The sequence below is a fragment of the Thermobia domestica genome, chromosome 1, assembly GCF_964235325.1.
Source record: "Thermobia domestica chromosome 1, izTheDome1.hap1.1, whole genome shotgun sequence".
Classification (NCBI taxonomy): domain Eukaryota; kingdom Metazoa; phylum Arthropoda; class Insecta; order Zygentoma; family Lepismatidae; genus Thermobia; species Thermobia domestica.
In genome coordinates, this window is record NC_137454.1 from 188,239,570 (window position 1) to 188,311,658 (window position 72,089).

The window sequence follows — 72,089 nt, forward strand, 5'->3', positions numbered from 1 at the left end:
ATTTTACTTATACTCACCTGAGGATTTCGAAAGAGTACTTACTGACACCTTGAATTTGCCTTCACGTCATACGGCCAATTTTACAATTGAATTTCGGCACCTGCCCGCTAAGAACGATATCAATTTTACCCTGAATCTTCAAAATTTCCAACGAACTATAACTTCTATGCATTCCCTCTTACAACATGAAGAACTCCGGACCATTTTTCGGATTTTCATCTTGCGCCAACTTTCCCTTGGACACTAATTATCAATTACTAGTTGGATTTGGATGTTTTCTTTATTATTTATTCAAGCGTGTGGCTACGAACAATCGCTAATCCCACAACCACCTTCTTTTGCAATATGTATCGTCTTCTTCTTCCAATCGTTACCACGGCCGCCATAGTTCTTCTATTTTTCGTCTTCCTATATATTCTATATCGCCGCCTCAGGATTCGGCCAGCCCTAACATCTCCTCCTCGCACTGAGATTTCACACCCAATACCGATGGACTCGTCCCAGTCGGCGTCAGAGACAGTGTTCCCGTCACAACAATATACTACGGCCCTCACTATTAGTGACCTAGTGTATAAATACTAACTGTAATCACCCGAGCTTCGACAGCCTCTCCTTTGAGGGAAATGACGTAGTTTACCAAATCTTGTACACATCGACAGAAGTTTGGAATATACGAAAATCTTTGTATGTCACTACTTGTAAACTTTAATAACATTGTACCCTTTCACTGATGGCACCTACAAGTTTACAAATAAATTTACCTTCGGATGGTTTGTCAAATAGATTAGAAATAAAACAGTAATATTTTAATTTTCTTGTATGTATTTTTTATATAAAAATGGAATACAATTAATTCATCTACAAATTAACCATAAATACTATACTTTCACGTTCATATTGTAATTATTTTACACATACTGAATGCTATATCTAATACCTGCTACCATTCCATATATTTAAAGCAATCATTACTGTAAATGACTTAAGTTATCACAGAATATCAATAAAAAAAACATTAGCTTACCGTCGTAATGAATCATAACTTTACGTATTGGAGAAAACCAGTCAGTAAAATAAAAAAAATACCAAAAAATAAATTAATTAAACATATCCTCATAATAAGCATAAAAAGCAACTTTTTTACATGCTGGTTTTTACACAAAATGACTTTATGATAGCTCTTACATGTAATGGATTATCCCAACAATAATGGAAATATTGTAAGTATTGTTATCGTCAAAAATCAGGTAAATATTGTAGAAACGGAGCTACCATATGCATTAAATGACGGCGTGTTACAAACTGAAGCTAATAGGATCAGCCAGGAACAAACAAATGAAACAAAATTTGTCCTGAAGTTTTACACCTAAATAAATATTACCAAAAACATTGATATATCTAGAAAAAGCTTTCTTTCTATTGTAAATAAATAGGATCATTTATTCCAAGTGAACGGATCAATTTTTTCAATTTTCATCTCTACATCAACTCATTATTCACATTTCCAACTACTTTGAAAAACGAAAAAATAAACACATACATATATATATTAGATAGATATATTCATTAAATATAGATAATTCTTTTCAACACAAAAGAATAACAATAACAAGTATAAATAAAAATTACATCTCATATATTAAGAATAATAATAATACCATCACATTATACTGAATATAAAAAACTGCAAATGTATGCGATGCTAAGGAGTCTCGTTGAATGTAAGATAACAGAAAATTGCTTGGTTTTATTGTATCACAAAGTCACATCAATATAAATTTGAAATATCACTAAGCAACCCTTCATTCAGACCCATGTTCGGATACTAAAAGCTAACTGTCCTTTACTTATTCAGTCTCCTACAAAAAGAAAGTTCTATCATTATATCTTATAATTACTGCCTGGATCAGACGGCATTTACAATTATGTAATCTGAATTCAACTTCACATAAAACCAACGTTGTTTTCATACAAATAAGAAGAATACGTTTGGAATATTTTCACAACATTATTACTATTTCTTTTTTTCATTTATTTCAATACAATTAATAATAATTTGTGATCCGAAATTTTGTTATATCAAAATTCTTTCTGTTCCCAACATGAACGACACGTAACAGTTCAAAAAATAATAACATTGTCTTATATTCAAATGACTAAACATTTAGTACATAAATTAAATCATTAAGAATGCAATCAATGAATCGAATTATTAGAGAACTGAATAATATTCATAAAAGTTATTATTAAGCAGTTACAGTATATTAACGAACACACACACATACATTTATTCAAACTGAAAAATAGTGAGGCAAAGAACTCAGATAGTTTCTATGGATGATATTTCAGACAATACTACAGCAAGAAGTGCCAAAATTCTCGTCTACGCAATGATTTTTCTTTATTTTATTTTTCATATAATGTAATATTGGCTGGCATGCACAATAAATAGCGAAAGTTCTTCTGTTGTAATGATTTACATGACCTTCGAGAAATATCTTTTTGTTACTTTGTACAGAAAATATTTTGGCTATAAAGCAGCAGAAAGCTATTAAGTTATGAGTGATCTCCAAAGTCGCACTCGAAAATGTTTTCATAACCCTAGTCCTCGCAAGGAGTGACTCAAGCCTACTTTTGTCTCTGTACTTACAAATACCATATTTTTTAACCGCTTAGGTGATCCTCAGAAAATATTTCCTGAACAACAAAACAAAATTATGGCCAATGGACTGAATTTTTCACGTTTCTAGCCAGCCTATACAACTAATACAAGAGACGTGTGACAGACTGTTATAACTTTTTGTGATTAAGTTGACAATGTTGTATCAATCTCAATAAAAATCTGTTTCCTGTCGAAGACATTAATAAAAAAAATGTTCTAATTTACACGCTGTTTCACTATGGTAAGCAGATATAATAAACTTTCCAAAGTACTTCCGAGGGACTTCTTGCGTAGAATTAAGCTGAGAGAAAACTTGATAGGCTAGATATAACAACACAACATATGGCATTAACTGTGCAATCAGCAAACGAAAAAAGGTGCCGTTCGTTAAAACACCTTTCAGAGAAAATACATGTCCATACAGTTGAATAATTTGGGAGGATATATTTAGATAAAAGTAAAGGAAGAATAAATCAAGTTATTGGAAATATTAAAAGACATTAAAATTGTGATTGATTTTAATAATGACAATCTTATCTTAAATTAGGTTTTGTCTTTAGAAAACGAAGATTCCATGAACTAGACAATTACGACTCATTATTTTGACAACGTTTTATTACTCAAGTACTGGATTCTGAAAATATTCTTAATACAGAAACGCCAGTAATTTCCAAAATGCCTAACAACTAAGAAAATACAGAACATATACCACACTGGACACATTCCGACCCAAGTCATATTGTACCCATTGTTCACTTTTCTCTTAGTATGAAATTTTCTTATATATTTAATCACAAGTATCTTCAGACCACGAACACATTCTTCAAATTTGTAGAAAATACATTCATGTTTATGGAAAACTTTAATATATATATATTACAATAATCATTGTTATTGTGAACATTTTGGTCCCATTTTACACACAAATTACCTCACATGGTAAACACACACACATGCACACATCGTAGACCCATGCCAAAAAACACCACTACTTAAGACTTTCATCTACGTACAACACATTTTTCATACATTATTATAATTGTATCACAGAAAAGTACTTCCACTTCTCAAATCTTTGTTATTAAAAAAAAAAAAAAAGGCATTTCTCGTGATGAATTGAAAAAAAAAAATACGTGTTTTCCATTACAAATTAAAAATGGTGGTATTTCTTAACAGCACAGATATACTGAAAATATTACCAACAAATGTAGTTCTTTATTAATGTTCCTGGTGGAAAGATAATGGGATTAAGTTTGTTATTGATACTTGATCTTACGATACTATAAAATACGCCTTATTTGTCATCTATACAATAGTCATTTACTTTGCGTCTCAGCTGCCTGAAAAATCCAACATTTTTTATGTTCTTTACGGCAAATTCAACTATAATAAGTTTAGAATACATGTCTAAAACTATGGAATCAGAATATCAAGCATCTCTTTATAAAATACTGACGAATTGACTTAATACGCTCAGTTGTTCACTACAGCTTAATCCGCAAATTCGAAATTTTATTTTTTGAATAACGTTAAACTAAAGAAACTCCAAGTATATTACATATTCTGGAGTGCAGTATACTGTATGTTAGTAAGCAGTGGTAATTCTACGTTGTCCCTAACCCATACGTAATATAACCCATATGGTAAACCACTGAAGAGCCACAACAGTGAGCACCGCGAGCTGCAAGTACAGGACTTCATCCTAACTAAATTAAAATATCGCTTGCTTGAGATATAGCCAATTTACAACTCCAGTTCCGATGTTCTATTAGCTGTTACAAAATACTTTGCACTGAAACATGTGATGTCGATTTTGTCATGTAAGACCTTACCTCAACGAAGTCTTCCAACTCATATTCTACTATATTTCAGTGTCTTCCTACACTGCCAACTGTAAATGTGATATTAGTCAAATAAGGCAATATTAATCAACTTCGTTTTCCTAAATTTATTTATCTTAGGCTAGTCTTCCGGCCGACTGCACATTGCCTACTCGCTAGCGACATCTTTTAGCGTCAAACAGAAAACAGTGCAGCTAGCGACAACTTTTGGCCTGACTCTGAACTATTCAGAGTAAGTGCAACTGAAAGACTGAGACGTTTTGCGCTTATAATAAGAATTAAGAATATCTAAATCTTTTCGCCTGCACATGTTTATGCAACACGTAAATGTTAAATGGTTTGTAGTTTACATATTAGCATTACTTACAGACTGATATGCTTTTGCTTCATCATAAGGATTTAGTTAGTTTTCTTTTTTCAGCTGCAATTTATAGTTGACTTCTTTTTTAGTACACTGTTATTGTAAGACAACATAAAATACATAGGGTACTTAAGAAATTAACAAAGAAAATAGAAAAGGGAAATAATACACCACCCATCGACTATATCAGTTTTCGCCAAACTTATGAAGCTCCTGAGCTACAGCACCGTTCTTAAATCCTCCTGTGAGCTACCAACAAAAAGAACTACCAACTTTAAAAAGAAAAAGTTACATTTGTTTATTGTCTATAAACTAGACGTAACTTGAGCGTTCACGCGATCCACCGAAAATGTCCCTGCGAGCTACTCCCCGTGAGCTTCTAGTAGCTCGCAATCGACGGTTTGGCAATCACTGGACTATACAGTTGATTAACGAGTTCCGAAATAAAAATAATAGCTCAAAACTATTTTTCCTAGTTGACTGGTTATCTTAGAGTTTATAATGCCTTTTCAGCATCAAGGCTGTGGGAGATGTGACTCACAACGTAACATGGGATCTGAACCCAGGAACTCTCACTGGGAATCGATCCCAGGTCTCCTCCACTGAGGATGGTATCGTAATTAGCCAGAGTATATCTTACGTCTTGTATCCCTAACTATTCGCATGTACATCAGGCTTTGAAAATATCAGTAATGTATATCTCTTCTTGTAGTTTTATTTTATGACCCAAGTTTTAACTTCCAGGCTAATTAGAGACTGTATTCCAATGGGAATCGTAATTAGAGCTCGTTGACTATTCAGAAATAATAAAATAATGTAATTATTTACTTACATAACAACATAATAATGTAGATCAAAATCAACAAGACTGCTCCTAAGTATTGTCAAATCAAGTTATATTTCCCACTGGTGTTTCTAGTCACATCTGAAAGTTTTCAGTATAAGTTCTGTATCTTTTACTATAGGGCTTGTTCCGTATTAGTCTTCTTATATAAGAATATGATAATAAAATACCTACGAGTACAAATATCACAAACATTCCCTTAGTATGAATGTCGAGTTACTACCTTGCCATATCGTTTCTGCATAAGGAAGACAGTGATATTCATATACGCGCACCACATACACGAACTCTCACGCTCATTCGCAGGTTTCCGCAATCAGTAACATTTAAATTCAAAACAGAGTAAATTATATATTAGATATTTACAACGAGTTTTATATTTTCGACTAGCAGTAAAATGAGCAGAGACCCAAATTTCTTTTAATGACCTCCCAGAATTAAATGCTCCACTAAGTGCAACGAACGGGTTCCCTACTGAGCCCTTGTTGCCAAGTTTTGAAATATATAATAGACTACACCACTATAAAGCATTAAACTTGTTTCTGGGTTTGCAATGCTTGTTAATAGCATTTTATTTTCCCAATTGTATAGTAACCAGGATTAAAAACAAAAAAAAAAAAAAAAAAAAGTTAATGTGCAGTATTTCTGGACTTATTCCCTTTCGTATACTGCATCAACAATAAAGTTATTGTTTCCAAATAAAGAAATAGCTGAAATCAGCACGTAAGTACTTATCAAATTCATACATTCATCGCTGCCCATGCAAGTGGTTCCGGATTTAATTCTTACGTGCTTATATATTTTCTTTATTACTCCAGCATTGTGCTTAAATTTATACAGAGATCTACATGAATTAAGAAAGTTGATGAAATCTGAAAAAGAACAAATAAGTTAGAAACTCGGAAACGGAACAGTGACTTTATAAATTTACTGTAGTTTAGAAAGTAAATTATAGCTCAACAGCAAGTCATCATGATTATGACAACACATGAATTCACTGAACCACTGAAGAGAAAGTACAAAGTAGATGTACTCTCCAATATCCGTAATGCAATCGGAAGATGTTCTGAAGTAAGAACGATTCACATTTCATTCAAGTTGTATATACATAGTTAATCTACTGTACCTGATAATACAGTTGAACGTACTGGGAACAAACAATGAAAGTTTCGTAACTTCCAAACCACTCAACACGAGAAAAGAGGTTGCAAGATGGTTAAGTCCGTCAGCCCAGTAGATGAATGTAGTTTCTTCGATGTTTCCATGCAAAATTTTCCTCTAATATACTTCCAGTTCCTACCGACCGCATGCGTTGTAACGTTATTATGGTCCTTTTCAAGAAGGACAGAAACTGTATTAAAATCAAATAGAGACGGAACTTCTGGATAAAGGACACACCATTATAATATTATCCAAGTGATTATGTTGCTTCCTTTTAATTTTGCATATTAGAATTCTGCCTTTAGGCTAATGAGGACGCAACCAGCAGAGAATCGAAATCGGAACCATACACATCAAATACGAGTGTATTAATCACCTGGATACGTGAAAATCTTCCCCATTTGTTCGACCCCTGTAGAAAAGTGAGAAAAAATGTTTTTGTCCTAGTGGCAAGAAACTGCTTTCCAACTATCACGAGGGCAACACTCCAGTAACTATTTTCCAAATTACAAAGAGCGTGTGCTAAATTGTTTAGGAACAATTCGATCTTCTTTGCAGTACAATTTAGGCTCATATATGTTTCCTCTATAAATAAAGCATGATATAATAATATGCTTATGCGTTTTCGTATGTAAATAAGATAAATATTAAGAAAAAATTATATATGCGAACATACCAACATATCAACTTTGATATGGATAATTACATATTATAACAACAATTTCCTAATTTGTATGGTCCAGTACAATACATGTTACAAGATAAAATGCCAATACACATAATTTGCTTACTACGTAACGTTATTGACAAAAAAAAAAAAAAAAAAAAAAAAAAAAAAAAAATCGAAAAAAATCGATTCAAATAATAAACTCAAAATAGCCTTGAACAGCTGCCTAATGACCTTAGACTGGGAATGCAAAAATACTTCCCACGTACGAAAACATCAAGCTCATTGTTGTATGCTTTGAAATTAGGATGTTCCTTTTCTTTACTGAACAATGTACTCCTTGTATCCTCTAAGTGACTTTAATTGCTTTTTAATGCTTTTGATCAGATCATACGGCTGGACGAGAATAGAAATATCGCGACCAACAGCATTCAAACGATCTTTCACCTCGCCATCCTTGAAAAACAGATTTAGAGGTCTTCCGTTGATCTCTGTTAGAACCCAATTGCACAAAGACATCCCATCACACGTTGCAGCTCGTGGTTTTAAACCGTATCTAGCTGCCAAACTGCCAGGAAGAACGTCTTTCACTTCTGCTGTGTTGCCCTCCAATACAATACCTAGATCCTGACCTTCGACGTCCCGTTGAATGGCAAATACATGGCCAAAAGGAAGTCGTCGGACTACAAACTCTACCTGTAAAAATATGAAGTCAATGGTTAATATTTAGCAATGACTTACGATTAAATACATCTCAATTTGAAAATGCCAAACGGTTTTGAGAAGGCCTCTTGTCTTTCTCAGTAGCCTGGAAATTCCTACTATAAACTTACTTCACATTTACTGATGCCATAATACCATACTGTATTATCACCAGTACTGCGTAGATAAAGAATGTAGTTTAATAGTTAGGATTGTATGCTGCAAAATTATTCCTTCTAATTTTTTCACATTTGCAGCACCAGTAATGCTGCAAAATTATTATTGCTTTTATATCAATATTACTAATCTTAAAGTATTCCTGAGCAAGCTTATATCATGTTACCCAGAGAATTGATCACATGCTGTGATGTTATACTTTAGTGGAAATAAAGTAACCATAAGAACTATTGGATACCAGTACGTAGTTACAGTAACTGAAGAGCCCCTATAGTGAGAATCTAAAATGCACTTATTCCACACTACAATTATTATATTTACTTATGACCAAATAATCCATTATTATCTGTTCAATAGTTTCCTTTTCAAGCCTATTCACAGATATTAACCTTTCGGTAGTCGCGTCTGTCTATGTAACACGGGCAGTCGCGCGTTGTACTTTTTACAACACTTAACAGTAAAGATGTTATTGACTTATATTCACATTGTGATCCCATTGTCACATTCAAAATAGTAAAAATAAATAAAAATACAAACGACACATGCAATAAATTCGGTCAGTTGCAATTCAGTCAGTTCAGTCAGTTAGTGACTTACAACAAAAACAACAACACTGTTGTACTTTTTACAACAGCGCGACTGCCGAAAGGTTAAAATTCACAAATTCTTTGGTAAGAAGGTCTTAGCAGCATTTATCAGGCCACACAAATACTACATCAAAAAGAGCATGAAGCCACCTTGGAGATTGAAAGTTACCTAGTGCCCAAATTGCTGAGTTTTGTTGTTATATACAATCATTGTCAAAAGTCTGAGCACGCTACTGCCTAAAAGACATGTATCAAAAAAAAAAAAAAAAAAAAAAAAAAAAAATGTGTTGGACTTGTTATGTGAAATAAACTCATGCTCATACAAAGAAATTAAAATATATGTTCCTCTTCCCACTGAGACAAATTTATTATGTCTGCATTCAATGAAATGCCGACCCTTAGCTTTGATAAGAGCTTTACAAATACCAGGCATTTGTTTGGATTAATTTATCCAATTTTTGCGAAGCTATGAGACTCCAGCAGCTCTGAAGAGCCTTCCAAAGACCTTTAGTATTCGTTGGCATGTCAAGTTCATTTTACAAGAGCTCGATGGGTAATAAATCCGGTGACTGTGATGACTATTCCGTTTGTTGGTGACGTAAGTGTCTTACTTTGCATTTAATAATTACTGCATAGCTTGGAAGAATGTTTGGGATGGTAATCCTGTTGCGGTGTAAAGTTATTGCCCCAAAGCTGCGTTCCTGATGGAATTCCATGCCTCACTTAAACGTTGTTAAACACTTTTTTGTCCACTATTCCATTTATTCAAACTATATTAAAAACTTGGTAGCAGGGTTGGAAAAAAGTTTTAAAAAAAGGAACAAAACACGTGTTTAAAACATGAAAAAGATGTCCAAAATGTTTTAAACATTTTTTAAAACACGGACGAAAAAAAAACATGTTTTAAACATTTTGAACAGTTTAAAACATATTTCAAAATCGTGTAATAACTCATTTGTTAAGACTTTTTACTCTTTACTTGCAACCAGTATCACATATTCATCCTGTATATACTGATTAGTGCAACATTGATAACAGAAATAAAATCGTTTGACTAAAAATTGCTTTTATATGGTTCTTTTAATGAATTTTTTATTGTGCTTTTATATGGTTCTTTTAATGATTTTTTTATTGGACACTTGTTGTTCAAGATGATTTTCGAAAAAAGATTAAATGTTTTCGTAGTACACTGGTGATAATGCACCTTAATATATGAAATTTCGTTTTTGTAGCACCAGCGGTTTTGGAAATGACTTCTGAGTGTCCGTATCGGATTCAAAATAATGACTTTGTATTTTTTTTTTTTTTTTTTTTTTTTTTTTTTTTTTTTTTTTTTTTTTTTGTAGTAACACCAATTAATTTAATTTGTGTAACACCACTGGTTTGCAAAGTGACTTTCGAATGACCATTGGATTTAATGACATTTTTTTACGGTATTTGTCTCAAATAATTATATTGTTATTGGAATTTTGCACACACGTACATAATTTTTACTCAATTGATCACCTGGAGCTGGGTGAAATTTTAGTTGCAAAAATTTGATTGCTATTTCGGAATACTGATGCTAATAAAATTATTTTAACATAATAAATTTTCGAAAAGTGATGTTCCAAGCACACTTCATGTTGTGCTAACTTTAGAATATTTTCTGCAAGCCTGTGTATTGGTTATTGTTTAAATCAATAATTGTATTGAAGGAAAACAATATTTGGAACATTCAGAGCATAATGCATCCAAGTCTATTTTCAATTATGTTCAGTTTTGCTCAGCAAATGAACTATATTTCAAAACGCAATATCTTATCAGTCAAAAGTACGAAATAAATTAAACTAAAACCACGTGAAAGGGCGTGGGCTAGTTTTATATGACGGCCGCTAGACAGGGGCGTCAGTGGATGCAGGAGGGGCAGCCGCGCCCACCCCTACTCTGAATTTCAGATTTTGGGGGGAGTAAGGCAAATTTAGAAACTTTTTGATAAGCAAAGTCCAACAGAACAAGTTTGAAATCCTTACACCGAATAAATACGAAGAAAATATACACAGAAAAATACTGTAGGTGGCATACTTAAAAAGGTAGGTTAAATGTGTAATTCCTGTAGTTTTTGGACTTAACATACAGCAGACGTATAACTGACGACGCATGTTTTATAATACTTTCTGTATAAGTGTTCGATCTGTACGTACTTTCCGTATGAAACAATATAGGCGGTCAGAATCTCACATACAAATGGACGTATATAACATATAGCTGAGGAATGTAACATAAGTATATGCATGTGATACACGGAAAATTGTTAGATGTCAGACATCCTGCAACAACATGCTGTAACACCTAAGGGCAGTGCGTATGTAGCATATGAATAACGTATGCTCCGTACTGATTTCTGTAGTACGCAAAAGGATTCCGTATATTTGTACACTATACCGCTGTCCGGAGAACGGGTTTTTCTCAGTGAAGATGATCAAAACTGGAGAGTTGCTTAGGCACAATTTCCAGAATTTTAAGCAGGCCCGAAACTCGAAAGTAGAGTGACCTTTGGAATCCTTGGGTCAAAAAGAAAGAAAAAAAAAATACAAAAGAGAAGTATAAGCCTATAGCTCCTTGCGGCCAATGGCAATGGATTTTAACTGATCAAACTCCGTACTTATTCGGTGTAAGGACTTCAATTTTGTTCTGTTGGACTTTGCTCAGCAAAAGGTTTCTAAATCTGCATTACTGTCCCAAAATTTGAAATGAAATGAAATTTTTGAGTTACGTCCCACGCTTATGCCGGTTAGGCTAAAGGAGATGGTGATTATGAGAAATGAATGAAATGAAGAAAGTGGGCGGAAACGGGAGAACCCCGAAGAAACCCACGCACACGGTGTTTGTCCACCACAAAGTTCACTTGGCAGGAGCAGGATTTGAATCCGGGACCCCATGCACCAGAGGTGAACACTCTACCAAAATTTGAAATTCAGGGTAGGTGGTAGGAGGGCAGATGACCTCTAAAAGGATGCCCCTCTCTAGCGGTAATCATATAAAAGATCTAGACTGCACCTTGTCACGTAGTTTTCTTTCTTTCTTTTCGAATTCGTAGTTGCGAATATATGACGTTTTCCATTGGTGTATTCTTTTTGACACACCCTGCAGTTATTTAATGTAATTATGCATCACTGACTATGACATTTGGAGCTTGAATTATTAATCTTTCTCACGCTGCAGCGTACACAATATCTTAAATTTATGAGCAGGGAGGGGAAAATTAGCCCTCCTGTTCCCCCGTTCTAGAAACGCCCTTGTCTAGCGGTTGTCCTATGAAACTAGCCCACACTACACCTTTTCACGTGCTTTTTGGTTCATTTATTTCGGACTCTTCGCTACGAAGATACTATGTTTGCTGAGCAAAAATGAACCTTTTGAAAATGGACATGGATCCTTGTGCTCTGAACGACCCATATCTAAAAATATTTTTAAAAGACCCTAAGCTGGAGCCAAATTTATCCTGCAACCCAAATTTGTTCGAAACATATAAAACTAGTTTCTTCGGTTTACTCGAAATGATGTCCTTTTTTCTTCTCGTAAAACTCATGTTAAACGATTGCAAGTTGTACGAAGACTGAGAACTAACATGTACTGTATGTATTAACGAATGCTTGCGATATTTTAATTTCAGAACCGCAATTTAGTAAAGAGCCCTTTGTTTTCTGAATACAACAAACAAACTTGTTTTAATGATAATTCTTTTATTTATTGTTTAATATCATTTCTACAAGTAGTCCAACCTTCGACTACAACACCTTCTCGCAAAGTTAACTGATACGCATTTAAACAATACAATAGACGATTAAAAAAAAAAAAAAAAAAAAGGAAAAAGAGACGAATTGTTGATCACCACATCGACTTGCTGTAGCCACGAGAAATCAAAACATTCACACAGGATCAGTGTTGAAACAGTCCTAGCTCTGGAATGGGCTGAAAAACTACCAAATTAAAACGGGCTGAATTCACTATTTTATCACAGTGTAATAATTACACGGCTCTATAACACGAAACTAAAAGAAGTAAAGTTCTAGAACACTCCGCCCCCTTTCTCCACGGGTCCAAATCAAGAAATTGCTCTTTTTAAAAATTACTTTTTAAAAACATCCAAATAGGAAGACTCCGAACAATTGTGGAAGTATATGAAACTTTTCTCGCACGTAGGAAGTATAACAGAGGCCAGCAAATTAAAAGGGAAAACAGTTATCATCTTCGGTATGTATTGTAAGGAAATCAAACACGCCTCTATTTCAAAGTGACCAATAGACCAAAACGGTATTATGGTCATATATGAAAAAATATATAAAACGAGGAACAAATCAATCAATCATGAGATGTAGAAAAAGTCTTACTGACACTTTTGAAAATGTGACAAGTATTTGTTAAATGGTGCTGAACTGGGTGGAAATGTATCAACTTTTTTCACAAAAGGGGCTGAAAATGCCACCGTGGTACAGTCCGCAGCAAAAAACCTGCAACATGAGCATTTAGGTTTATTGTGAAACGACAAAGTCTTTTGCTCCAACATAAGTGTGCACGGGAGACGCCGAGGTTTCTCCTTGCGTGAATCGTGCCACTTAGACGTTATGTTGATTCCCTGCGTTGTTAGGCGTAGTTTCACAATAAACTTACATGCCCATGTTCAGGTTTTTTGCTGTGGGCAGTACCAACGGGCCGATGAATGACAAAAAGGGTTGAATTTGGTAAGTGTACCAAGTGTGGCAACACTGTACGGAAAGAAAATAGCCTTCTAAACGGGATCACTTTTTTGTAATTTTCTTTCTCTGGCAGATTTTTTTTTACAAAAATAAAATAAAATAAAACTAAACATATGTTTAAAACAAGACAAGAAATACACGTGTTTAAAACAAAATGTTTAAAACGTATATAAAATTTGTTTTAAACAAAATCAATTGTTTAAAACAAGTTTTAATCATTTGTTTTAAACAAAACAACCCCTGCTTGGTAGTCTATAAAGCATCCCCAAACAGTGACGCTAACTAATCCGTGCCTTACTGTAACTACAAAATGGTCAAGGTGAAACTGTTCTTCGGGATGACGACGCATAAACTTCTAGCATTGGAAGGTGGAAAGTTGAAATTTAGATTTGTCGGTCCAGAGTGCCCTCTTCCATTTTTCATCATTCCTTGCATAAATCCGAGTGTTAACTATGTTCAAAACTCCATCTTAAATAGTTGAGCCGTTTTTAAGTTATGATGATACGAAGAATGTAGATTTCAATATGGAGGAAAAATTACAGAAATTTTCCCCATTCCCCCCTTAGAAGCGAAAGTTTTGGAAACGTTGGAACACGTATCCATTTATTTTTAATAAGGACTACATATGCCAAAGTTTCAATTTCCTATCTTGAAAAGTCCCCAAGACACTGTTTTTGGCATTAATGTTCATCCTCCTCTTCTCCTTAGCATTTTAATCTCAGAGACACAATAAAATCCCAGTTTGAGGTAGGTACTAATTATGTTCGAAACACACATATATATGGAGATAGAATGGAGCTAGCTCACTATCATTCACTTTGCTCCAGGAGCGTCATTTGGGGAGGAAAGGAGGCATATTCCTTCTGAGTTTGAAATATATATATTCCCTCCCCAAATGACGCTCCTGGAAAAAAGTGAATGATAGTGAGCTAGCTCCATTCTTCTCCACTTATATGAACTGGTATGTATATATATGTATGTATGTATGTAAAAGTTCCAACTGGTACTATCAAAATACGTAAAATTCTGAACTAAAAATTGAGTATTGAAATGTTGAATGGATTCAAGGTTTCTCCTCAAGCCTTCTGTACAACTAGAAACGATTAAATCGTTACATTGTCACAATTGTTGGCCCATTAATTGTGATCTACGTAAAAAAAACGATACACTTTGTTTCAACTTGTATTATTTAGATCTTACCATCACAAGAATTAAGATGTTAGTTTCAGACTTACATTCGATTAGTATCCCAGAATGGTCAGAAATGTCGCATTTTATTTCTGTTTCAAGCAAAGTAAACTTGATTTAAATCACAGACTTTAAAAAAAAAAATCGATCTAAATTGTGATTTTAATCACTTTGATTTAAACCAAACAGAACTGATAGAAATATAAAAATAACATATAAATAAATATAAGGAAATCACATAATGATTCTCAAGCTTTTTATTATATGATTATAGACTGAAGATCATAAGATTAGGCTGTCTCCTTATATTGCTTTGATCTTTTGCGTACATAATTCAGCTTTTCGATAAAGAATTTTACAGATGCTGACTCGAAAATTTTGGTTAATTTTTTATGTTATTTTTAATTTTCAATTTTTTAAATTTTATTTTCCTTTTTAACGGGCAGATGGGAAATCTCAGCATTAGAGAAGCAGCGTTGACTTCTTATCGCATACAGACAAAGAAGTTTGGAGTTTGCCTAGGTAAAAAAAAAAAAAAAAAAAAAAAAAAAAAAACCTAGGCAAATTTTAAACGATAAATGAGGCTAAACTCCATCCTTAAAAAACAGATCTGAATTAAGTTTAGGTAAGTAAAAACAGGTTTCTTTTGTACTATTATACCTATAAAAATCTTCCTATAGCTAATCTCTCATCTACAAAATTAATACTATTTGCATCAAACTTCAAACACATAACTAAGTCTCTCTGATCATTCGAAGTGATTTTTATAACTATCTGACTATCTAAAGCTGTTTTAATAATCATGTTCTGAGTTTCTGGTTGCTTACATGTAAGTTCGCAGTGAGATTTAAAATGCAAAACAAACAAACAAACCACCTATACTCACATAAAGACTAGTTGATCCTCGAATTAATTTTTGAGCATCTCCAGCGCTTTGCACCACAATATTTCCAATGCTCAACAGCTGATCCCCAATGTGAAACGCATTGTAGAGAAGAGGATGTTCTCGCTGTTTCCAACCAGCAATCCTGAAACAAAAAGTTGCTGAGTTACTTTTCGAGATTTTTAACATTTTGTAATGTTAATACTAATTACCAGAAATACATTATTAGACAATTAGACATTCAAAAAACCCAACTGGTTTAACCCCCCCCCCCCAAAAAAAAATGCTTTAAATTGTGTGAACTTCATGGTGACGTTTCCACATATCAAACCATTTGTGTTAGTTTTATTTCCTTTTCATCTTTTAATAATGGCGTCCTATGTTCAATTCTCGGTCGAACCACAATCTTTCTTTCAAGTGTAAACCAAGTAGCGGTTCGGATGTCACTTAAGCAAAAGTCTTCTTGATAATCTCGGTATTACATAAGGAAGTTAATCCTAAACATACGAAACGAGACCAAATTGTATATTTCTGCTTGCCTGAATGCCTGTTGTTTTATAAAGAAGCCAAGGTTGCTTAAATATATTGATAGAAATTGACAGAATTTATCGACTGCCTACGTAGCTTCCAACATTAGCTTGGATTGGACTTTGTTTTAATTTTATCGAATGATATCTACATTCAAAATTTGTAATTTAATACCTCAGTTTTAGCGTACTGATTATAATACTTTGACTTTAAAATTTTACATGCCAAGCAATAACGGGATTTTCCCGTTATTGCTTTGCATTTAAAGTAATAACAGGATTTTCCCAATGTCTAAGGCGGGAGTTTCCCGATTTATATAAAATTATGTATAATGGTTTCACTTGTGCAACTATTTATCTTTTGGTGTTCTGAAATGACTCTTGACAATTATATTACAAATATGTAAAAATCAGTACAACGTATTTTATTGGGAGTGGTTCGTGAGTGAGTCGGCAGGCTCATCGCATTTGTGACCAATTAGTCCCCGTTTCGAGTCCAAATGGAGAACAATTTCTTTCGGATGTAAACTGAGAAGCAGTTTGGATTCCGCTTTAAGCTTATGTGACTCCTTCCAGCATAACCCCGTTGTTGCATAGTAACACCAAGGCGAAACAAACTTATTTCTGTCCAGGTATAATATAAATACGTAGAGCAAATTATTTAAACCAAAAGAACCCGGTTTATACAATATATATATATATATATATATATATATATATATATATATATATATATATATATATATATATATATATACAGTAAACCCTCGTTAACACGAATTCCAAGGGACTGAAAAATCAGGAGTTCATGTTAAAAGAATTCGAGTTAACCGGGGACTCAAATTTTATTATTCGAATACATTTTCTCCATACATACGCACTACAGTATACAGACTATACATACCACTACAGTTTATTATGTATGTGATAGAAAACACTAGAGCTGGTATCGAGACGAGACTGAGTAGTCTCGGTCTTGATCAGTGTTGGGTAAGTTACTTGTAAAAATGTAACGCGTTACAAGTTACTTTACTTTCTCCTAAAATGTAACGCGTTTGTAACGCGTTACTTGCCCCCAAAAAGTAACTGTTACTTTACTTCGAAAGTAACGCGTTACTAACGCGTTACTTTTAGGTCCGAAACTTTAAAAATGTGAAAAAAATTATGACTTCAATTTTCCGTATTACTATTACTACCTGGTACCGCTATTATATTATTATTATTATTATTATTATTATTATTATTATTATTATTATTATTATTATTATTATTAATTATAATAACACTGTATATAAAAAGCAAGGTAGGCGGTTTGTATTTGAATACTAAAAAGGTAGTTGATTGCCAACTTCGGTAGTCGTGAAGTCTAGGAGTCAAAGACATTGTTCACGAGCTTCTGAATTTCGGTTGAGGGTCTAGGTTGAGTATTCGGGCTCGAGCCGAACACTGTTAAAAGTTATGGGGCACTGGCCAAATATCTTCAAAACTGCTCGGCCCGGGTTTAGAATTGTCAACGACACGAGCAGCTCGGCTCACAGCTCATTCACTATCGACCAGAACCGAGAAGTAAGCCGAGCCAACAGCTCACCCGACTCAGCTAGAGCCCTCGGCTCATTGAGCCGAACCGAGCAAATGGCTCATCCCTACCAAGCCAAGCCAGCTCGAGCCATCTTCTCAGTTGAGCCGAGCCGAGCTGAGCTTGTTATAAAAAATATCTTGTGGTCTCGTTATCGAGACGAGACGAGATGCAAGTAGTGTCCCATCTCGTGAGCAACACTAAAAGTATTCCATATTACTGTTTAGCTTACATTTCTCATGGCTTTCGTTTTCCAATGTAATCAGGCCATGATTTCAAGACGACTTAAAACGAACGAGCCATTTATCAAACTCGACTGGACTCGAAACTCGACGCAAAAAAAAACTGAATCGGCTCGGAATTCGACTCGAGGATATTACCCTTGACTTGACTCGAAACTCGACTTGAATTCGAGTCGAGTCGAATTTTAGCTTGACTCGTGCTCATCCCTATGTGTTAGAAAAAATGGTTGCTTATAATTATCCTGCTAAACTAATTATATAATAATAACAATGTTGTTATGTAAAATTAAAAATACAGAATATAGAGAAACATTACACTACAACTAATAAGATGAGAACACATGAACTGGGAGTGAATGAAAACTTGCCAGTAACCCTAAAATCGATACATGCTTTTTAAAGCTATTTTCTAACTCTATAATCAACGGGCCTCTAGGATAAGCAAACTGATCTGAAAGAACTCCAATATTACATAATATCAGCAAACTATTTTCTAGTAATAAAGTAGACCTGCTCATCAGAACACAGTTTATTCATATTAACCCCTTACTATAAATCGTTAATTATGGCACCCTAGTTGTTGATAAATATTTTCCGCAGGGGCAGTTCACTGTTTACCTTTAAATTCTGTCCATCATTCTCAGCTCTTAAGAAAAATGTATTCTTTCAAATGTTCGAACAATAAAATATTTTTGTTCTCCATCTTTATAAAAACAACACCAATTAAAGTAAAATAGACTACAGGTATCATTGCACTCCTAGTTCACTCACTGCATGCATTGATTTGGAGCTGTCAAAATCTACGACAAAATCTTCCAGGTGCTTGCAATCAGTATACGTGATTTCCCAAAGGCTGTCCTCATCTTCAAAAAACAGCAAGTGGCACTACAAATTTATCTGTTTCTCTGTGTGTCTGGGACTGTCGGTCACTGACATACGTAGTTCATGCTCGATTGTTTCATTCTGAGAAATTCACTTACAGGAAAGAAACATTTGTTTCCGAAAAAAATATACATATATTGTAGTTACTCATCCGAAATGTAACGCGAAAAAAGTAACGCAAACCAGGTACGTTACTTAAAAATTTGTAACCCGTTACCGTTACAGTTACTTTGGAAAAAAATGTAACGCGTTACTAGGAAACGTTACTTAAAAGGTAACGCGTTACAAGTAACGCGTTATTTGCGTTACGTTACTTCCCAACACTGGTCTTGATACCATCCACAGAATTGTATCGAGACGAGACTGAGAGTTTCGGTCTCGTCTCGATTTCGAAAAGCACTCCTCGGTCTCAAATTCGAGTTAAGATCGAGATCGAGACTAGTTTCGGTCTCGGTACCGTCCTCTGAAAAGTGAAAACACTACAGTAAGTTTATTATCCTATCTTCGAAGATTGAAAAAAAAAAAAGTTTCCACGCAGAAAATCCAGGTCAAGTTATAAAATTAATAACTCCGCTAGCAGGGTGAGTACCGCTAGTAACGGAAAAGTATTTATGATTGCTGTCACCAGTTTGGAGTTACAGAGGAGAGAAGATGTTTTGTCTCGAGCTGTCGCCAGCTCGTCTGCCAAGCACCTGCATGTTCAGCGCTTGACGGAGGACAGAATCAACACCTCATAAGAGAGGAAAGATGCCTGTTTCTGGTTTTTCTCTTATTTACAAGGCAATTTTCGTCTGTATAAATAGTGCATGTCAAAAACTGATCTGCAGTGAAATCTGAAATAAGAAAAATGATCAGGAAAAAAAAAAAAAAAAAAAAAAACAAAGGATTGAAAGTTCGTGTTAAATCAAAACCTTTACTGACTCAAGGGACTAAAAATTAGTTCGTAATTCGTGTTAACCGATAAAACTTCCTTTAAGATAACGTACAGCGATGCTGGGACCGAAATTTTGTTCGTCCTAACCGAATGTTCGGCTTAAGCGAGTTCGTGTTAACGAGGTTATACTGTGTGTATATATATATATATATATATATATATATATATATATATAAAACTGTTTTTACCAACCCTGTCAGTGATGCTCTCTATGTTTTCATGCATTTGCATTTTGAGTTTTGCACGTTAGATCTTCAAGTTTTCTGTTGCAGAGAATAAACAGGTAAATAGCATTATTCAAACAGCATTTAATAAGAATTGCTTTGACACTAAATAATCGTATGTAGTTCTTTGCTAGGTTTACAAGCAGGGTAATAAGTACAAGTAGGGTGAAATCGGGTGTTTATGGTGGGACATAACCAGGCAGTATCCGGTTGTACCTCACTAGTTTCTGAAAGTGAAAATAGCTGAATTGTTTTACTGTTTAAGTACGATTAACTGCTCAAATCTAAAAGTAACAGTTAGAGTACTTTAATAATTAACATAACACTACAAATTATTATTTGTATTGGACTTATAGATTCTGCAGATATTGGAGACTAAACGATTTGTAACAGCAAAATCTCTAAAACACTAATCATGTTTTAACAATTGTATTAATTACTTGTACAAATTATTTTTTCATAGTTAATATAATACCAACAGCAAAGTATGATTGATATAAATGTCTGAAAATGTCGCTGAACAAAATGAAAATTGTTAACTAAAATAAATTCTCAGAAAGAAAAAATGAAATGAAATCTTTAAGTTTTACGTTCCACAATTATGCCGGCTAGGCTAAAGGAGACGGTGATGATTATGAAATGCACCTTGTCACAAATACAGGTACATGTTCCATTATATAAAATTTGGAGGTTCGGTGCGCAAATAAAGGAACTCCCACAATGAAGAACGTAGAATCTCTCTCCCATCTGTCATGCATAAAACTGACCATTAATAATCAAGCTGTGCATTAAAGTCTATGAGACGCCAACTAGGTTAAGCAGTATTTAAGAACAAGTTATGCATATCTATATAATGTTTTAATTGAGATCAACTCTGAAACTGTTAACAGCCTTTTTTCAAATTACATCTTACAATTGGAACGTATTCATTACGTATTATCTTCTTCTTTATATTTGTATACAATTCTCATACTTCATCATATTATTTAAATCATACTTCATCATGTATTTCACATATCACCGTATTTGTTTGAGGGCTGTTTCATGAAACTAGAATTAAATTCTCAATAATATATGTATATAGACAATCAATACTAATAGATAACAAAATACTAACCTAGTTGCTCCAGCTCGAACTGATTTTACTAATTTAGTTTTCAGCTGATTATTAAATTTTAAATAGAGGCCTAAACATGAATACAATCATAGTTGGTTTTAGCTTTCGACGTTGGATCCGAGGCTTTACTCGTTTACAGATACATATTTCTAGTATATCTATTGTCAATCAAAATCACAAATGTCTTCTTCACCATATTTGATAATATCAATCTCTTAATTTCGATTCGAAAAATGTTTTAATATTCTTTTAGATTTTAATTTAAATATCATCTGATGCAGACCGGTATGCCTCTCACCATCTTCCAAGAATCGTGTAATGCGACTGTTCAGCTATAAAATAGCGGAGCATTACAATGAGAAATGAACGAAATTATGGAATGAAGAAAGTGGAAGGAAACGGGAGAAACCCGAAAAACCCACGCACACACTGTTTGTCCATCAGAAAGTCCACTTAGCGCGAGCTGGGATTGAAGCAAGGACCCCAAGCACAAGACGTGAACGCTCTACCACTGAGCCACCGCGGTCCCAAAATCCTCAGAAAGATGCGCTCAGCCTAGCTTAACTGTAAAGTGAAGTTTTGACCTACTGCGTTATTTCTCGTACTGTTGTTTTACACAATTCAGGCCTGTTTTCTTTCTTTTCAAATTTGAAGATGCCTGGAAATTACAAACGCAAGTCGGACCGACAATCATGGAGTCAAGAAAGTATGAAACAAACCAATGTAACTATTTTTCCTTGTGAATTTACGTTTGTTTATGTAGCCTACGACACAATTGCACGCATGTTAATTAAGGATTTTTTTTTCTTTTTAAATTTTACACAAGAGTTACATGTTTATCGGGTTGCTGGTGTAAAACTGGGCAATTTAACATTATTAATAAATAAATAATAGAGCTCCACAATTTGTAAGGCCATAATAGTAAACATCAATCTATACTAGTTTTATGTATAATTTTACTACCACAAGTTTAGCTCCCAAATGTCATCAAACCTTAGCTATCCGGTTTCTTCCCTATATACACTGGTGAAAACACATTTAAGAAAAGTTTGCAGAAATCAATTCACGAATCCAGCCCGAAGTTGGTACACAAGAAGCCGAAGATACGTGATAGTGATCCCAACATATGCAGTTGGGACATCCCAAACATGTTATAGAGAGTATTTACAAAACAAAATATTCAACTATATAGCACATGTGGTCAACAAGCGTGGCAATACGAACAGCAGTTCGGCAAGTACACAGTCTGACAAATGCTGCATATCTGTCTGGGAATGGTATCTCACGTTCAATGCAGATCTTGGCATAGTTGAACGATGACCGTTGCCAAAGCCAGGCTGAGGATCATACACAGTCCAACCATATTCCACCCGTATTCGATAGGGAGTACATCTGGAGTCCTAGCAGGTCAAAGTAGGACCCACACACCACACAGAATACTATGAGTTACGCTGGTGGTATATAGACGTGCATTATTCTGTGCAAAATGAGATTCATGTAAAGTGATTAGATTATGTCAGAGCACATGATTGATAACGTCATGAATGTACGACGCACTAGTGATACTTTGCTGGATGAGGATCAGAGGTGAGTAGAATGTGTAGTTTATTGCCCCCGTGTAGTTGCCCCATAGCAATCTTTTCGACAATGAACAAATATCAAGAGTAACCGCATGAAAAGAACGCGGGAACACAGCCTTGCTAAAAATAACTGACTGTTTATTATGCGCTCACATAGCAGGAGCTCACTGTGAATCTGATTGCACTGGTGGTCGCTGTCTTGTCTCTTAAGCCGCTCTAACGATACTTCTTTCCCGTGCTTCCCGGTGCGATGCGCGAAACGGGAGTGGGCGAACGTGCAGTGAGAACTTTTTGCCTCCAATTGTGCACACCAATAATGGATACTTGACACGTCATATCCTAGTCGGGAGACAATTGTCCGTAATGATCACCTGGCCTTTCGTCGCCTAACTATATGGCCATGCGCGAAGTCATCTAATTACCTAATAGACATTCGCTGGCGTCGCTCTGGCATTGCAGCAGATTGTGATCCATGCACAACGATTCGTGTACACAACTTTCACCCCGTCGTCATGTTGTCCGACAACCTTCAAATTTTTAAAATCATGTTCTCTATAAACACTGTCATTCGATTTTTTCAAGGGAGGTGGGGAGAGGAACTTTGTTTTTAATTTACATTCAAATTCTATATACTGTTTTCCATTTTCTGTAAAGAGTAAAGCCATGAATATTTTGAAGGAGTCGAAAAAGTGCAGTGAACTGTAATTATAGTAATGAGCAATTTTGCTACTATAATATGGTATGCAATTAGTTTGCATCATGTATAATCAATTAAGATCAGAAAGCCAATTATTAATAATATGATATAAAGAAATCTAAATAAAGCAAAAAGATTTTTGAACTTGAGCTTAATTTACCATCTTATTTCAAGTTACGATTTCTCGGACATAGTAAGTTATTTTTCAGTATACAAAGAATATCTAAGGTAGAAGAAAGAAACGAAAACACATACCAAACAAAACCAAAAGTATCAACCAAAGCTATAGATCCGACACAGTCTTTTCTGCGTAGCTGCATACGAACTCCACCAGGATGCATTATTTCTCTTCGAAGTTGGCGTACTTGCTGCTCTCTTAGAGTCAACTGATGACCTCCATCACTTACAACAGCATTAATACTGGAACCAGGCATAGGCTGTTTGAACAAGAAAGTTACCTGAGAACATGTTTATTTTCTTACACTGGTTTTCTCACGTTTCTACTGTTTTGTTTCAATTCACCGATATAAAACAGCAAAGAGGTGACAAAAGATTGTAAGTAAACAATATATTCTAAATAAGAAAACACACATCTATTTTACACAATAAGCAATTTTCTGAAAACTGACCATTCTCTTTAGGAAGAAAAAACCCTAAAAGATGACATCAAATTGATAGGAAAGCCCTTAACTTAGAAACGAGTACAACTTTTCTCCTCCTCAAAGGAAGCGATTATGCATCTCACAACATAAGTATTACAAACACTACTTATACAGGGTGTTTCAAAATATCACCGACAATGTTTGGGAGGTGACTCCTAATACCAAGATAAAAATAGAAGTTTATGTGACCTATAGGAGAAAATGCTTAGTTTCACAGCCAGAGTTGCCCAAACGCGTGGGCAACACGTGTTATTTCGAACACGAGAAACCGTGGAGTGGCGGTCCATATCACTGTAAAGGAAGTGACTCATATGTCATTCAAAAATATATATTTCAGCAATGTGTGCGCAAGAGATTCTTTACAGACCATCATTCTCAGATATGCTTCCAATAGAATTCTCACATATGCTCTGATTTAAAGGTGGGTCCGAGGTAGGCAAAAGGTAACTCTTGATAGCAATGAATACGGATTGCATCAGCGGGAAATCGAAATAATGCGTGCTGTGATATATTGTTCTATGGTATATCTCACGTTTTTATACACATATAAGTAAGACATAATACATCATACTACGCATTATTCCGATCAGTAACCGTGAAGCTGACATTCCCTAACACTTCCGACTCCATGCTGTCAAGGTTTACCCCTTGGGTACATCTGGGAATTGTCACTTGTAAGGAATTCCTTGCGCACACGTTGTAAACTGCTGAGATATGCATTTCTGTTGTTATTTTCTTTATGCTAATATAGACCGCCAATCCATGGTTTCTCGTGTTCAAAATAACGCATGCTGCAATGTCGCTTTTCTAAGCTTTTGGGCAACCTTAGCTGTGAAAGCCTAAACACTTTTCCCGATAGATCCATACGACCTTTCTTTTCCTTATCTTGATGTCCGGAATCACCTCCCAAACGTTGTTGGTGTTGTTTTGGGATACTCTACAGTAGCTATAGGGCGCACATTCATAAGAAAAGTGGCCTACTTTGTGCCTCCATGTTTATTACTTTAATTTAATATTTCCTTTCTCTCTGGGAACGTCATTAGCACCATTTTTATTACTGTGTCACTGGATTCTTCTTTTACATATCCTATTGTAAGTTCTACTATCTTTTAAAGAAAAATTAGTACAGAGTGTTTCGTGACTTAATTTAGGTTTTTGATTACCTTTAATAGTTGTCCCTGTAAATACAATCAATTCTCTGTTTTTACTAAAATACCTTACACATTAATAGTTTATACGGATTTCCACAATGTCTTTAATTCACTGCTCTATGTCGTTGTTCCTCCAGTTATTTTTAGTTGTTGTAAACACTAATTCCACTGGTACATTTAACACCTCGCAAACTCCATAAATTTTAGGACTAATGTAGTTGAACATCTAAATTGTAAGTTGAAAATTAACTCGCAACTTCATATCTGACGCTTTTAGAAGAAATATTAACAAATTACACAAACCAAAATAAGTATTCAACGACCTTAGTCCTAAAATTCACAAAGTTTGCGAAGTGTTAACTCTTCCAGTAAAACTAGTATTTGTAACAGGAGGGACACACACACACACACAGCAATAAATTAAAAACATATTATGAAATTCGGCATAAATTATTAATGTAAAAAGTGTTTGTAAAAGCAGTGAACTGCCTGTAAAAACAGGGACAATTGTTAAGGGTAATCAAAAACTGAAATGAAGTCATGAATTACTTTGTACTAATTGTTCTTTAAAAGATAGCAAAACTTACAACAGGATATGTAAAAGTAAGGATCCAGTGACACAGTAATAAAACTGGTGCTGATGACGTTCCCAGAAAGGAAGGAGATATTCAATTACAGTACTGTAACAAACACTCATACAAAATAATGACGGAAGTCTTATAATTTAAATTTAAACTCGGTCCCAAAGAAATTAGAAAAAAATCTAAGTATTAAATACAGGACTAAAATAAATTTGAAGAGTTTTAATTTATTTGTTTATTTGGAATTATATCCCCCCATTTCAGTACCACAGCCATAGGAGACATTCCCTATAATGTTTAGTTAGGACTCAGGAAAGAAAAGTAGGTTAAGACGAAATTTGCGTATAATTAACGTCCTTAAGTACGTAATCTTCCTAAAGAAAAATTCCTTACGTAATATCGAAAAAGAAAAAATATTTTGTCCCATTTCTAAATACAGTTTGAAATTACACATGCAGTTGGCTGAACTACAAATCATTCTACGATTTTATAGAGTTAGAGTTCTGTATATTTAAAACAAGCGGAAAATTGAGAAGTTTAGATGGTTGAAGCAATTATTAATGATGATACAATTTAGCTCAAGGAATAAGAATTTTGTTGCTGAGTGTTTATTTTGATTCATCCTGATGCCGTACGCACAAAGAAAGTAGGGAAAGAGACTTAATCAAACCTAAAACGGTACCCAATTGTAACTGCAAAGAAGTTACTATTGATAAACTTACAAACTAATACAGTGTTATTTATTATGTCACGTAGGCTAGTGAAACACTGAAATTTACAATGCATTATAACTAATTTCCGTAAATTAAGAAAATAGTTCTGTTAAGTTCAAAGAAATATATTTTAATTATTTAAGTTTCATGTGTATTACCAATTTAAAATGTAACCATATTTAATCTAATAAATACTATTACAACGCACTAATTACTATTTACGTTAGCTCTTCAGTGGATTTTTGCACAAAAACTTATCTATCAATCTGGAGAACAACTCGAATGCGTTCAAATCACACACTGTGGGTACTTATTATTCTACACCAGGCGCACTAAATGTCACCGGAGTAGATTTAAATAATAAATAAATAAATAAGTAATAACATATTTATGTTATAAAACCATCTTAAAAATAATGTAATTAACACCCTACCTGTCTGTATGGGTGAGGCGCTGGCAACAACCTTTGTTCTGTATGGACTCGTGGGGGCGTTCTATTCCGAGACATAGCTGCTTGACTTCTTTCCGTTCTCGAAGAACTCGATAACTCGGAACCTGAGGTTGTACGCTGCCTTCTTCGCGGCTCAGAATAACCACTTCTTGCACTGGTTGTAGTTATTTGTGCATGCGGACTAGCAACAGGCACTGGTGAACGCTGAACGGGAGGATTCAGGAAGACACACTCATATGGACTATCATCTTCAGCGTCCACAATATTTACTGGATTGATCCCGTTCTGAGCGAAACAACTACTAGCACTTACTGGTTGACTGGAAGGAACTGATTCACGTATACTGTTTGAAACTGTCACACTAGTGGGAACTTGGTACTGTCTCTCAGTATATGACCTGGACACTGGAGGAACATTACCCGAACTCTCATTGCTATTTAGAGCGTCTGATATAAACTCAAAATTAAAGATATTCGATCGCAACTCGTCCTCTCTGTCACCACTACCACTTGTCACTTCAACTATTGTCACGTTCTCCCCTGAAGAACCATTCTGAGATCCTGATGATGATGAAGAAGATGAGGATGCGGATGATGATGAGGAGGAGGAGGAGGAAGAGGACGCTGAAAGTTGTACCGAAGGGCTTGCAGTGATAGGAACTGTAGCATTTGCAACTTGATGGATCCACGGTCTGGAACAAATGTTACAAATTAGAATGTCTTGTTTTATTATAAAATGCATGGATATTGAGAGAGAAATTTCAATAAATTGCAAGTAAATTTGTTCTTGAGTGAAGTGTCAGCATATCAAAAAAGTATACCCCTTGCTTCATATGAATACATACTAGACATTTTAAATTTAATGTTCTCTTTTTTAATTAACTGTCTCTAGAATTTTATTTTCACAACTCTAGGAGATAACTACAGCAGAACTTTAAAAAGTTACTTGATTTTATAGGATGCATATTCAGCATTCATTAAAAAATACTTATCCCCCCCAAAAAAACAATTACCTAAACGTCAACATTTCAGCACCAAGTTATTGCTTCCTTCAGCATATATCTATTCAGAAACTGCGTTGATTGTGGAACTACATCCTGATGATGACTTTTTTACCGAAAGATTCACTTTTTGATAATTTTGGGTGTAATTATTTGTTAATGAATACAGTATAACTTCTCTCACTAATCAATTTTTTAGGAACCGCTATGAAATCTCGTAAGGTTAATGTGTTTTGAGTCCCTATTCAACGTACACCCCTCCTCCCGAACAACAGCAGTAGAGGAAACCATGTGCAACCTTTCTTAGGCGACTACTTTTTGTTTTCATTTCTAAACAACCATTGGAATATAGGGCAATAATTCCACAGAGATCAACACATCATGCTATAGGAATTTCTCCTGGCCGCTTGTCACCTGAATGTATAATTTCTCGGGCTAAGCCGATTCGTGTTATTGGTTGTTTCCACCGCTTGTTGGATTCATTTGCTCCTTTCTCCCTCTACAGAGGATCCAGTACGAAAGAGGTAGTTGTTTGAAAACATATCGCTGCCAAAAAACAAACCCAATTATTGTTATGTACGCGAATATTTGCTGAACTGTACCGTATTTTTAATCGTGGAAATGAAGAAAACAAGTGGAAAATGAAGACATAAATGACTTCTCCAGAAAAGAGAACATTTAGGGAATTTTCTTCTTTCCTATCAACTGACGATTGCCTCTTATTTTGTGATATTTATATGGTAATATATACATGGCTGTCAGTTCATGTTTTAAAATTTAAAATGTCTTGTAGCAAGATATAAGGGAAAGTGGTAAGTGTTGGGGACAAAGAGCGAGTGATTAAAGATCATATAAAGGATGTTTCACAGGAAAATTTAACAGAACAACGAAAAACTCAGATCCAATTGCAATACAAGACTCCATTATACGACAATGAAAAGAGAACCAAAGTTAAATCTTAAGAAAACAACATCTTGAGACGTTTGCTAAAGTGAATTTCATACTACGGTAAAATTGTTTAAAAGTGCACAAGCCAAAAATTTTCTCATTAGTAATCGATTGGTAAAAGAAAATGCGCTTGAAATTGCTATACGCCTTGGTGAATATAAGTTTCATGTCAACAATGGATCGCTGAAAAGATTCCGCCATTCTGTTAGAAGAAAGAAGAAGAAGAAATGGACAATTCAAACAATTCTAACAGATTATTTTATCAAAAAATAAATTAACAATAATTGAAGATTTTTTCAAAATTTTCATTTTATGTTTACCTCATGTTCATGTGTTTCTACGGGTTATCCCATTTCCTCCCACATTATTTCATAAATCGTCCGTCTCCTTTACTCTGAAGGGCATAATCGTAAAAATAGAAACGTTATTTCATTTTAATTCACTTTTTATATGTTTAAAAGGATTTCCTGTATTATTTAGTTCATAAAAAGATTTTTTATTTACTTTTATAAAACCTATTTATTATTCTAAATTTTTGCAATGAACAAATTCAATTTAAACACAGTGTAAACAGAATTCGGACAACACGATTCTGCATAGCACGGACGTTCCTTGGAACAATTTAACCGCGTTATCCAATGTGTTCCCGTATCCTAATTATTTATAGAACGTATGGAATGTATTGTAATATTTCAAATTACTCACCTAATAATGCTCATCCGTTAATTTTTCTTCCAATATTTCGAGTGTGACACTCATCTCCAGGGACAACAGCGGATTAGATTCTTTTTTACAACACAATCTTCACAACGTTTTATTGTGTTTCAACAGCGGTAATTTAATAATATTAGTACATTTTTTTCGATATTTACGGTTATATTCTTTCTCAATAGTTATAGCTTGCTCTTATTACTATATAATAATATATGTATGTCTTAGGATAATGCATCACCTATTTACTTTACCCAGGATCTAAGTCATTGTGTCTCCCGGAGGATAAGTGTCACACTCGAATATTGGAAGAAAAATTGACTGAGGAACACTACTAATTGAGGAATTTGAAATATTCCCGTATTATTTATCTACAGTTATAAATCCAATATATTTCATGCTATCGCATTTTATATATTCTTAAAGACAACTGTGCTCACATTTTATGTATCATTAAATGGTACTTTCTCATTTTTGTTGAACGTAAGCCTTCTATAAAAAGATCCTCTTTACATTTTATCATGTTGCCTGTCCGGTATTAACAATAAATTTGCTCTAAAAGATCCTATATAAATCTAGAAACAATCTTCCACATTAAATATTCCAAATATTGGTAATGTCTAAATAGATGGATTACTTTTATCTTCACACAATATACATCTCTTGATGATCAAGGTTTAGTTAAACCATTGAACTACGTTACTATTGTAAAAAGAATACAGCGTTCCATCAAAAAGCAAAATTCTTTCCCACTCAATGAATGGGAGATAAACTAACATTTATTACTACAACAGAGAACTGATACATAAATAAACAAAATAAGGTGTGAAACACAAGTAAGACATAAACAAGAGAAAGAAAAGAAGTACATATATACAAAGAAAGATCTATTTAAATATTAATTTAATATTTGGTATGTCAGTTAATAGTACTTTATCTTCGACATAATGCACCTCGTACCTGGTGTATAAAGGTCTATCAATTAGTGATGACGTAGATGCTGCAGATGAACTAGTTTCTGTCTCTGTAGTTGCTGGATTTGTCGAAGTTCTAGCATGGTCTGTACTTGATGAACTTATAGAAGTGATAGACGTGGATCCTTCTGCATTACTGCTCGAGGTGCCACCTTGGTAAATTGTAAAGGAAAAGATAAGAAAAAAATACATAATCATTAATATAAGTCATAAGTCTTGCAATATTCTGATACACAACACAACTGTATTACAGTAGAAGGAAACCAGGTTAACATTCAAAGCATAGCCCCTCGTGCTGAACTTTCTGCAGCCACCTTCCTGACAGTTCCTCGATTTCACGTTTTGTCCTTAGAACAGTTGTTTCCACTTCCTGCTAGTTGGTGAAGCATCGTGATTTCACGAAGTGCACTATAGACCAAAAACAGGAAGTTATCCGAAGGGGAAAAGCCAGGACTATGTGCCGGGTGTGGCATCAATTCGACGCCATCGAGTTCCTGAACTTTTTTTTCGAACTAAGTGTGATTTCGCGTTATCCTGTTGCAGTAAAGCGCGCTTTCGATTCAACAATGCAAGACATTTTTAGCGTAGCGCAGCATATATGCGCTCCAACTGTTCGGAATATGATAGTATGACTGTTAGGAACGAACTCGAAGTGAACTACCTTCTCGTAGTTCCACCATGACTTTATGCTAGAAACGATCCTGTTTGATGATTGGTTCTCGATTAGCCCTTGCTCAACCACTGTTTCTGCACATTCGGATTTCGGAAAAAGATTCACTTTTCGTCGCATGTGACAATCCGTTTCAAGGAACTCACATCACGCCGATTTCACAGCAGTTGTCGGTACATATACACTTTCTTCTGGGCCTCAGTAGCAGTCAATTCATGTAGCACAATGCGGCAGCTCCTGATAACTTTCCCGGGTTCGTGAAGGTAACGCACTAAAGTGGACTGGAACATGCCGAGGTCGTTTGACAATTGCCGTGTGCTGGTGGATAGGTTCTCCTCAATAGCGTGTAGTAAGATCTAAAAAATTGTAACCCTGGGACGACCGAACCTTGACTGATCCTCGACATCTTTACAACCTGTGTGAAATTTCTGGAACCAGAATTGTTGTGCTGTGGTTCACTGAACCTTCACCTTTCGCGTCACAAATGGTGCCTCAGCGTTATGCCCGCGTTCCTCACACTAATAGTTCATGTATTAGGCGTTGTTGAGCACTCATTGTCACTGCCACTAATAATTGGCTGAAGATACTGATGAAGTGGCTACCTCCGTGTTAAACAGTCCGCTTGGACACACCTCACACTACCTTTTGGGCCAGTTTGACCTTGTACTTACGGCCGATCACGGTGTATAAACGCGCTTGCTGCTTGGATTGTGGAAATACTGCAAGACTTATGAATCACGTTTGTATTACTGAAACTATACTTTATACCAATACTATATAACTGGATCATAATACGCAAAACCCTTACACACTGAATGGGCTACGCGGTAGCTCAGAGTAGAGCGCTCACTAGTGCTGTTAAAATTATTCGAATATCATTTTTTTGTTGTTATTCGAATGTTCGTTTTAAATATTCAAACAACTATTCGAATAATTACATGTTGCTGGAATATATGTTCGAATAATTATTCGTTATCGATACGGCTGTTCGACTAATCAATATTTTTTCACATATTCGAAGAATCCATTGTTCGAATTTGACAGCATTAGTGCTCATCTCTGATGTGTGCAGTAACTAGTTCAATTCCAGCTTGCGCCAAGTGGATTTTGTGGTGGATAAACACCGTGTGCGCTGGTTTCTCGGGATTCTCCAGGGTTTCCTTCCACTTCCTTTATTCCACATATTTTTCATTATCATTATCACCGTCCTGCTTAGCCTCGGAGCATAATCGTGGAGCGTTAAACTAAAAACAAAACCTTACACACTAAAATCTAATTTTAAAAAAATCACAATTTGGTGCAAAATTAGTGCCAATTTAAGTTTAAAAAAGACATTATCACAAAATACATCTGAGACCGACATTGTAGCACAAAGGAATCAAAGATATTACTACTGAAACATAGCATACAAGAACTTTAGAATATGTAATTTTGGATATATACCACATTATTAGATTGGAAAATTTTTCATTGTTTAGACTGGAAAAGTGAAAATTGCATATTGTACTATACATTTATGGATCAGTAAGATTAACAAAATTCTGTTACATGGATTATATTGAATATATGAAATTCTATCTTACCGTAAGTTTCGGGACGGAGGGGCTCCACCCCAGGTACGACAATAGAAGGTCCAACAGGTGGTGCCGGAAGCGGTGAATTTGGGTCCCGTGTAGGAGCTAGAGGAAGTTTTGGTTCTGGCATTTTGCTGTAGATGTTTTCTTTTGGAGACAGAATTTTCATTTCTCTTAATTTGCTACGAACTGTCTCTACCCATTCCATCATCAAGTCCCTAAGGTGAGAAAGGAATATTATGGTTTCTGCACAGATTGTAAAATTATGGTTGACTATGTGTCACCACGAACTGCTTACTATTCTGATTTCTAATGAATACCATATACAACTAACACACACTGTTTCATCACTTATCATATTATCATTGTAACCTGTGCATAACAAATTGCTTCACTCATATCGTGTTATATATTTTGTATCATCAGCACTCACTATACTCCATAAAAGCAAAATTCACCCTCAAGTCAAGTAAACAACGTTCATCTTCTCCTATGTAACTAACTGCATGGTATCACACAACAAGCAATTATTTCCAAACCAAATATGTCTAGTTATTATTATTATCATTTATTCATTTATTTAGAAAAAACAAGAAAATAGGAATGCCTTTATTTCTACGTTTTTCGATCACAATTTAAGTCAATCGTAAATCAAGTACGAGAGTGTACTTGCCATCATGATCCCGGCAAAAACACATTATGGAATATGGGGGCGCGGTGGCTCAGTGGTAGAGCGTTCACCTCCGTGCTTGGGGTCCCTGGTTCGATCCCAGCTCGCGCCGTGTGGACTTTGTGGTGGACAAACACCGTGCTCGTGGGTTTTCTCGGGGTTCTCCCGTTTCCTCCCACTTTCTTCCTTCCACCGTTTCAGTCATTTCTTATTATCACCGTCTCCTTTAGCCTCCCCGGCATAACCGTGGGACGTTAAACTTAAAGATTTCATTTCATTTTTACATTATGGAATATAAAAGGACGTATTGAATTAAAATAAATAAAACAGATGAATGAGATAGTATTACCAAAACTAATCTGCTATATTTGTCCGTTTACTAAGAAGCCAGTATTTTCTCTTTCATTTCAGGTCCTGATGAGTGAACTCAAAATATAATGATTAGAAGTTTAGCTCTGACCTAAAAGCGCAGAGCTAGAGCAATCGTTTTAAGTTCTATCCCTAAATAGACTTTCCTGCTCTTAAAGTATATGAAGATTATCATTACTTAGTTTACCTCCTGTTTTAATAAACGGTAACCTACGAGACCTACCAGAATATCGAACCAGAAATTCCACATATTTACAGTAAGCATGCTAACTATCCAAGAAATCAGAAGCTGCAATGAGAATTACCTTAATGTCTCTTGGTTCGAAACTAAGCGATGAAGATATTAAATTAAACTGCCAGTTTCTTCTACTAACTTCTTCTAACCTTTGTATAGAACATGTACAAAAAGTACGTTACCTCCCAAGTCTCAGTCATCAGTCAGTGTCAGTCCCGCTCTTTCTCTTTCTCTCTCTCTCTCTCACACACACACATAAAAAATAAAATAAAAAAAACCGTTCGTCTTCCCACAACATACATTTTATGGTGCTTGCCATTCTACAACGATTTTGATAATAACTTCATTTGTTAAGTTAAATCAATGAAGAAAGAAAATTAATTTATTACCCATTGCGAAATGGTTCGAAAAGGGCAAGACAAGTAGGGCTGTGGATGAACTGCTGTGACATCTGAAGTTGGACGCAGATGAGCTTGACGAAAGTCAGGGATTAACAACACAAATGAACTCTGTATTCGGGATGCAGACTTGCTCAAAATGAAATCGGTACGGGAGAGAAACTACGCAGTCTTGAAGTTTTGTGTGTCCGAAGAAATCAGCTACGAAACCAATATAACTATGGCAAAATGCTTATAAGAAAGATCCTGTTACATCAACTACATTTTGCTCCGATGATGTATGCATTGCATTTTGCTGGTTCAAAGATCTTTACGAACAACTGACTGTCAATCACAAAAACATACGGTCCGGGTGCTTTGACTATAGCCGTCAGCGAATTCTTTGCAAGATTACCAGATTACTAATGAGTATCCGACAGACAATATTATACCTAGCATTTCTCATGATAGTATTTTATTATTTTTCACGAAAGCTAGATTTACCGCATGTCTGATAAGAGAGGGTACTTACAGCTGAACATTGTTTTCCCATTAAACAAAACCACGAACAAACAAACAAACAAAAAGTGAGTTTAACACTCCAACCAGCTCTGACTTCCCTTTGTGTCACATTTTTCATGTTTTCTTGCCTGAAACTGGAACACAAACTCATCCAAAGCCCTTTAAAATGGTTGAGGCAAGTCCGAAGACTATGTCTAAAAATAAGTTTCAGCACGTATTCCTGCACTCGTAGACCAGTAGAAAAAGTCCATTCAACTCAATGAAGACTAATTAATAGAAGATTACGTCCACATGGACTCTACTTCGAAAGAAATTACTTTGGTATTGGCAGCTCACCTTCGATGTCGTAAAAATGTTGGGAGATATGATACTCGAGCTTTGTCTGTGAGTATGTTTTGATTAGTGGGACAACTACGCTTGCACTATTGCTACATGGGCTTCCTAAGTGATTTATACATTTCATTGGTATAGAGATTAATTTATCCTAAGCAGACAGTGACAAACGAACTTTTACCACAGTATACTTAACGATTTGATGTATAATAAATTAACCTAGTATCTCATTCCTTATTGACCAGTCCTCGTATATCCATTATTTAAATTTTACCATTGTACATTTTATTATAGATCTTAATGTCGAGGTTTCTCTGGACCAATTTTTAAACTATTTCACTATTTTCACCTGATTTTCTCCCTCGGATTTTGCGCGCTTAATGCAGCGGAAAAAGGACAAAATAAACAAATATTTTTTTATTTAAATTACGAAATTGTAACCTGCAATCAACCTTGTGAACATTACTAATCATCGTTATCAATATTTTATGCAAATAGGTATCCGCCGCGTTTCAAACAGAAATACATATCAAAATTTCGCCCAATCCAATGGGTTGGAGATGTCTATAGAGCTCTGAAGGACCAAAAGGAAGAAAGTATTATCTTCACAAATCTACTCTATTTTTAGTCACACTTGATGACTAATGGGATTGGGTGAGATACTCCCGTCTTCCTAATTAACGTAGTCTATTAACATATGAACATGGAAATTAGTGACGTTCTTCAGTAAGCCTGACGTTCACAAATATAACGTTTTCGAAAATTAGGTTTTTATTTGTTACATATTAGAACAAATTCCATATAAACACACCGATTAAGTACTTCACCATTCTGGAGTTAATGTCTTACTAAAGAATTATCGGTTAAGATACTTACCATGTAGGAGCTGCAAGTCTAACGACGTCTGAGCTAAGAGTGATGACAAATTCATATTCATCCTCCTGAGCACAGATGGTTGGTGAGACATGGAGGCAGTTTTTAAGTGACACAAACCAGTCTGGCCTATGTGTTGATGCTTGCTTCTGGTCTTGGTATAACTCCACAAATGCGTCAACATCATCATGAATGCAGAATACAGCCCAAACTCTCTCACCTTTCTAGAGATAAAAATAAAAGAACGAAAACATAAGAACATGTTCTCCAAGTAAGCATTTCTAATGAGATACCTGACATATCACCTATCAGAACTTCAAGAAACTATATTCTGGAGTGGGTCAAATTAAGGAAAGACCAGATTCACAACATTTTTAAAATATTAGTAGTTCTAATATAACATTAGATCAAAACATCAAACGTTAAATTTGAACGAAATGGAACTTCGACAAGAATTGAGATTCAGCTATAAACAGCTTTATTTAAAATTGTAATGACTTTTCTGATTTTAAATGTTTTGTATGGAAAAAGGATTAAGTTGAATAAAATGCATCAAAAATTCTATAAAGCCAAAGCTCTTCATTATTATCTAGTAGTTGAAGGAAACAGGGTTCGTTGCTGAAATTATACCAGAAGCATAACAAATTCTTTTAGGATTCCCAGGTCCACAAGTGAGTTTTAATTAATAGTTCCAATTAAGATAATGTTGTGGTAAAAAGAAGTGTCTTTATTGAACGTCTGTTTTCTGTCCTGAAAAGGGCCGACCAGATAGGACTGAGTTGAAACCCCCTGTTTCTATTGAGGTTGTTGCTTTCACGTAACGGGTTCCTTTATTATTCTGTCAAAAAAAAATGTTTGGTTTCTATGTCCCATCTCTAAGCTATGCTCTGCTAGTCCAGACTTTTCGGATTGCTGAAGTCTGATGTAGCTGTTGTGTTCTTTGCATTGTTGTTTTATGGTGGGTCTATTTTACTTTATGTATGATCTGCCACATTCACAATGTATACGACTCCAGAAGTGCCCGGTACAAGTTGTTCTTCACTGGATTGAGTAATGATCTGATGTTGACTGGATATTTGTGAATAACTCTTATACCATGTAAGGCAAGTATCTACTGAGTTTATTAGAGGTGTGGACGATGAGAAGTTAATTCGGTAGTCGAGGTTTTATCCGTACTTTTCACTATTTCGATCACTTTGTATTTGAAACTAATAGCCTTTATTATGGCGGTGTTGATATCTGTAAAACAATAGCCATTCCCTTGTAGCGTCGAACGAAGATGATTGAATTGTGGACCAAGGTGTGCTTTGGCCATATACCTGTACAGCCTTTGGCGACAGTTGGTTAACGGGAACGCAATACTATCTCTTTGGGGTAGAAGTAGTGAAGTATAAACACAAAATTAGAGAAACCTATCGCTTAAGACTCACTTATTCAACCCTAACGAGAAGAGAGCTCCGGTCTTTTTCAAGACCATGCCCCGACCACCAAAGAAGACTCCGTCTAGAAGACAACTAAAAACAAGAGAAGCCATGTTGCAAGAACTATAGGAGCAGATGTTAGAGGAATACGTAGACATCGATCGTTCCTCAAAATCACATCCATCTTCAGTAGGTATGTTAGCAGCCATCTTAGAGAGGAAGATGTGAGAACAATTATAAGTGAGCGAATTGCCCACAGGGAGTTCTACTCAATAGAGGCAGACGAGTATTATATAACGCTCTTCAAATCAGAAGCAACGAAAGAGATCTTTTTAAAGATCTTCCAAAAAACGGACTTCGATTAACATGCTGTATTTCAGGAAAAACGCAGTGCGAAACAGAACAGAGAGAGACCCCATATTTCAGACGCATCGCATCAAGAAGAAAATGACAGCCAAGCAGATGTTCCCACACAGGAAGAGAAACCAAAGCACACACAGGTGAAAAACCACAAGCAGTAGAAGAAAATGGCCCTTTCGTGGACCATACAAGAACCGCCCTATGCAGGTGACTGACCAATCAGAAGAACCTGAAAAAGAAGACGCACAAAGCGGACAGGAGGAGGGGGACTTCCGAACAGTGAAGAGGAAAAACAGAAGAGAAAAAAGACAACATTGAAGCAAACAGAAAACCACAACGGGAAACAATTTACACCTACATCATGAAAGGTGTTTCCACCACAACTAGCACTAATCACATAAAAAATGCACTAAAGGAACAAAATATTCAATTTACTAAATTTACTCTTGTACAGACAAAGAAAGGACCAGGATTCATGCTGAGATTGTTCTCCACCAGTGCTTTAGATGTGAATCGGCTTATATCACTTGGATTAAAAACAGAGAATACACACTGTAAAGTGGAAATCTCCAAATTTCAACCGAGACCGATGCAATGCTGAAATTCTTACCGGTACTATATGGACATCGACGAACTCAATATGCAGTACAGAGGATATGCTTTCGTTGTGGTGGCATTCACATAGAGGACTGCGGCAAACCAATAAACCAAAACGTCTGCGCTACTTAAAAAAAAAAAAAAAAAAAAAAAAACGCAGCAGTTCATTGAACTGAAGACCATGAAGCAATACAAAATTACTCATATTACAAATGAACAGCATCGGTCACTATAGTACTTACAATATCAACACCGCAGACCGAACGTCAAAAAATGCTAGATGCATGCAGACAGCAACCAAAAAGGTACTGTCCAAGACAATCAACGCACTAACTACGACCGGAAAACTGCATATCACAAAACCCACATATACAGAAAAAATGAAGGAATTAGGAAGACAAAAAAAAAAAAAAAAAAAAAGTATCGATGCTTAACAAAAAACAATAGTCAACAAGAAGAAAGTCACCCCTCATAAATCACGCAGAAGAAGCAGCGGAGGAAACGATGACGACCAAAGCACAAATAATGAACAGTGCAATGGACAAATTGCACGCTCAAAAAATAACAGATACTCCACTAACAAAACACCTCCCCACTACAGACCACACAGGTTTTTAATTCAGCAGATAATTTAATAATTTATTATTACAGACAAGTTTAAATGGATTTTTGCCACCCTTTAAATGTGGTTTTGCCATGTAAATACTTAAGCATGCAGCATGACAGACTAAGGGGGATTTTTATCCCTCTAATCAAATCTTACAATATAAAAAACTCTTCTCGCGCTTTCCTATCTTCTTTATTCTTCGTTCTTTCTATCTTAGACATTCTAAAGAGATTCGCGTGTCAACGTTCAAGAAGCCGCGACCCCTCTCTCCTTTCCCCCGAAAGATGCTTTACTTTACTAACTGCATGGATGATAGAGGCATGTAGAACGTTGGTTGATGCCTTACAAACTATCCAGAACGCTGGTTTTCCCAAGGGGGGTCCTTTATTCTAAATTTTTTGTTTCTGTTTCGCTCTCTCCACAACAATCCCTGAAAATGAATGCAATGTCTGGATTCAAAACATCGGAAAGTGAATATTTTCACTTAGCTAATAGCTTGAGCTTGAGAAAACTTAAAAACTATTCACTATTTTTCAGTGACCAGCAACTTAATTTCGGGATTTTTTAGTGACTTTCGTGATCAATTTTCCAATTCGGGATCTATTGGAGACTTTTATAACTTTTCTGTGTGGTAGAGACCCTGTGGAATATTTAGGGCCATTCTCGACAATGCTGCTTCTCAGGAGAAAATATCAAGCCGAAGCCACTAATACGTGAATCGAGGTATGTCATAAATATCTTGCGACAAAAGTATTCTTCTGTACTTTCTGGCGGGCAAATCTTGTTCTATTGCTGTAAATTCCAGCGAGGTGCAAAAATACAAAATCAATGTGTTCAAAAATTTTCTCAATACGTGTGCGTAATTCTGAAAGTTTATTTCGAGTTTCAATAGAATTGTCTATTTTACATGAAAAAGTCACGCCGAGAATTTATCTCCTCTTAAGCTTAAGTGGTGATGTCCAGTTGTATATGTATGAATTGTGTTGCCGATATTAAGATATATGGATATACAAAGGTTGGATAAAAAGTAATCGTAACATTGTTATAATTCGTTCACGCTTTACGCAGAGAGGGACACCTGTTACTCTTCCTTCAATATAATCGCATCTCATCTCTATCATCCTCTGTCACACGTGTGGACGGCGTCGTACACCGACAGCACGTCATTTTTATCGATGACCCGCAGGGACCGCCATATGGCACGGATAACGGCTTCACTTGTGTCGTAGTGCTTCCTGAGCAGTGGTGCCCTCATTTGGGCGAAAAGGTCGTCACGAAGTTCCTGAAAACATTGTTATGCACTGTCCCCAGTCCTACTTCAATCTCTTGATCCATGCACGTTGTTTGTCTTTCCGAAACATATTGTTACGACACATCCACTTCCACCCTTTACTTTACAGCATTGTTGTTTGTGACTGAGTAACACAATCATTACCACTCACCACACTTCATCGCTTCACATTCCCTTATCAGCTACAGAAATCTTGCAATGCTGAGACACAGTCCTCTGACGTGAGAACAGTGTTGTCACTATTTTTTATCCAATCTATGTACAAAACGCAATACGAACGCTAGAGCTGAACATGGATCCGGGTTCAATTTCCGATGGGAGAGTTTTACAAAATTTAAACGCATTCTGGTTATTCGGATTCCACCTTTAACTGCAGTTCACGTCTCTATAGTCTCGATGCTGAAAAGGGACGCTGAGCTTCAAGAATACAGTAACCACCGCAAATTGTCATAAGACATGTGACAAGGTGTATTAGGAATTTTAATGGCTGTCCTGCTCCACATTTTTTTAATTATATCACAATTTATATGGTGAATCTTGTTTTACCTTTCTTGAGAAAACTGATACTCGAAAACTTTTAGCCGCAAGTTAGTGAATAAAAGAGAATTAATTAATTCAATGATTTGTATTACTATCCGCAGCAGATGTTTTGAGAAAACTATTCCCGCTCATAATAATGGGAGTCTCCATTGAAAATTCTGGCATTAAGTAAATATATTGACGTACACCAAAGTTTAAATTAATACAGTGAAACCTGTTTATCTTCCCCATTATCTGTTCCATTGAATAGAGATCAACTTAGGTGGTCAACTTACAGAAAATAAGTTGTGTTTGACGTGGTTCAAACCAGAAATTTAATATTATTTGATAGTAAAGTATTAATCAGCAAGGGCATAACAGCTACTTTTAAACATAATACAGTGTACATCATAACAATATACAGTATTAAGAAAATTACTACGGTATTTTTAATCATATGCATACCTTATTTCTTCCTAAATACCAATCTAGCAAAAGAACAACCGAACAATCATGAAATAGAAACACGTGTACAAAGTTTATAGAAATTGATATAGCGCATTGAATTTATCACACTGGAAAAAAATAAGACATGAAAATCAAACAGAATAACGCATATACAGTTTACAGAAATTTATTTTATTCGTGTTTATATTTTGCTTCCGCCCTTCCCCGTACTTTGGATAACATTCACTGTGATTCGCGACAAACCAGTTGTTAGTACCTTTATTCACGATAGTTCATTCTACATGTACCTCTTTATTTTTTCGCTACATATGCACATTCTAATTCTGAACTTGATCACATGTTTTCAATGAGCTAGAAGTTTACTCCAGAGCAAAAGATGCTTTGAGTAAGTCTGAAGGGTATCCATAGCTGAAAAGTTCCGCTACCTGTTCATAAGCTATTGATAATACATCAGGTGTCATTTGTTGATAATTAGCTTTAACCTTGAAAATTTTCCAGAATTACTAACTCACCATTAAAGAATGGCACTTTCCCACAACAGACAGGGTAACTGGATAAATAAAACTACTTCTTGAATTCCTGTAAATACGAAGTATTTCTTCCTTCTTTCAGGGTAGTACTATAATCATTTGATCTCTCAGGACAATTCGTGGTAATGTATGCTTCTGAGTTTCCATCCGCAAATATAGCACATCTGAATGACGTATAGGGACTATGAAAGAGTTACGAAAAATAACAATAATACGGTATTTTGTGTGGCTAAGATAGGCAGATCAAAACATCATAGAAAAAACACTGTTTCAGTGCGGCCAAGCAGGTGACCAACTTACAGAGTAACAATTAATGAACGTCTTATGGGAAATGTAAGTTCAAGACAAATAAGGGCAACATAACCACCTAGCCAAGTTAACAAGTTTTACTGTATTTGCAAATATGCCCGTTGTAAGCAGTGTGAGGCTGTGTAGGACAAGACTTATGTTTAAAGTAAGATCTTAACCACTATACTGCGTTCGAGTTCTTCTACCGGAAATACATAGAATCCGGGACATTGTACAGCACAGATACACGCGCTAACCACTAGGCCAGTTAACAAGGTAAATACAAATGGAAATTAGGAGGGAAACAACGTAAGCAGTTTATATAATATCATATTTGTATTAATTTATATTAACAAAATAATTTCCTAATCATTCCAGTCAAAGAAAAAGGCCATAAATAAAAACACACACATACCTTAGGAAATGCTCCAAGCTTTCTAGATTCAACGGATGGTAGCTTCTTCAGCCATGCGTTCTTATGAATCTCCCGGAAAAGAATAACAGGAGTCGACGATGAGGATGAGGTTGTAGCTATCTCTTCTCGCCTTATAATTGTCGGTGCAACAGGACCTGTAACAAGAAAAACAATTGTAACTATTAATAAAAAGATGCTGCAATATTTTACATGTGTAAAAGAAACCTGAAAAAGCCAACAACTCTTACCTAAATTTCGTGGACCCAACTTACCTGAATATGCATTCAACCGCCAACTACATCTCCTTCGGGCCCAAAAGAGTAAAAATAGTGTGGAAAATCATAAGTAAAAACCAAAGGTGCTTTTGAAATACGAAAATTATTATAGAATTCTTATTTAATCTTTGGGAGGATAGAGGGACGTTCTCGTATTTGATCCACTTCAACTACAAGAATGATGATTATGTGAAAACCTCAATAAACACATACATGAGATTGTGTTCAAGTCGAAGAAGGAGGTTCACTCTCTCGTTCTCGATTGATTATAAATCGAAGTAGTGGAAATTACTGTGAAGTCTCAAAAAGTCCATGTTTCATTAAGCCTTCAAATTCTATGAAAATCTAATATTTTTCGAATATCTTGAATCATGTATTTTAATCGGAAAGCTTTATAAAAGTTAACACGAAACTAAAAAAATCGGGGGAGAAGGGGTAATATACCACTACTTTGTTAACTTCAGCTCATGTAGAGCGAAAGATTGGGATACCTTAAGAAAATGTACGATATACTACACGAAAATCAAAACAGTTGTAACGGAAATTATCGTGGAATATATATATATATATTAATGGGGTGAAGCAAAAGTAATTTATTCTACAAGAGGGAATTGAATTCACCATTTATTCTTGACTGATTTTAACCCTAAACACTGGGGATTACAGGAAGAGTAAATAAAATGTGCATTCTATTCCATTAAAAGCGAATGAATTTAAGAAACTTTATAGAAGAAATATTTTAAAATAAAAAATATCAGGGGGTTAGGGGAGAAGGGTTAAGAGTACAAATCCTCCACTTTATTCTTTACTGACCTCAAAGAAAATGTATGACACATTACACCAAATTCGAATATTTTTTAACGAAAGTTGACCATGGAACATGTTTTTGAAATTGAGGGTAGGAAGTGAATTCACCCTTTCATTCTTGGCAAATTTTAACCCCAAACTGGAAATACTCACATTGTCATACAGAAAATAATCGAATAATTTTTACATGGTCTAACTAACCAACTTTATGGCCTATGAAACCCGTAAGTTCAATGTCGTGTTTACAAAAGCTCTCCACTGACTTATACCCTTAGCCAACTATATCCAGTTTCTACTTTGTATTCATATTTCTACGAAATCCATCCTAATATTGTTCTCTCATCTTTGTTTAGGTCTTCCTAGTGATCTTTTTCCGACTGGGTTTCCAGTGAAAATTTCGAAAGCATTTCTTTCTTACATTCTGGCTACATGACCGGCCCATCTGATCCTTTTAGATTTACAACCCTAACCTTATAAATTATCTAGTTCTTCTCTATGAAGTTTCCGCTATTCCCGTCCGTCTTGGGTTCGAAGATTCATCTTAGGATTTTATTTTCAGAAACTTTCAGTCTGCGTACTTCCATTCTCTGCACTTACTTCTAAACCCCAGTCCCTACAGGCGTTAGTAAAACATCTGCATTTATTTCTGTTGTCTTCATATCATCCCCTATCAGACTTATATCATCAGCATAAACTACAACCTGGTGAGTGCCATTCAGCTCTAGACCTTGGTTGCTATTTTTGATTTTTCTTATAGCGTATTATAGAACAAAGTTGAATGATAACGGAGACGATGTATCTCCTTTTTTCAGATCATTCTCCACGTGAAAGCTCGTAGACAAGTATTTTCCTACTCGGACTTTGGGATTTATTTAAACATATCTTAATTAATCTAACTAGATTTTTCAATGTTCCAAATTAAGTAAAAAATGCTATACAATATTTCCCTCCTAACAGAATCGTAGGCCTTTCTGAAATCAATATTTTTAAGTGGTTTATACTGGAAAATTGCCTTGCATGTACATGTGCAAATTTACAACATAGAGTGGACTTTATTCCGTTTTACTCCCTTATATTTAATGGATTGCTACCCCAAAATAATAGTGTTATTTCTGTATGTTGAAGGAAGGAACACACCAAGTTTCGTTAAAATCGAGTATGTTTTAAGATTTATCTCGAACAGACGGACGGACAGATGGAGGGACAATCGAATCGAATAGTAGAAACTCTTCTCAAAAGAACTAGTCTCGCTAACATTTTGATTTACGAGATTACATGGAACAGAAACTATTGCTGGAATATTTCGAAGCAATACTTGGCTTTTACCCGAGGCTTAATAACCCCACGGAAATTCAATACAAACTATAAAAAGAACGGTTGTTAGCTGTTTTATCACAAAAGGGTAACCTGTAATATTGCGAATTTTGTCGATATTCCTTTTCAGGGATAAAATGTTTAAGATATATACAAATAAGAAACAAATTGTACATAAAAAAGTAAAAAAAAAAAAAAAAAAATCAGGACCTCACGGTCACATTAAAAAAAATAAGAAAGAAAAGAAAAGACAAGAAGAAGAAGAAGAAGAAGAGACTTATAATAAGAAGGCTATAACACATCTGACTACACAGAACAGTAGTTGTAAAAATAACTGTTGCCATAAACACTTGAATTTCTTTCTTACACAACTTTGGTAATGTGTTTCTGATTTATTACATCTGATGTGCCTTTTAACAGTTTATGAATGAATCATCTTCATGCGAGTGATTTAATCTTACGAAAAACGCCACAAAATTAAGTAGCCGAAACTTTAGGTAAAATCTTACAGACGCAATTACAGAAGGTTGCCCATAATAAAAATAATTGACTTTTACTGACCCTCTCGAACGATGCCTTTAACCGCTATTATGTCTCGATACATTCCTGCCTGTAATGGTCAGTTAAACATGTAGAACGATGAAAATAAAAAAAGAGTTTTCGGGATGGACTTTCTCCCATCCATTATAGCGACTCAGCAATAGTGAAACGATGTAATGAAGAGATGTCAGCAAAGCTGGTGTGGGTCTCATCATACGCAGACGTTCCCAACGGGCCCCTGCAGTACGTGGTCGGCCGGAAATTGTGAGGGGATCACGCCCCAGCCCACTTGAACTTGTAATATAGCCCGCACCATCAGGATAACAATGACACAAGGCAATTTTTCATTGCAGAGAAATTCGGTCATACAACACGGTACCTCAAAAAGCATGTTTCCAATATCGTCCGGAAGAACTTCGCATTGGCAGCCCGTCAAAAAGTGCACGGAAACCACCTCACAGAAAGCTACACGCCAGAAAACTATGAAATACACCTCGCAGAGGACGAATGGAAACAAGTATGTACCCTGGATGAACAGTGGCTCTACCTAGATGAGACCAACAGAGTTCAATTTATTTTCTATTGTCGAACAGAACACAAGAGCCGTTCTGACATTTTTTCCAGGAATTTCTTGTTGTTATAGGATATGGCAATAGGGGAACTTGCCACTCATCAAAGTCAATGCAACTTACTTTCACGAGAACGTCATGGATTCACTGTATCACACATACATTTTCCACCTGTACGATGACACGACCACAAATTTATGAATTTACATGGACAAGGCCTCGTCATATGTTCGATCACACTAGGTGCTCTACGCAAGAAAGGTAGAACAGACAGGAGTTCGAGTAATCCCATTTTCGTCCATCCCTGTGAAATCCTCAGACGCTTTATCAATGGATTCATGCATGGAATCCTCAAACAAGCATTTGCTCGAAGCCGTTCCCGTACCGTGGAGGGTCTTCGGAAAGTTACCAAAGAGTGACATTTCCCTTCCCAATCTACGTAAGACTTTGATACAGTGGAAACCATGCTGCCGGGCGATCGTTCAGGCCCGTGGCGGTCACATCGCACACAATCGGTGATGGAGATAGAGTATTTGGTAGCCAGATAAGTGATTCAAAGTAGAATATTTTTATCGTAGGTAACCTTCTGTCAAAATATAAGTATTATACTTCTTGTTTAGGTTGAAATTAGCTACACAAATGAAAATTAGTATTAAAAAATACAATCTATAAATAACTACTTCTAACTATTGATTTCTTGCCTTGAATCTCTTTAAGACGAGCATAGTTTATTAAGAGAAATAACAAAAAATTCAACGTGCAACCGGCCCCTCCTATCTTTCCCGCAAAGATCTCGCGCAAATTGGTATACTACACTAAGTAAGTGTAGATAAAAACTACATATTAACTTTACCGTGCGAGAGAGAGAGAGAGAGAGAGACAAAAAAGGGGGATCAGATCCAATAAATACCGCTAATGTGTATACTGTAAATACATGTATATTAAAAATATCTAGATCCATACCTTGTTGAGTTGTGGTTTCTTGGTTTTGTGAATTCCCAACTTGGTCCATTTATTGATACTTTCAACGTATCATCTGTCGCCTGTTATTGCTATTGGAGTGCAGCAGAGAAGACCAAACCACCTGCAGAAAGAAAAATATTATCATTGTTAATATTCAATTTTATCGAATAATGTCTACGTTAGTGACAATGCTTGAGAATTCGCCTTAATAAATCACACACTCATCAAAGCACTAAATATATTAAAAAGCCTTGAGTAATAGTTTCAGTAACTTGTCATCTTTCTTCTGTTCTGATGAAGGAGATATCTGATGAAAAGACAATATACGATTCGGACTTCTTTGCTCAAGATACATTTAACCCTTTTAAGTTTTTTTGGTTGTTTTCGACCAATATTGTAGTGTCTTAAAGATTCGATTAAAAGAGAACTAAGAATGCTATTTAGTTCCGGTCTTTTTCTATTTTCCAAGAGAGGAGGCATTCAAGAAAGCCTTGGAAGGGTCTATACGCTTCCGATCGTCAGAACATAGGGGGGTATGACGTCATCAATTTACAAATTCCCTTTTTTTACTGAGTTCTAACTTCAACATTTTTTGGTGAACTTCTCTTTAATCCTAGAATCCTAACATTTTCTCTAAACAATCAGTGGACCAATTAGTTTTTATGAGAATTTTTTCAGATCTCTTCGTCAACAGAGAAGGGGGGGGGGGTCAAAGGGACAAAAGGGATATTTTTTGACCAAAAATCCCACTTTCGCGATTCTTGCTCCGCTCGGCTACATGATAGAGACGTTTGAGTGGTACTTTCTGAAAGCCTACTCGATTCTGAAGAGAACGACGTATGAATCATCATCCTACGATAATTAGGGACGTGTCAGGAATTTTTTGAAGTTTGTATAGTATCCTTGGGAAATTTCGGAAATATTCGCAGAAGAGGAAAATATTTTTCCCGCCCTTAGTATTGAAGATAGGAGATTGGTATTTGGCACAAGTAATTAGTACCATAAGTAATATTTTTTTAGAGTGATTTCCAGATCTTTATGTTAACCCTGGGCCGCGCCAGAGGGCCTCAAAACGGGGAAAAGGGATTTTTTCTGCAAAAATCCCTATTTTCCTCACTTGTAACCTCCTTAGGAACGTCCTAGGGCCATGCGGGTGATACCATCTATAAGCCTACTCTATTCTAAAGAGAACGACGTATGTATCACCATCCTACGATAATTAGGGACGTGTCAGCAAGTTTGTATAGTATCCTTGGGAAATTTCGGAAATATTCGCAGAAGAGGAAAATATTTTTCCCGCCCCGTCCTTAGTATTGAAGATAGGAAATTGGTGTTTGGCACAAGTAATTAGTACACTACGTAGTATTTTTGAAAGTGATTTCCAGATCTCTATGTTTACCCAGGGCCGCAGGAGGTTTGTGCGCAGACCCGGTAGGGCCTCAGGGGGTCCCAAACTTCGAAGAATTTTTTTTTTGGTAAAAAAATCCCGACTTTCCCTCAAAAAATTCCCTTCTGGCATATTATAGGGACATGTAAGTGGTACCGTTTGAAAGGCTGTTCCATTCTGAGAAAAATGAGGTATAAACCATGATCCTAGGATAAATAGGGATGACACTGTCGCTGCTTATCTGAGACTCAAGACAAACGCCGAAAAAGGCAAGAATTTAAAAGGGTTAAAGGTACTTTGTTAGTTTTAAAAATAAAAAAATAAATGACCTAATTGTTTATTTTTTCTTCAAATAGATATGAAATAGATAAAAAGGACAAACCCTATGTGCAAGACTATTTATTTAATTATATAATAAGTGTGTAAAACATGAAATCTATAATGTAGATATCAAAATTATTGAGTATTGAAATCATTTAAATCAACCTGTTCATGAGAGCAATCTGAGTAAGAAATAGGTTCTCATTTGAACTCTATTCACCTTCATGTTCCTTATGACAGCCAAAAATCCGTTTAATCAGTATTTTTCGAATAACTCCTCGGTTATTCTTCCTTAGTAGAACAAGGTTATTTTATTTATAAAGTGAAGGAAATACATTACACATTTACCTTCAATTACAGATGGAACTGCGCAACCAATTAAGTATTAATAATGAATACGTAAAAACTGGTACGTTTCAACAAAAAATAATAGTCTAGGGCGTGAGTACATAATAGCTTTTTAGCTCTCATGTATTAGCTTACTTTTCCTTTGCTTTAATAAATGATTTCGCTTACGACATTGAAGAAACGTATACATCAAAATTTTTCATTGTTAACACTTAATTGACACTTGGTGTGAACCCATAGATGAATTTGACCAGTACTCTACAACGCAAATATAGGAGAGAATGAATAAATGCTAAATAAGGTCTAATATGAGCAGCAACTCTAGTTTCTAAGAGAATCTTAGTTTATGTGCATGCTAAACATTGCTAACGTGCTTGTTCTCTACAGACAATCCCATGCTTACCCATCAGCTTCACCTTGCCCTTAACGGGCAGTAATACTTATAATTCTTGCTTGTAGTGACCCCTAGTCATGTTTTTCGTATGAATAATCGTTTTTATAGCATATAATTTGCAAAAATGAAATCTTTCCAATTTACGGTTATGCCGTATAGGCTAAAGAAGAGATGATGAAAAAAATGAAATGGTGGAATAAAGGAAGTGAGAGAACCCTCAGAAAACTCACTCACATGGTGTTTGTCCACCACAAAGCGTACTTGGCCAAAGTTAGGATCACACCAGCGGTGAACGATCTACCATCGAGCTACTGCGGTCTCACGTATCATTAGAAGTTATATTATCAATTTGTATGCTACTATTTGAGCATGTGCTAAGAAAATAACACTCCTAAAATGTATTAGGATATTATTTAAAAGAAGAAAAGTGATGTAAAATAATTTTACAGTGAACAACAGCTCACAAAACTATATTTATGTGTTTTCACTTTACAGAAAAACACATGAAATTTAAATATTAATACATTTCCCCTCGTAACAGCAAAATAATGAACCAGATTACGTATAAGATTCACATGTAATTCAATCTTCGGGTACACTTTATAATACACGCTCCAGCTGCGCATTGAAAAATAGGACCGCTTAAAATGGGTACAGTAGGGTCAGGTTAGAGAAGTTTGGACCCATTTTGTTAACATTAATCAAGTCCAATTTCTCGAGTCTCTGTAAGGATATCTACTGCAATGGACATCGACACGTTAATCACAATCTTCTAAAAGATTCACATGCAATTCAATCGGCATTACTCGAGCAGACGGTTCTACAAATTATGACACATTTCTTACATTTTCATATTAGGTTAGAACTTCGTATTTCTTTAAGTAAGGCATGTACTAAATGAATGGCTCCATATAAATACAGTCTGAACCTGTAGCATACAAACTAGAGTGCAGGAAACATGAACGAACTGTGCTAGGTGGCCACTAAAACGCACAAAGGGTATCTAACGAAGTAGGGGCAGGTGCGCAGCAGAAAGGCCCGAGCAGTAGCGGAGTGCGTCCGTAGTGAGCAGGCACGTCAGCGATGGAGGGTATATGCTTAAACTAGGATAGTGGAAGAGCACATGGCAAGTCTTTACTTTGACTCAAACTGTGACTTTAATCGGTTCTTATAGGTTCAGTCACTTCCTAGAACTGTTTCTGCGTGAGTCACTTGTTGGAACTGTTCGTGCCTTTGGTGTGACGTCTCAGTTCATATTTTTCCCACTAGGTGTCTCTGTACAGTCATATGGTAGTTGGTAAGTGTGATGTCACATGTTCTGTCTGCTTGTATGTGTGTGCTATTGCTGGTGGCATGCGGGAAGCGCGTAATTGAATTTTCGTTTCATGGCGACGATCGAGTTAGCAAATGCAATTGAGAAACCGTTTCATGAATTTAATACAAAGAATTTAAACTTGTCGTTTTTAAATAAGTTTGTATTAGATTCGGATATTAACTCATATCACTTTGCGGCGCTATGTGGTTTAATTGAGTTAGAGAAAACATGTGATGGTTGTGGTCGAAGGCTGAAGTTACTTTAGAAGTATGGGTGAAGTGGGCGTTTATTGGTTTTCCTTATTTGTAATAATAGCAAATGTGCTCGGTTTAATAAATCGACGTCTGTGCGGAAAGGAACATTTTTCATTGTCACTTGGAGAGCGATATTTTCAATTTTTACGGCATGCTGGATATGTCTATCATTAGCGGTGTATGTTTTCATTTTTTAAATTTATATTATTTTTATTCTTGATTTGTTTTCCGCTTCTAAATTAGGTTTATAATACTGGTTTAATTATTCATTGTTGTTTTGGATGTGGGGTACTTGAGCGGGGGGTTTGGGGGCGGTAGCCCCCCATTTAGATCTCAAAATTGATAGTCACCGCTTCACCTAAATTGATGTTTAGTAACATTTTGGCCCTTGTACTTATAGTATAATTCTTAACATCGTATAGTAACATTTTGGCCCTTGTACTTATAGTACAATTCTTAACATCGTACATTACTTTCACTCTGTTAGTAACTGTAAGCGATTCATCTGATCCGGTTACGGGAGCAGTTTAGGAATGATTCCTAAACTGCTCCGGGAACCGGATCAGATGAATCGGTTGAAGTCACTGTTTGAGTCAAAATAAAAATTTGCCGAGCACATTTATACATACAATACTTTTACTATCACTCAAAATTCATTTCAACATGCTGTGCTCTGACAGAAATTACTTATATTTATACTATCATTCCTCCACCAAAAAAAAAAAAAAATCCGTCGTAATTTCCCTACAAATTTTCTATTTAGTAGAACCGTCTGCTCGAGTGAACTCATTCAATCTTCTCAAGATATACTACTCAAACCATATTAATAAAACCTTTGCAATCTTCTAGATCTCTTTAAGTCCACTGCATATGTTTGTAAACATCGTCTCTTACATAACAGAATTTACCAGATCATAATACCAAATTAGGATAATAAATTAGTCCAATACACTCGCTGATTGCGAAATCATAAGAAAAGAAATTTTGTAATGCCTTACAACGCCCACTTAATTTCAACCTCATTCTGGCTGCTGCTCTTCAGCATTGGAACGAAATAAGGCATTGAGTAGTTTCATTACTATGTTTGAAAGTATAGTCTTAATATAATATACCTGTAAACCTGCTTGGAATCTGTCATTAGAAAATACAAACTAGTGCCACCTGTTTATATGCCAAGTATACAATGTAAGACTAATGCTCTCATTGCTTCTTTTATCACTTATTTCAATTACTTATTTCTTTTATTATGATTATTATTATTATCACAGCTTCAAGTGATAATCTAAAAAGTTATTGTTTAATTTACGTTTCACACCTCTAAGTAAACAAACCAAAGATCTGTAAATAAAAACATTCAACTCACCCATTCCCAAGAATTACTGCAATTGGCTCAGCTAGCCAGTCCTATTCTCTTCTTCCTTTTTTTCTGCACATTTATCGTGCTGTTTCTTCTTCTTCGCCACTCGTAAGTACGATCATAGTTACAGACTAGCTTCCACCGTCATACAATTTTAGCATGAATCCCTATGTAAGTCAATTATACTCTTTCTTTTAACTATTACAACTATTATTATGAATAGGTTTTCACTTAATACATATTATGATGTTGACGTAGTTTGCGGTGTAACAGATTTATAAAATTTAAAATTGACTAGAGAATATCTAAAGATATTTATACTTAAATTCTTAATGAGAAATTTAACTAAAATATGGATTTAATATCTAAATTCAAGACTCGTAAATGTAAAACATTGATATAAAACGTCCCTTGAAATTTTTCTTGGGACACTTTTCAGTATTTGGAGATATCAAAGGAAAAATATACCGTCCGACTTTTCTCAAGAAAAAAAAAACGCTATTTTATTGATCCACCTCATAGACACTGGCGCAAATCCCGGGGTTTGAGGGGGACTTGTACCCTCCAATCTTGAAACTGAGGGGACTGTTCCCCCAATAATCTGATTTGAAATGTATTTTTTGGGGGGAAAGACGGGAGAAATGTGAGGATTTGTGTCCAACTGCCACAAAAGAAAGTGAGATGAAATTGACGTCCCCCAGCCTCAAATCTGCCCGCCTCCCAATGTTGAAGGCAACTCTGCTGCCCTGATCCTCCACAGCATTGTCTTTCAACTTCATAAATATTTTGAACATCGCCTAAAAAATGGTATTATTCCCCCTCCCCCCAATATTGAAGACAGATTTGCGCCGCTGGTCATAGATGCCCCTGCAGTCAACGTTTGCCTTTGCTAAGCATAGACAGTGTATGAAGCATACCTTTATACAATACTATAGACAACTGATAGGCCTTGTATAGGGGAGATTGCCCCAGTGCCGGACACTTAAGCATTTTCCATTATTTCTCAAAATTCTCTCAGCGAATAAAAACAAAACTTACAGCAAACATAAAGGATAAAATGAATAATAACATACTCTAAACTGAAGTTCAAGTCTACTTTATTTTCTGAGTTAATTATGAATTTCCAAAGGTATCTTTAATCATAACAAAAAACTGTTTCTAGTAACGGACACATAATTCTTTGTGTGACAGCAGTAAGTGGGATAAACTTACCAGTTCAGTTAGTTAAGAAATAAATTTTGAGTCATGTTTGCAATGTTCACATACAAAATAATTCACAGTATCGCTATCAGCACATGCAATGTGAACCCAACCATGATAGATGCAACGTTGTACCCAGTTCTCTTCAAATGTCTCCTCACAAATAAGGTATGTAGTCTCCTTGGATTTGTTCTCTTCATCTTCATATTTGTTTTCTTCATTTTTGTCCTTTCCAATGTCATTTCGAAGCTGAATTTTTCTTCTGGGAAAGACCGGTGTTGTATTCTTCCCAGGAAGTCTTGCTCCTCTTCTTTTTCTTCCTTCTCTTCCAGACGTTTCTTATAGGGCGTTGATGTCAATATTTCCCTTTATTCTGCTCTTCTCTTCCGTATAGCAATCTTCTTCTGCGTATTAGTAGCTACATTGAACATTGTTCTATGGCATTTTGGAAGGCTTGTGACATTGAAGGAACAGCTGGATTGAAGTCCTGATGAGAAGAGGGTGCTAACGTTCGATGCATTTGGTTGATTATCCATCACTATTTCTGGCTGATACTGTTTGTTTTCAGCCCAGTTTCATCCTATTTTCCTTTCTTACCTTCTATCATTCTGGTGGTGCAGCCTGAAACCAAACACTGGCTCCCGTATACTTGGTATCACTTGACAAAGTTTGTCCGGTACTGGGAACACATGTGATGTCCGGTATTGGGACCACATCCAACATACGAAAAATAATGCACCTCTTAGAACCTAACAAACTGTTCATTTAAATAATATTGTTATTCTACTGTCTACACATACAGAATTTTTACTAATAACAAGAAGCTTGTTTAACTTACTTCAATTAAGAACACAAAAGAATCCATAATTAATATTGTAATACACCAGTAGTGGAACAAACACTTTACAGCTATTAACTACGTATTGGTTTGGGCTAGTTTGAACACACTGTGTCAATTACGATCTTTTGTCTCCCTCTAATTTTAGGTGACAACTAAATTCTGCTACCTAGCGTGGGAATGCTCTAGCTCTAATGTCCGGTACTGGAAACTGTCCGGCACTGTAGCAATCTCCCCTATAGTAAGGAAAGAAGCATTACTGAAAACTGATTCATTGCAATGCCGATTACTGCTGAGTTTGAATAAAAGGAGAAAATACGAAGTACTGTACTGAAGCAACTATATAGAAATCCCCCCATAAAAGAGAATTTAATAAAAGAAATGCTAGGACATGTTCTGTTTATTTTTAATAAAGAGTTAATATACTGAAGTTCGGCTCTCTAAGTTGAACAGCTTGTGAGACAATCAATTTTTCGCAAAAATTCTGACCCCCATATTCACCTTAGGATATGTAGCCCTATTGTAATGAAAGCGACATGCGTGTGATAATTTCCCAGTTGGGATTAAGGCTAAAAAGTCATTTCATTTGACTTTGTAATCTGACTGTGATGATCACGCAGACATAGTTACTTTCAATTTTTCTTATAATAATTCATATATTAGGTGATTAAAAAAAAAAATCCAGTAGTCAGCTCTAAAAATTCACAGGTTGCATTTCAAAAACCAAGTAGTAAGTACTATTGCTATTATTACAATTGCAAATATCAAAATCCAAAAGTTCCTGAACGTCTTTTTTCATTAGGAACAAATGAAAAGAAGAAAAATGGAGGTCTTGAAAGTAAAACGTAGACAAATTCACCAGTGTTCAGCAGATGCTGTCTACAATGTACTGAGCAGAATGGGTCGGTGGGTCAGTGTGAATCACATGAGTGGTGAGTCTCGTCTTGTTGACCCACGATCCACGACCCACTCATAAATCTTATCCCAACTGACCCACTGACTCCTTTCATCTCTGTATATAAATCCCTCATTAAAAATAAGTGGAATCTTGTCTGAGCGTTTTTGGAAATTCGGATTTTAAGGGGGAAGGGGAGAATTTCCATAGTTTTTCTCCACATGTAAATCAACCCTTGTCACCATTACTTGAAACCAATGGAACAATTTGAACTGAATTTTTTCTCTACTGTACTGTATCGGTACATGGATTTATTTTTAAAATGCAGGAGGAAATTTTTTGTGCTAAATACATGTGAATTGAGAATAGTTCCTGTCCATTATAATGAGGTAAAATAGAATGTTAGTAACATGCTATGAGCGTCATTTCAGATTTTGCTAAGAGGGGGCAAGAACATTCATCTAGACAAGAGTTTCATGTTATTTGTTAGTGTATTAGTATACAAGTTATTAAAAAGCATGTGTTTCTCACCCTTCCTAACCTCCACAAATGACGTCCCTGCATGTTGCGCGGGACGGGAGGAGAAAAAGAGGACTGTGTCCATATCTGAGAGAGCCCGTGAAATAGAGGTATACATATACCGGTATCAAATAAGAGTAGCTACCTATATTCTTACCGGAGAAAAAAAAAGAAAAGAAAAGAAAAGAAAAGTCCCTATTATGAATCTGTTTGTTAATAGAAGTTTAACTGTATATGCTATTTTAAGTGTAGACCTATATAGGCCTACATACAATGATGTTTTCAACACACTGAAGAAATCGCTACGGCAAAGCTTTTTTCCGCGAGTCCTAGGTGATATTACATCCTGTGTCGTTCTTGGAAATCGAAAATAAACCTTGCAGATCGTTTGTTCACGATTGATCTCATAAAATTTTCGTTTGTTCGTGATTTATGAACAATTTATACCAAAAACAAAATGCCCGTTGCCAACTTCATTTAGCACAACCCATTTTCGGAAATCGATAATAAACCATGCAGATAAGATTTCTATATCTTTTGTATTTCTATTAGCATGGCAAACGTGTGTACGCGTATTGCAAATTTCAGTTGGAAGGGAGAGCTTAAAGAATACAAATTTTTCACAGCGAAAAACAATTAACGTATTTAAAGAACATTACTTTTTACTAGAAGATTAATGAAGGGCGAAGTGAACGGTAGATTTTAATTTCTTTGTTCTTAGAAATTCTTACAGCTACAGGGTTAAACATACGATCCCTCAGAACAAGCTATAGGCATTTCTTCCCTAATCTCAAATGCTCTGATATCAAGAATAAGAACTGGGATTAAGGGTTATTTATGCATATTTGACACACATGCAGACCATTATCAACAATTGTCGATCCATTGCTGGTTGAAGATCTTCCCAATACTTTTTAGCAACCGTTTACCTTGGATAATTCATTTCTAAGATATTGGAAGTGCTACATAATTTTGTCACATCACCTTATAGGGTGAATGTGCCAGTACTCAGACTCCTAACTCAAATTTTAAGTTCGAATGTCATTTTTGATTTTAATTTTAAACAGAATGAGACTTCTTCATGATATATGTATTCATTATTTAGTCTAGTTTACAATGAAAGGAGTGGTTTTAATGTCATTATTAGGATTTTAACAATATTTATAAATTTCCTAAAAATGCCGAAAAATACCAGTACTCAGCCACTACATTCTAGAACTCAGCCATTAACGAACCTAAAGTCAGCCAACAAAATTTGAAACTAATGATAAAAACAGATGTAATATCATGGAGCGTTTTTTATTTTGCTACATGACACTACAAATATAACAGATTACATTATAATTGTCTAACAAAAAAACACATCATTTATTTCTCGCATAAACAGGAACAAAATTGTATTGAGCGGACCCTTCGTAAAAATATAAGCAACCATGAAGCTAAAACATTTCAAATAGAACTAAAGTTGTTAGATCATAGCTAAATTTCATGACCAGTATATCGCAATATCATTTGATTACTCCAGTTAAAAGTTAGAAAACGCCAAAAGAAAAAAAACTCACAAAAATATGAAATAAAATCGAATTATGTCTTCATAAAAATTCTATGAAGTTAGGAATATTTCTCATAGAACTAGAGTAGAAATATGTCACAGCCATTAGTTTATCACCATGTTTGAACACCTTTATTAAGTTAGAAAACGCAAATAAAGCATTTACTTCTTACAAATAATAATAATAATAATAATAATAATAATAATAATAATAATAATAATAATAATAATAATAATAATAATAATAATAATAATAAAATTGTAGTAGTTGTCTTTTCACAAAAATTCCAGGAAGTTGGAATTTTCTTTTTTGCTCTTTTTCTTTCCTTTTCTTTCTTTTCTTTCTTTCTTTTCTTTTTTTGTTTGGCTTTAATTGCTTTCTTCCGTTCTAAGATCTTGGCTATCATATTTCTCCATTCATCTGACGATATGGCACTTGATAATTTATTTTGCTTCGTTGCCTCTTTGAAGTCTTCCAATTGGTTCTGGCCAAAATAAATTATTTTCAAAATTTGGTGAGACCTGTCTACTGTTATTTGAACTTTTTTCGGGAGCTTTATCTATGACTGTGTATGACTTCTCAATATTATCGTTGGCGCTTTGAACTTGAAGTAATGTACCATCTTTCAAAACACCGTACCATCTTCCATTACATTATGGACCAATATTTCAGTACGATCTGCTTGACAAGAAAATAGAGAAGGGATATGCGAGGAAATCAGTCAGCCGATACACTTCAATCTTTTTCCAAACGTCTTTTCACTAAGCTATTTTTAATGTATTTAGAGTAGTCTACAGTATTTGCATTGAAAGGACACAAGCCACATTTCCTGAAACCATTTCTAATTGAATGGGAGAGAAAAGAACGGTTTACTACTGTTGACAAAAGTGAAGAGAAATGAGATTTTGCTACAGACTTATGTTTTTGGGTTGGCTTTGCCAGTCATGAACTGTCTTCTTCCATTCTATCTTGAGGGGTTTGAAGGCACTAACATCTGCTGGCTGAAGAATGTGTATTGTATTAGGTGGTAAGGCATGTAGAATTATTCAGTTTTCGATGCAAAACACATTAAATTCCATAGTTGGATGTGTGCGATGCCCTTCAACAAATAAAATTATTGGTCTTTTAACGTTATTTCTTCCAGCCATTTGTTTATACCATTTACAATATACTCATAAAAAGTATCAATCCTCATCCAGGCCTGTTTCTGATCTTCCCCAAAACCAGACCTTTGGGATACTTTCTATGATGTCAGGCGATGGTTTAACATACGGGAAAATAACCATTGGAAATACAGTTTCGCCGTTTGCCAGAGGAAACTAGAAGAACAGTGATTGTTTGTCAATTGCACGTCGGACTTTATAAACATTTTTCAAACCTTTCGATACGATAACTTCACCTGTTTCGAGACAAAGGCTAAAACTAGTTTCATCACCAATAAAGATTCGGGTGGGATCTTGCAGAATATCGGATGCGTTAATGCTTTGGAGGTACGTACCTCGAGTTCTTTAAACCACTTCCGAATAAATTCTTCGGTGACTGTTGCTCTTGCCTTCGGGAACTCTGCAAACTAATTCTGGGTTTCCTCGTAAGAACAATTTATACCATTTCTCTCCTAGATAGCTCTCTTTGAAAAGTTTCTTTCTATTGTCACTTTTTACAATATTGTATACTCTATTAAATATATCCATTTTATTTTGCCCAAATCCAACGTTGGCTATTTTAGTGTGTTGCGAGAAACATTGAATGTTCTGCTAGCTTCACGTATAGTCATTCCATTTTCTACAGCCCTCAGTGCATTGTAGAGAGACTCTTCTAAGTACTGGTGAATTGACCACCGTTTTAATTTCTTAACTTCCATTTTTATTCCTTTTTCATTCATTTATATTTACTTCCATGAAATGAGTAAGTGGGAACCTGGCTTTTTGCAAATTTGGATATTGATATTTAAAATTGCAGTAAAATTACCAACAGGGCTGACTTTTGGCTTTCGAGGCACCAGTACTCGGCCTTTGCATTTTTACCGGGGCTGACTACTGGAAAAACAAAGATTTGTGAGTTATGCTGTATGTTATTAACAGAAGGGAAGTGAATACTTGGTCTGGGCATGTGATGGACGAAATTGCACACATATGCTATAATTCCAGTACTCAGCCCCGGGGGCTGACTATTAGAAAATCACTCATTTTTCAATTCCAGTACTCGGCCCCCCCTATACAAACGAAATGCTCAAAATCTACCAAAAAAATTTTTCTGTTTTCATTTCCTTAATATATACAAATTAAAAAATAAAAAGAATATTTATTATTTTTACATTAGATAACAAATACACACTTGTAACAAAAAGTCTCGTCTGTTATTTTTTACGTAGTAGATTCACGCATTACAACATAGTGTCTTCTTTGTCCACCTATTGCTGCGACACTAGGTGACATTTCGGTGTGACATGTGATCGGCTGTGTAGAGGATGAATGTCTAAAAGCTAAGCTTCATATTGATAAGGGTCAAAACGTAACGTTTTCTTATTTTTGTTTCGAAAATGCGTAAATGGCTGACTACTGGTGAGGGGCTGACTAGTGGCACATTCACCCTATTAGTATGCTGTGTAGGTCGCTACATGTCACAAGGGGAATTATATCTATTCATTAATTGACCGTCGTAATAGTGTTTTTTTTTTTTTTTTTTTTTTTTTGAGATATGCAACGATATGACATACCGGAACCTTTTTAATGTAAACGGAATATATCCTCTTGTCTTAAAAAGAGGTTGACGAGAAACTTCGAAAATATCAAATAGCGAATAGGCTATGTAGTTTTATTGAAAATCAAAATTTTTATTGTTTACCTGTACTGTTTCACAAAAGTGTAGAGGTTCGAGTCTGAACAATGGGAACCAATTATGCTGCATATTGTGTTTATTATTATTATTATTATTATTATTATTATTATTATTATTATTATTATTATTATTATTATTATTATTATTATTATTATTATTATTATTATTATTATTATAGCCCTGAAAGGTATGTAACTTTTTCATAATTATGAACTTGATGTCCAGCGTACCAGCACGTTTATTTTTTTTAAAACGATATATAATAAATTAGAATAGCACCACTGATAAACCCCCCTTATTCAAACTGGAAGTAGCTAAAATTAGCCAAAGAACGGTAATATAGGCCTATAGTGACAAGCAGTTTTTTTCACCAACCACAACACTACGGAAACCGATTGTGGTTGAAATTTACTAGTAGTTTCGGTTCCAATATCGATTTTAATAGAGTAAAAACGGTAAGAGACATCGAGAAGCACTTTTTTGCAGTTACTTCTTTTTCTTTTTAAATTGGATGGAAATAGCCTATGATATTGATTGTTTCATTATTGAATTTTAAATTCAAATATGGAATTTTTGCTTTTAAAAGTACCGGTATGACAATTAATGTAATAAAAAAAAGTGGTGGTATGGCATACTGACCCATTTCGAGCACTGCTAGGAATTGTATATCTTTTATCTCCATATAAATTAGTTTTATATTGATTTCCTTGAAAATTGCGTGTGAAGATTTACTTCCACACGTATTATTATGTTCAGTTCACTGTGTATTCATTGATTCATATTAATTTTATTATTATTATTATTATTATTATTATTATTATTATTATTATTATTATTATTATTATTATTATTATTATTATTATTATTATTATTATTATGCACTAATACTATTACACTAATTCTTATAGCTCAACAAATAATTTTTCAAATAGACACAAATTTTACATATTTCTAGTTACGAGGACTGAAATGTGTCTCTATGTATATGAGCGTTCAATGTATACAACCGCATAGAGCTCGCAGGAACTGTGGCCCAGTGGCGCAACGGATAACGCGTCTGACTACGGATCAGAAGATTCCAGGTTCGAATCCTGGCTGGGTCGAATATTTTTTTTCTCCTTGTAACAATTGATAAATTTGATGCAATAAGGCCGTAAGTCTGAAACATGCAGTTGGAGAAAAACGATGTTGAAAATTTTAATAGTCAATTTTTTTTCTTACATAAAACAATGTAATATGCTGCATTTTATTCCGATATTGAATTGAAATGTCACCAGGAAGCTAAACAAGCATGGCAAAAGCCACAAATGCGTTTGATGCAAAAAGGGCGTAAACTCGCTTACGTCCTTATTACATCAAAATCCTCACTTCATTGCTGTAAATAATATTAATTATTCTGATACTGATTGAGGCACTACATAGGGTGACTGGGCCGGTAGTGGACATCCTTAAGGAAATTTTTATTTTCATAATTTTTTGTCCCTTGTGTTTTAATGTTACAGTAGTGGTTTTATATTTAGCAAATGTAAAATTTTGTTCTCTTCCAATGCAAGCACAGCTTTCACTCATTAAGGGAAGCAGTAAGAAAATATGCCAATTTTTCATTCGTAAGAGTACTTTTGCTAGTAGTGGTCATTTTTTTCTAGTTGTGGTCACTCTTATATTCAGTAGTGGTCACATATTTTAGGTAACACATTATACTTTACTGTGTTTATTCGTATTACATTTTCTTGATAATTTACATTGAAGTTATCACTACTCTAATGTTATCAATAAAAGCACGTAATTTAATTAGCTACAATATTTAATGAAATTAAAGAATTGCATAAAACATATAAAAGTAAAACACAGTATAATTACATTTTAAGTAAAGTGTTACATTTTTTAAAACGAAAACACATGTAAACCTATAGTGAAGCTATGCTTATGTACTGTACCTTTGCATTCATACACAAAGGTCCAATCTAGCAGAACATCATATTTTAAGGGCCTTCTATACAACGAAATTAAACTAGCACCAATTTTACAGTTTCTCTGTAATATCTTCGAAACAAACGAAGGACTTCCTAGTGCTCTCAACGGGTCGGGTCGGGTCGGGTTGAAGACCGACCCGACCCGACCCGATGACCCGACTGACCCGAACCGTGATCCGACCTAATTGACCCGGACCACGTGTCTTGGCAATCTTTCATGCTATACAAGAGCCAAGAGTGCTCGCCTCATCGGTACAAATGAAGACCATGTGTGATTTTGATTATGGTCTTTCATACTATACCGGAAAGCAAGAAAATACGCTCATCGCTACTTGGTGATCACCAAAACAAGGCCAAGAGCAAGATTACTATGCACTTCGTCTTGCATATCCAATCTTTATCTTGTTCTTGTATCGGTGTCCTTGGGCTTGGTGAAATAATATGAAATATTCAGTTTAAGGTCCCTCGATTCTGCACCGAGGCTAAGGGATATGGTGACCATGAGAAATGAATGAAATGGTGGAATGAAGAAAGTGGGAGGAAACAGGAGAACCCCGAGAAAACCCACTACACGGCGTTTTTCCACCACAAAGCCCACTTAGCACAAGCTGGGATCGAACCATGGACACCATCAGTGGCGGAGCCAAGGGGGGCCAGGCCCCCTTGCTCAAATTCTTGGCCTCCCTAGTGCCCCCCACACACAGATGATGCTATTATAGGTCGACAAACGGTGAGTTACCAGTGGCTACAAGTGAAACTACTTCCAAAACATCTCTCGACAACAAAGTTACGAACTGCAGAATACCGTTGCATTCCGAATAAAATAGCTCCACTCGTTTTAGTTTGTAGTACGGGAAGATCTAATTCACGGAAACCTGTGGGATGCTTGCATTGACCTCATCACCTGGACATTCATTTTAATCTCTGTCCATTATCTAGTTATCTCCTTTGTTTTTGACAAACAATCAGAAAAATAGAAAGTCAGTCGGCATTCTCATTCGCTTCAATATTGAAAGTCATACTAAAATATGATATGCATACTTACAAATAACATGCACTGCAGTAAAACATTACACTTGTGTTGGACGAAAAAAGTCTTCGTACACTAAGTAATTGATTTCCATTGATTATGGCGACATAGAACAAATGCATAGCATCCATTAAATAATTTGGTATTATTATTATTATTATTATTATTATTATTATTATTATTATTATTATTATTATTATTATTATTATTATTATTATTATTATTATTATTATGAGTTTATCTACCAAACAACTATTTATTGATTAATAAAAATGATTAATCAATTATATTTAGTTACGTATGGTAGATGACTTCAGATTATATTATTTACTGACCGACAGTATCCCACGCTGTCGTATCTGTGCATAAGAGGTAAGTTCAAATCTTTTCTTTGTAGAAGTTAAGTAAAAGAACCTGTTTTACCTCGAAATGCTTAATTACAATTTTATTTACACAAAGACAATTCTAACATACAAGATGATATTAACGATGCTATTTGCATATACGAGTTACTTGTCACAAAAACTAATTACGCTAGGAAACTAAAATTATGCTTTCTTAGCTAACTTTTACAAGGCGTAGCAATTGAAACTCACATGAGTATATGGTAACCTCTTACCCGAAGTCCAAGGTTAATCTCTTTGCACATGGCTTTAAAAAAAAGAACGTCTCTGTTGCCTCCGTTTTCACTCTCCCCCTCTGCCAGCCTGAATCCCCATTATCAAATGTTATCAATCTTTAATTTCAAATTAAGTGCTTTATGATTTTTTTTTTTTTTTTTTTTTGCAATTATAAAGTCTCATTAGTTTCTATCACCGTTGTCCCTTAGGACAAGTTATTATAACAAAGGAAAAACATATTAATGGTTTCTCTTTATTACTTTTCAAGGCTTTTTCTTATAATTCACTTAAGCACTATCACTATCACTTTTTTTTTTTTTTTTTACAAATTATCATATCCATTTATTCCTTTTTTTTTTCATAAAATCTGCTTTCAACACATTATATTATCATGCGGTATTAAAACAAATCTGGAACTTCTGATATTTATTTACCTCCATCATTCCATCCGGAAAATTAGTGTGATCTGTACACGAGGGAATGATTTCGGGCTGTTAAAATTAAGATTACTGGTGCCATGCTATAACTTTGAGTTTTGCCTTATCTCAAGTAGATGCACACATGTCAGAAGGTTTGATCCTTGTAGATACACTAGTTCAAACGCTGTCCAAGATGAGGTCTGGTAAATATGACTCTCAACGAACAATATTCGAACAAATTTCTCAAGAATGTTTGGAGATGTGCAAAGAAAATGTTCTCGAATTCCAGAGCCGAAAACAAATAGAATATAGGGGTTCCTCGTGGAAACGAACTAGACATCCGCCATCGAAATATCACAAATTCATTTTGGATGAATCTTTTCCTTCATTGGATGCAGAAAACGAATTTTCTAAAAATAATATATCTATCAAGAGACATTTTTCTCCGTACTATTGATAGACAATCACTGATATGGAAAACCGCTTTGTATCATGTTGCAAAATCATCAGATCAATCACCACTCTACATCCAAAAAGTAAAAACTTTTTTAAATTACAACATTGTCGAGCCTATAACCCAGCATTCAGTTGCGGCTGGTACTATATGTTGCATGGTTGTGCAACCGGATATTTCTTTAATACTAAAGATATTTTTAAGTATTAAAGTAGTGTAGCAGTAAAAAATAAACCTTTGCTCTTGAGCGCAAAACAGTATTGATGCATTTCTAAAAAAAATAATTTTAAAAAACTGAAAGAAAGAGAATGATATACAAATCCAGTGGCAGCAAGCGTTGCCACTGGAAGCAGTAACATTGAGCATATGGCAGCGAGCTCCTATCTCTTAACATGAGGAAGTGGATTTATTCTTGCATCGCTGCTATCCTCCCGTATCACGCGTTTCCAGTTGCTATTTCGTTGCAACTGGTATAGTCAGCTTCTGTAGTAGTTACGAATTCCTCCGTTTGGCAGCGCTTGACTCAATTGATAGGTTGAGTGAGATATAGACTCTTGGAAGAAAGAAGTTAGTCACCAAACAGAAACTCGCAAAGAGCAAATACGCGTCTGATGGTAGCAGGGGCGGATCCAAGCTGAATATTTGGGGGAGGGCAGTCGTTCGAAGTCAATAGATTTTATTTTACATTTATAATACAAAGGTAAAAATTCTTGGGATAGATTTTATTTTTAAAATAAAAAATATCCTATTCTGGGGGAAGGGGGCGATCGAGACTCGAAGAAGAGAATGTCTTACCACTGGTCTAATTCCTACTGTGTGTCGCTCGTGCATATGATCCCGTGTTCAATTTCCGGCGGAGAGCATAAAAAATAATCTCAAATTATTCACTTTCAATACTCATCTGTCTTCTTTAGCCTAAATTGCTGGAATTTTAAACTATTTTTTTTTTCATTTTCGAAGGAAAAAAAAATCTTACATTTCATGATCCTTTATAATAGAACAGCAGACAAAAATACGTAGTTACTGAAAATGAACTCTTTGTCCCTTATATTCATACAAAGAAATGCTAACAAAATTCATATTGTCGGAGGAGAGAGGTGTTTCTGTACCTTAAAGAAAATAAAGCGGAAAATATTTGCAGTAGCGATGCTTTCTATTCAGAAAAACTTGGCGAGCAGCATTTCAGATTTCAATGAAGTCATAGAAGAATTTGAAGCTCGAAAAGAACGAAGAAAGACCTTCCATTCTAAAATAATGCATAGTTTACTTAATTAAATAATTTTGTTTAACTGTGTGCATGAATATATGCAATTTTCTTGCTTTTTTCTTTTTTTTTTGGGGGGGGGGTTAACGATATCATTCATGGCTAGCACATGCTATATATTCGATTTATCTCTTGTTCAATAACATGAAGGTAGAAGTTTTTGTATACAAATAGTGTATAAACGTACATTGATAGTGGTTGTTTGAAAAAAAAAAAAAGGAAATAACATATATTAAATCAATATTAGAGAATACACTTTAATCAATAAATATACAAATGGAGCTTATAAGGACTTTCGTCTTCATATTTCCTGAATATTTTTTGGGTAAGACTCAAGAATGCTGGGGGGAGGGGAACACTTGCGCGTAACTACATACCTTTGATATTGCAACATTGCAACCGGTACTTCTACAGACCACGAACCGCTACTGCCAGCATTATGGAGTGATCTGCAAACATTAAAGTGAGAACTCAAAATCCTCCCAAACACAATTAATAGAGCAACCCAAAAGCATAAAAAGCATATAAAGCATAACAGCAATTTACACATATGGTTGGTACCTTGAACATGATTGTGATTGTCTAAGGGTCCAGAAGAAACTAGTTTTAAAAGCATAATTTTAGAAAATAAAGTATAAAGCATAATTTAAAATATATACAGTAGCACAATTCTTGGAAAATTCTCTTTCACTGAAAGTTTAACATGTTAATATTTTTTAAAACCAATATTTACAATGCAAAAATATTAACAATACAACAATGGAAAAAATGAAATTTTTGAGTTTTACGTCCCACGGTTATGCCGATTAGGCTAAAGGAGACGGCAATACAACAATAAAAAGCTTATTTTCATTTCTGTAAACTTTTCGGTGTAATCCTTTGATGTGGAGAAAAGAAAAAAGTAAAAGAAGAAATTTTTCCGCCAACAATCAATAGTACGCAAGAACTCCATACTATATTGTTATGTTTACTTTTTGAACTTAAGCACTTTCTGTACTTTTTGGTGGCATCTTTTACTTTCCCTTTCTGTATATGTACTGTACCTGTAAGGCGCACACGAATGATATCGGATATCTAGCATATCCGAAACAGTTACAAATTATAATTTAAAATAAAGTGGGTTTTAAGCTTTGGTCACTGTCTCTTTTGTGAAAATTGCTATTTTTAATTAGGCAGCTAGTGAAAAACAGCAGCTTTCGATTCCAGCCGAGTTTAAGCTCAACCTAAACTCAGTTGACCAAAGTGAACTGACCCGACTGACCCGACCCGACAACCCGACCCGAGCTGACCCGACTGACCCGACCCGATAACCCGACCCGAACTGACCCGATTGACCCGACCCGACAACCCGACCCGAATAACCCGACCCAACAACCCGACCCGAGCTGACCCGATTGACCCGACCCGAGCTGACCCGACTGACCCGACCCGACAACCCGACCCGAGCTGACCCGATCCGACCCGAGTTGACCTGACCCGACCCGACCCGTTTGAGAGCACTACTTCAAACAATGGAAACGTGGCGTGGTATAGAATATTATTATGCATATGATATCGTTGTCGTGTCTCCCTATCTGCTACCGCCTTGAAGCTCTTTATATAGACATTTATTCGCGGGTATATACTGTACAGCAATAGCAGATAGGTAAGTCATGATCAGTCAGTTTTATCTCACACAAAAAGTTTCTTTCGTTGTCAAAATCGGATTCAGCTATTTTATGAAGATATGAAAATTCTGAATCCTCATAATGTCTCCTGAATACACAACTAACATAGAACCACTTTTACATTTAGTACACTGCATCCATCTCAACATATTTCTGGTGTGACTTACTGTGATTTTACATTACACTTTTGACACCCAGTCCTTCGATATTTATTTTCATGTTAATTTCACAAGTTGTTTTTCCTTACGTGAACGAAACATTTCAATTCTTAGATTTCGTTTTTTCTTCATTTTCTTTTGACTTAAGAAGCCCCTGTACTGGTTTGAACTTACTACAGCAGGGAATCGAAGCTACTTTTTTTTTTTTTTTTTTTTTGAATTTTGTGTTTTCTCTGGAGTTTTTGACAACAAGTTTCTTTTTAATGGACTAGACACACAGTTTTCCCATTTACAATTTGCTGTGGACATGCATTAGTTATGACATGTCGAACTTGTCTCGATAGGTTGAGAGTCTGTAACTGTTGAAGGAGATACGCACTGATCTTTGATTGGCATCTTTCATCAGACCTATGAGATGAATCGTTGTGGATAGGTTGTGTATCTTGAGTAGGATCGAGGAGCAGTTTCACAGACTCCGTAGACATCGTTTGCATATCCTGTATTATCTGCTCAGAACAGAATTTCTTCCACACATAAAATAAATCATAAAATGTTTCATCCCAATGCTGGTGTCACCTGCTTCCTTGAAACATGTTAGCGTTTGCTCATCAATTTTGAACTCCAGGTAATCTAAATGATTTTGAAAGCAAACTGTATCAACAGATTCAGTCATCATTGTACATAAATAATTTCGTTTTCGAAGGCATTTCTTTAGTGCTGGAAAAATATTTAAAAACAACACACTGATTAGATTATGGCAGGAGAAAGAAAATAAAGTAAAATTAAAAATGAAGAAAGATTAAGCCTACGATAGAAGGAAAAGAAAAGAATTTCAGAAATATTGTGGCCAGTACTAAATAAATATTTTTATTGTGGTTTTTTCTAAGCCCACTATTAAAATTGTGATTTCAATTATGGTCACCTAGTGTGACCGTTACCAAAAAAGGTAGTCGTTTTTATAATTTAGTATTGGTCACCCCTCAACTCATACCTGCAACAATGCAAGCGTAAAAGCAAATATAATTTTGAAATAACTGGTCATTATTGAATTCTTCGACATTAAAAGGATTCACAGTACTTATAAAATAAACTAGAGATAATGGAAAAAATCGAACTGTTTGCTTACCTTCAAAATTTGGAAGTTGGAAAAACTCTCCACATCCACATAAACAACCTCTTCTAGACTGATACTCCAACTGAAAAAGCTATCCAGTAGGGATGCAGTACACAGAAAGGGTAGTAGGCATTACAGTAAAAATGAAAAGGCTTGTTGGCTAATACGAGTCTGCACTTCAAATTTATTGTCCTACGTGACCACTATTGAAAGGGTGACCACTACCGGCCCAGTACAGAACGTATCCAGAACAATGAGAACTATCAATACCCACGTACCGTACTGCGACTAGGGGTGTTCGATAAGGCTGAAGACTTATCGAACTTCGGGAATAAAAATTTATCGACTTGTCATTGGTTACTCGAAACCGTTCTAGTAAGCTTATCTGAAATTATCGAAGTCTCGGGTATTATCGAAATTTTGAGTATTATCGAAGTTTCGGGTATTATCGAAATTTCGAGTATTATCGAAGTTTTGGGTATTATCGAAATTTCGAGTATTATCGAAGTTTCGGGTATTATCGAAATTTCGAGTATTATCGACATTTCGAGTATTATCGAAGTTTCGGGTATTATCAACATTTCGAGTATTATCGAAGTTTCGGGTATTATCGATATTTCGAGTATTATCGAAGTTTCGGGTATTATCAAAAGTAGTAATGAACAGTTCGGTTCCTTCACCTCTCCAATGATTTCTTCTTGCAGCCAAACTAGTCAAACAACTTTTTTCATCTGATAAGTTATTGCAAAGTTGTATTGGTCGAAATCATATGTAAAATTATTTTTCTGCCTACCCCGTTATTGGCGCAATCGGCAAAGTGACTATTAGTAGACTAACGTTGTCTTGGATTCCAATTCCATTCGGGTGATGCATGTTTTCTCTTCCTCTTTCTCTCTTCTGACAGACTGCTTAAACCTTGTACAGATCTGTGGGGGAAAAACTTTCCCTTCACTACATTGCTAAGGAGAGAAGTTATAAAATGAACACTCTGCATATATGTAATACATGTTATATACAACTATGATAACCTCGAATACATAGTTTCTTCCGAACACTCCGATAATCCCGAACTTTTCTAAATATTCAAGCGACTCGACAAATGCGATCATATTGATATATTTCTGTATTTGCTGCTTTCAAACAATTCGAGATTCTCGAACAGTTCGAGTGTCTCGAAGTTGTCTAATGTTTCTTACATTTCGAGTGCCTCGAACACTTCGAGAGTCCCTAACATTTCGGGAGTCTCGATCATTTCGAGAGTCTCAAACATTTCGGGAGTCTCGAAAGTTCGATAATTCGATAAAATTAAAATTCTTTATCGATGAAACGGTTTTGAAATGTTATCGAATTGTTATCGATTACTCGATTATCGGAACAGCCCTAACTGCGACGTGAAGGCATTAAACTCAACAATTGAAAGAGTTGCCTTTTTCTGTACTATAATTTTAATGAGAATACACTGTCAACATAAGAATAACTTCCAATTTTACCGGTCGAATCAAGCAATTAGGAATTTCTTATGTTTTTTGTGGCTATGTTTAGTTGAAGGGATCCAGAAGTACAGTGCATAAAAAATAAAGATTTACAGGAGAAGTGAGTCGAAGTAACGGAATTGTAATTGGTTTCTGGGTCATTTAAGAATGAAATCGCACTACATGTAGAAATGAGAAATGCAAAATGCTGTAGAGACTATATGCACTTACTGGAAGCGCACATAAGGGAATATGAATACAAAAAAAAAAAAAAAAAAAAAAAAAAGTAGTTAAACTAACCTAACCAAAGAAATCTAACCTAACTTAAATTAATATAAACTAACGTAATATTAACACAAGCGAAATTTTATCATTTTTTCGAAAATAAGGCTGGATCCATTTAACTAAACATAGGCCTTTTTTTATTTGGTAACCCTGCACTAGAAGCTATAATATAAAGGCCATCAACTATTGCATCCTACTAATTACGAAACTCGTGTTATCAATGAAATTGTAACTCAAATAATATAATTTTGGATTGCAGTGAGGATGAAATTGCCTCACCCCTTGAGTTTGAGAAATAATACAATGTGAAACGCTTGTCAGTGGAGAATATCCCTTCCCCCGACAGAAAAATTTGAAATGACTCCGCTGATCCTGTTATTGTCAAAATTGATTAAAGTTAGTTCTTCCACAGAAAGCATCACATAAGAGTTATGGCGAGAAGGCCATTGAGTTAGGGCTTAAGAGAAAGAGTGGGAAACGTTTCATTGTCGAAATTCCGGGCAGAAAAAGGGAAACTTGGAAGAGATTATTTTAGATCTATACTTCCAGGAATGTATATAATTTATGAACCGACAAGCATTTCACGTTGTATTATCAATATACAATCGAATAAAAAAATTTATTTCTCAAATTCAGAGAGGGCAATTTCCATCCCTTCTGCATTCTCCAAATCATGACCCTGAACGGGATGCTACTTGCAGTTACGATTTCCTTTGGTAACATAAGTTTTGTAATTAGAGGTTGTACAATAGTTGGGACCCTCAAATAATAGATTCCAGCTAATGATGGCTTATTTTTCATGATTGCCTGTTTGTTTCATATGTACTTGTATTGCAGGAGCGCACGCAGGGAGGGGGGGTCCACTGGGTCAGTGGCGGATCTAGAAGGTAAAATCTGGAAAGAGGAATAGATTGTAAACTTTCAAAAAAATGTAAGTAATGGTTTAAATTATTTTTGTCACTCAAAAAACTATGGGGCATAGGCCCCCGGAACCGGGTTCCCCTAAATTTCCTAACTCAACATACATTTGAGCCTAGTTGATTTT

The 72,089-nt window shown here is 35.3% G+C and overlaps 1 protein-coding gene and 1 non-coding gene across 3 annotated transcripts; one reads left to right on the forward strand and one right to left on the reverse strand.

The window, feature by feature from the left end:
• Positions 1-3,751: 3,751 nt before the first annotated feature.
• Positions 3,752-52,839, reverse strand: LOC145692076 (uncharacterized). Of its 2 annotated transcripts, none has more exons than XM_081767369.1 (10): positions 52,752-52,839; positions 47,370-47,490; positions 42,902-43,056; positions 36,409-36,629; positions 33,036-33,244; positions 30,769-30,934; positions 27,132-27,840; positions 23,847-24,028; positions 15,816-15,957; positions 3,752-8,232 (listed from the first exon to the last, which is right to left on the reverse strand). In XM_081767369.1, the coding sequence occupies exons 2-10, from the start codon at positions 47,416-47,418 to the stop codon at positions 7,858-7,860; spliced, it is 2,208 nt and encodes a 735-aa protein (XP_081623495.1). In that variant the 5' UTR covers positions 47,419-47,490; positions 52,752-52,839; the 3' UTR covers positions 3,752-7,857. The 2 variants fall into 2 exon arrangements, with proteins under 2 accessions (XP_081623495.1, XP_081623501.1); XM_081767375.1 differs by lacking the exon at positions 52,752-52,839 and adding an exon at positions 52,501-52,628.
• Positions 52,840-61,618: 8,779 nt separating this feature from the next.
• On the forward strand, positions 61,619-61,691 carry TRNAR-ACG (transfer RNA arginine (anticodon ACG)). Its single transcript has one exon. It is a non-coding gene; the product is annotated as a tRNA-Arg (tRNA).
• Positions 61,692-72,089: the final 10,398 nt, after the last annotated feature.

What these genes read in the sequence shown, in the direction of transcription:
- LOC145692076 (XM_081767369.1), bottom strand. Translation starts at nt 47,418, where the DNA reads ATGGACCAAGTTGGGAATTCACAAAACCAAGAAACCACAACTCAACAA. An exon ending in GATAGACCTTTATACACCAG is followed by an intron (nt 27,841 to 30,768) that starts GTACGAGGTGCA and finishes CATTTGTTCCAG; the next exon opens with ACCGTGGATCCATCAAGTTG. An exon ending in GATACTTTTGGTTTTGTTTG is followed by an intron (nt 15,958 to 23,846) that starts GTATGTGTTTTC and finishes TTTTTGTTTCAG; the next exon opens with GATTGCTGGTTGGAAACAGC.